We start from the raw sequence: 72,089 nt of genomic DNA, 5'->3' as shown, positions 1-72,089 counted from the left end.
AATTTTGGTTTTTTTTATTTTCACATTTTTCACTACTCAGCATTTTCCTTGCGATTACTGAAGTTACTTTAACTAAAATTTTCTATTTTGTTTGTTTATAGAACAAACTTACTCTTGGTTTGACTGTTTTCAGATTTTGTTGTTTTCTTTAATTTTTCTATAAATAAATTTATTTTTTTCCTTAACAGCTTTTTTTACAACATTTTAATCATTTTCTCCGAAAACGATTTCAATTAAAACTTATTGTTTAACTAAACTTTACCTTGATTATTGTTCAAATATATATTTTAGACAAATCTTGAAGAAAGTCATGATAATACAATGAAAAATTTATTCATTAATATTTGGATAAGTGGGATCTAAGGTGAATTATCTGAACGAATTGACATATATGGGAGAAGATAAGCACCTGAAGATCGAAACAAATACTTTGTCGGCTTTAGTCTCATTGAAGCTCGATGAAATATAACGATATGGATGAGCATGTGAATGTATTGCAAGAAACAATAAGAAATCTGTGATGCTATGAGCAAAGTCTTAATTTTAAAAAGTACCGTTTATTCTATTCTTTTTCATTAGAGTTTACATGTCCCAAATGTACAAACCTTACCCTTTTAAATCACTATTATTGACCAGTTGAATGAACGCATTAAAAGTACAGACGTATAAATAGTTTTGAATCTTTATGAAAATATTCAAGACAAAAAAATAAGAAATCATAATGAGTTTTATGCAATATTTGATATGAACATAACATTCTACGATTTAGTAAATCTATTTTCTTTTCTGTTTGAACGTTTTCCTTTAAGGTCTTTGTAATACATGATAAAAAGTCGCTTTTGGTGATGTCATAAGAATTGTCAAAGATACCAGGGGCCAGGGGCCAGTATCATGAAGCAATCTTAGTGCTTAAGATCATCTTAAGATTATCTTATTTGATACGAGTGTATCTTGAAGTAATATTAAAATGATTGACAGCCCTTAAAATTCATGTTGCACTCGCAACCCGTAGAGTACTCTTTATCCTTCTCGGAACGCTCTCTTAGTTTTAATCTTAACGACTGGTTATCTCGAACGTCGATAATCAACTGAAGATCGTCTTTGATCATGTTGATTACTCTTAGCAAATTTTAAGTGTATCAGCATTCTTTTTTTTTAGTGAAAACTTAACAGAAATTTCTAAAGAGTGGTCAGGGGCACCCCTATCTCTCTCTTAATTGAAAATATGGCGCTTATAATGTTCTTGCTTTTGCGTTTAAGAGAGCAAAATAGGATACCCATAAGGATCTTCAGAAATCGAACAGATCCATTCGATTTCCTAGACGACAGTAGGATTGTCCGTGATTAAAAAATAGGAAAGTGTCCCCAGCACAGTAACAGCATTTTTGTCATCTGAATAACTGTCAGCATTGTTTCCGATTCATCTTTGTTAATGTTGGCTTTTTTATAATAATAAGATGTGGTATGATTGCCATTACGACAATTATCTTACAAGGTTCAAATGAAGTGGATGTAAGCAACTATAGGCAATTGTACGGACTTCAGCAATGACAAAATTCCATACCATATAGTCGGCTATTAAAGGCCCCGACATGAAAAATATGAACATTCAATTGAGAAAACCAGCGGCCTAATTTATAACAAAACAATTTAAAAAACAAATATACTATGACAGACATAAACCAACATCAACCACTGAACTACTGGCTCCTGACTTGGGACAGGCACATAAAGAATGTGGCGGGGTTAAACATGTTTGAGAGCGCTCAGCCCTCCCCTTACATGGGACAGTGGAGTTACAGCACAACATAAGAACAAACTCTGAAAATCAGTTGAAAAAAGCTTAACTCATCAGATCGATACAAATCAGAAAAACAGCTAACAAATACACAAACAGGACGTGGTAGGGTATTTATTCATCCCTAACAACAAAAATACACAAAGTACAGATCTAAGGGTACTCGCAGTTACTGACAGCTAGTTCAAAGCCAATAACAACTAATTAAAAAAAATCATGTATCTAAGACTAAAATATCAGTCAGTACACATCCAACATCCAATGGATTTAGTTAAAAGACGTCATTAACAGTCAGAGAAACACATGACCATTTGCAGTGCCAAAATATAGGTATCGACAGATTCTAGTACCGTGAAAGTGCATATGTGTACAACAATAATATTTAGTATGGTTTTAATTTACTGATACCAAAATCAATATTTATACCAATAAAACAATATTAAAGGTATAATAAATACAGTGTTGAATTGGTAACCTTTTAAAATAAGTTTATTCAAAGGAGTGATAAGTCCCGATAAGTTTACCCGGATCGTATCTAAATTTTCAGGCTCGGTAAACAAGAGGGTAGGAATGCCCTTTACCGTTAGACGTCAAACGGTCATTTTTGGCTACCGTTAACGTCATTATGCAAGATTTTTTACCGTTATACGTCATGAAGGTACCCCCATTACAACCCTCAAACAACATCACCGTAAAAATTAGGATGTGCTATTCTGTTTGAAATAAGTTTTCAACAGGTACAGCCAAACTCTCAAACCAATTCTGTGTATCTATGGAAAAATTTAGTAAAGGTTTTAAGTAATTTGTGCTAACGAAATCCTTGATTTAATAATTTCCCAGTAATACATTTTACGTTCATTAAAATCTAACATTCACTACAGACAAGGATATAGCGAACGAGTTGGGAAATATAAACACCGCAAGACGATGCCAAAGGAACATCACCGTAAAAAAATGGAAAATTAACAATAGAGAAAGAAAAATCGTCCCTTATTTTCTTCGGACCGTTTGGAGCACCTCCATCTGTCATTTTTGTTTTTTATTCAATGTTTGAAAATATTTCTTTAATATAAAAATAAGGAGATATGGTATGATTGTCAATGAGACAACAGTCCACCAAAGTTCAAATGAAGTGGATGTAAGCAATTATAGGCAATAGTAGGGTCTTCGACGATGAGAAACACCCATACCGTATGTAACATTGTTAAGAGTAACCAACGAGGAGGTTGGAGATACGCTCTTAGCACCATCGTAACTTTCTCGTAAAGCGTTTGTAAGTTTTATCTTAAATGAAACTTACGATAGGTTTTCATGATACCGGGGTTTTCATGATACTGCGGCTATCTTAGTATACACTTACGACTGTGAGTTAAGATAGCACTCTTAACGACTTTTTCGAAGTGACCGCCTTTGATTTTTGAAGAAAATATTAGAATTCGCGGCAAAATCGGTAGTAAAACTCATCTGTGCGTTTACTAGAACGCTCGAAAAACAGACTGTGTATGACGTCTTTACACTAAATCTATTGGATGTTGGATGTGTACTGATTGATAATTTAGTCTCAGATGCATGATTTTTTTTATTAGTTGCTATTGGCTTTGAACTAGCTGTCAGTAACTGCGAGTACTCTCAGATCTGTACTTAGCGTCTTTTTGTTGTTGGGATGTACAAGTACCCGGCTACGTCCACTCTGTGTTTTTGTTAGACGCATTTCTATTTGTATCCATCTGATGAGTTAAGCCTTTTTCAACTGATCTTTATAGTTTGTTCTTATGTTGTACTGTTACACCTCTGTCCCAGGTTAGGGGGAGGGTTGGGGTCCCGCTAACATGTTTAACCCCGCCACATTCTGTATGTATGTGCCTGTCCCAAGTCAGGAGCCTGTAATTCAGTGGTTGTCGTTTGTTGCTGTGTTACATATTTGTTTTTCGTTCATTTTTTTGTACATTAATTAGGCCGTTAGTTTTCTCGTTTGAACTGTTTAACGTTTGTCTTTTCGGGGCATTTTATAGCTGATTATGCGGTATGGGCTTTGCTCATGGTTGAAGGCCGTCCGGTGACCTATCGTTGTTAATTTCTGTGTCATTTGGTCTCTTGTCTTATTGTAAATCATACCACATCTTCTTTTTTCTACTAAATTAAATACTTGATTTTGATAGTTTATTCCTTATGTTGTACTGTTACACCACTGTTTAAGGTTAGAGGAGGATTGGCGCCTTTAAACATATTAAACCCCGCCATATTCTGTATGTACCTGCCCCAACCAGTAATTGAGTGGTTGTCGTGTTCTTCTGAAATGGTTGTCGTTGGTTTATGTCTGTCGTATATGTTTTTCGTAAACTGTTTTGTTATAAATTAGGCCTTTAGTTTACTCAAATGAATTGTTTCATATTTTTCATGTCCGGACTTTTATAGCCGATAATACGGTATGGGTTTTTCATTGTTGAAAGCCGTACGGTTGCCTATAATTGCTTATATCCACTTCATTTGAATTTGGTAGATAGTTGTCTCATTGGCAAGCATACATGTATCATATCTCCTTATTTTTATGTAAACGAAATATTTTTAATCATTGAATAGAAACAATAATAACAGAAGGAGGTGCTCAAAACAGTCCGATGAAAACAAGGAACAATCTTTCTTTCCCTTCCCTATTGTTAATTTTCTTTATTTGGCACCGTATTGCGGTGTTTATATATCCCAACTCGTTCTGTATGCCCGTGTCTGTTGTGACGTTTTAGATTTTAATGAACGTAATCTATGTACTACTGATTAATCATTAAGTCATGGATTTCGTTACCACAAGTTATTTAGAACCTTTACTAAATTATTTCATAGATACAAAGATTTGGTTTTCAAAGGTTTCATTGTACCTGTAGAAAACTTATTTCATACAGAATAACACATCCAATGTTTACGGAGTGAGCGTTTCGAGAAGAATAAAGAGTAATCTTAGGGTTGCGAGTGCAACATAAATTTTGAGGGCTGTCAATCATTCTAAGATTACTTCAAGATACACTCTCAGATATGATGATGTTAAGATGATCTTAAGCACTAAGATTGCTTCATGATACCGGCCCCTGGCTTATAAACTTGGAAAAGGATACGGGATCATGTATCAATCTCGTATAATGGAATGACATTAAGAAATGTCTTGTAGGCTTAGTGAATGTACTGAGAAAGCTAGTGAAGTTACAATTGAGCGGCACACTATACTGCACATCTAGTAAGTAAAAGAGTACAAATGATACATGTTCGTTGACATCCTTTATATAGATATCGCATAGCGGTCAATTGCAACCAAATCATAACCGTAAATCCTTCGAAAAGACTTTCATCTTATATAGAACCTGCGTTTACGTTGAATAGTTACTTTTAAGCATCGACCTTCTATTAATAAAATCTTTATACGAAAATGAAACCCTGAAGTATCAACCGAAAATGCATATTGTATACTGAAAATGCAGGTGCTTTTGGAAATTGTCTGCATACAAATATATAAAGTTTACTGTTGATTTCTTAATGGAAGTCAAGACTAAAGTTTAATATTAATAGAAGTAAAATGTATACGCTTTATAAAAATAGTTGATAAATGATCATTATTGAAACTAAAAACTGCAATTGTAAACAAATAAAATCATGGATATAAACTGTACACACATAAAATATATAGGTACGGTAAACATTTATTATGAAACATCAGAAAAATACATTCAATACTTTGACCACTAAAGATTTTCTCAGTCAGAAAATAAACAGATATCAATTATTTATGTAACGTGAACTCCAGCAACTTAATCTAAATTAGCGGTATACCAGTGAGTTTCGTCTAAAAAGACGCATCAGTGTCACTTGCATCAAACATTCAAAAAGCCAAATAAAGTACGAAGTTGAAGAGAATTATGGACCACAAATTCCGAAAGGTTTTGCCAAATACATTTAAGTTAATCGATTCCTATGGTAGCAAATCAGATTGTGTAATAACAGGCGTAATGTTCTATTCATTCTTCGCAAAAAATACTCTTGTTTTTATCTCTGCAGACTTAAACTAAATTCATTTAATAATATTAATAAGAAATGTGTGACACAAGAATATTTCAATGTGTTAGCTTGTGTTACTTATCGAAGACGACTGAGGAAAAAAAGAACAATGGATGACCGTTTAGTCAGTAAGGAAAGGTTTGACATACCATCATAAACAAATATGTTATCCTGTATACAAATTCCGTTATTATTACCCGTCTCTAGGACACATGCTATAGATTCTATCGTGATTGTGTAATTCAGAATTTGTCCTGTAAATAACCATTTGCGAGAATAATTTCTGAAACGAAATAAGAACATAGAATGTGCATTAGACTCAGAAGTCCTCCTCAACAAATCATGTCTAGTATTTATCATTCGGAATGCGACTCTCCCTGTTGATGAATTATATATATATATTCGGCACAACAAATGATCTTTGGCAATGCCATTCTATTTTCCTTAACTACATTTTTATAATTATATATTCGTTTATACATAAGCAACACCTTAAATATATATGTTCTAATGATATTGTTTTTTTATTCGGATTCGAGCTGGAGCATTATACTAAAGATGTTAATATTTAAATCATGTCTCTGTTATGACCTTAAAAGTGCAAGATAAAATGGGTAATTCTGTGTCATCAGAGTATAGAGACACACGTTTTTTAACATCACACAAATATTGAATTTATCCCAGTTCAAATAACAAGTACACAAATAAATGTTTGCTTTATATGTACTTGTACAAATAAAGTCTCCTGTTTTCCGACTTCCATGTTGAGCAGGCGGTAATGTGATATTTCTTTTTAAAATTTTCTTCGCGGTCCGCGTTAAAACTAAGGCGATTTCTTTGATAAATCAGACACAACTATTTGGATTTAAACAACTAAAGCTTCAAGTGCCTGATGTAAATTGCAGGATAAAAACAATATATGTATATTGTCGGAAATATAAATATATTTGTACTCGCTACGAAACAGGAGAAAAGCTCGGCGAGTCTCGCTTTTCGTACTGTTTCTAAAGCTCAAACAAATACATTTTATATTTTCCGACAATGTACATATATTGTATATTGACATGTACTAAGTAAATTGATCAAAGCAAGTCAATGATGCGTTCATTGTTGAAGACCCTACATCAACTGTCAAGATGAAGAACAGGAATAAAAGCCCTGTTCATTGATAATTTTCTTTATTTTCTATGTATTGTGTGCGATTTTGTCCCATGTACATTTACTCCATATCCTTTCATTTTCTATTAATTCTAGAGTTTGTCTCTAGTGCTGTGTGGAGGCAGTAGAACGTTTCAGAAAAGCGCTTCGGACGCATGCAATTATTAAACGTGTTGTTTTCAATTTTTTTCCCCGTGCTTGAGGTGTATGCTCTTATAATATTTACAGTTATGGTGACTGTGCTTGTTCATATGAGAGTTTCTCATATTAATACACCGTCAAAATTTCATGTTTGGTTAAATTTCTTCAAAATACTGGTCTTGTCATCTGTTTTCTATATTGCATTGCCTTTCTTACATATATTTCGATGTGCCCCGTGCTGTCTATCATTTGTTGTTTAGTTTTATATGTATTGTCTATCATTTGTTGTTTTGAAATAATTGGTCTTTTGTTGGGCAATGTATGACAAATATATGTTGAAAAAATTTCGCCCGTAATTATAAATTCTGTAATTCATTGACTGCTCCTGACATGTGTAACTTCAAGGCATATTTTAGGGGCGATCGATGTCTTTCAAAATTACTGCACTTTTTCTTGTATCCCTGGTGCTTTCGACTGGAGAACCGTCGTACACAAGCATCGCACAAGTTGGCACTCCGAGGCGGGTGGGGAGCAAGAAGGTGAACTGTGGTTTATTTTTATCAATAGTACCGCTTAAGCCGACGCTTGGGGCCGTCTTGACCTTGTTGTAGGGTATGAATGATTCGTTCATTGTTGAAGACCCTACATCAACTGTCAAGATGAAGGACAGGAATAAAAGCCCTGTTCATTGATAATTTTCTATGTTTCTATGTATTGTGTGCAATTTTGTCCCATGTACATTTACTCCATATCCTTTCATTTTCTATCTGTTCAAATAGATCTTCTAGAGGTGACCACTTTTGCTGTTTGCAGTTTATAATCATTTATCATAGTTTTCGAGAAAAAAGGCAAAATCTCGAAAATTATCATTTAGGGTCAATAACTCAATTAAAAGTCATCCAAAGGTTTGAGTCATATAGGCATTTTTGATCTTCTATTACTGGTATATTTTGTTATTTACAGTTTCTACTTATCTGTAATAATAGTTTTCGAGATAAATGGCAAATATGCGAAAATTATTTAAACAAAATCTTCATTTAAGGACATTAACTCCAATAAGGAGTCATCAGATAATTTGGTTGATAGGGAAAAAAGGAAGACCTTGACATTTTGAGCAGTTTTGTTCCATTGTTATTCTTTATTTACTTGAAATGCATTATATTCAAGTTTTTTAACACTAACGACCTGTTTGTGACTTGCACGGAAATCTCAGACTATACATAATCGGGTATTGTATCATGCAGGTGCAAAGGAAAGGCTAGATATACTGCATCGAATCCGATAACACTAATATTGGCCGGAGATAAAATTCGGTAACGATTTAACTATCGCAAGGACCAATACATATAAAGAAGTCTATGGTCATTTAATAGCAATAATAATCGTTCTCTCCAAAACACAGTTAGTGTAATGCAGAAAAGCACTTCAGAAGCACATCAGCAGATTCTTGTCCAAATTTGCCGTTTCACCTTTTTGTTTTTGTCAGCTCTTCAACGTTTCTATTAGGTATTGTGCTTTAAAGTTATTTTACTTACTATGAAATATTGATTTATTACAGTAAATATTTTATGTTTTCTTTATATAAAGAAAAATGTGGAAATGTAATTGTGGTACACAGACTTTTTTTTAACTCGAGTGTCCTTTTCGGATGGTGTATAAGGTTGGTGTTAACTTATTTCCAAAGTGAGAAAACTTTCCTGTTGGTATAAATGGTTTCATGTCGTTCAGACATCATTGCAAGTAAAATCATAAATGTGTGTTCTGTTTCCTTAAACGAAATTGTAACATTTATGTTAGGAATGTACTGATTATTGAGTATATCGTTTGTAATTTTTAATTGCTAATGTGTTTATACTCTTATATTATAAAATTGCAAACCTTAGTTCATTTTCATTTCGAGAAATAATAGTTTGCCAATGAAACATTTGTTTATATATATGTTAAACTTTAGGCATTTTTTAAAATGTCTGTAAGATTCAGGCATTTTATATATTGACTATTTTTTCAGGCATTTTATAAAATGCTTTGAATTATCAAAAGGTAATTTACAATATGCCTGAAATTATTTTAAAGAATAAAATATTCACAAGGAAACTGATTAATTGAAAGTATTGAACAACAGAGCAGGTTTATATTTGATAATTACTGAATTTTAAAGCTTGCATATCAAGACTTTTAATAGTCAAAACTTAATTCTACTGAACTGTTAAAAATTCCCACAAGGATCGAACTAGACAAATATTTGTTATTTCATATATAATGTTTGGATGGCAGGATCTGTAACACATTTCTCCTGATTTTTTGCAAATACATCGTTTGGCGTACAACCACATTTGGTGAAACTCGGACCATCACACATTCAGCTTCGTCAATACCTTTTCTGAAAAAACACTTAACGTTCAACCAACACTGGGTTTCGAAAAAATCACACACATGAATATATTCTTTTCATTTGTTCCCAACCAATTCAAAATCACATAATAGGTATATGAAGATGTGGTATGAGTGCCAATGAGACAACCCTCCATCCAAGTCAAAATTTATAAAAGTAAACCATTATAGGTCAAAGTACTGTCTTCAACACGGAGCCTTGGCTCACACCAAACAGCAAGCTATAAAGGGCCCCAAAAATTACAAGTGTAAAACCATTCAAACGGGAAAACCAACGGTCTAATCTATATAAAAAACGAGAAACGAGAAACACTTATGAACCACATCAACAAACGACAACTACTGAACATCAGATTTCTGACTTAGGACAGGTGCAAACAATTGCAGCGGGTTTAATGGTTCCAAACCTTCACCCTTATCTGAAACAATAGTGTAACATCACAACATGGAAAAACACACTATAAAATATCAATTGAAATGGCTTAACTCGATCAAAAGACATATTAACACCGGTGAACATACACTGAACAAATAAATTTGATCTATGATACAATGCAAATACAAAATAAATAAACAAAGGGAAGAATAATTAAAGTAACATGTTATACCGCTGTGAAATGTTAAACAATTTAAGAAAAACAATGTACTTGAACAAAATATCAGCCATTTGCAATTACTTTAAACACAGGTAAATAAAAATAATTTTGTTGTTATGTATGCGTGTACACTTCAGATAGAGAAAGGAAATATTTTTACAAAATAAATAATTTTGATGTTCTTAGTACGAAGAAGTGAATATTTATAGTAATACCAAACACTTATCAAAGCTGGTATATAGACCAGATATAACCCTGAATAACATTAAATAACAAAAAAGCATTACAATTAGTATCAACAGGTCATAAACAAGAAAGTACAATTTGAGAGTACTCGCAGTTACTGATGGCTAGTTAAAAGCCAAAAACAATCAATAATAAAAAATAATGCATCAGAGACTAAAATCAACTAAAACACATCCCAGGGATTTAGTATTTTAACGTCATGGACAGTCAAAGAAGACATGACTTGTGCAATGCCAAAAATAAATGTATCGACAGGCAGTAGGCTAGTTAGGGGTTAACCTCTTTATAGATCAAAATGAACGTGGGTGTGTCTTTATACATCCCGTTTGAAAAGAATACAAATTTAGTTATGTTTTAATTTGCTGATGACAAAATCGATATAAGTGCCAATGTAAACTATATTCAAAGATCTAATTACAACATTGGTAAGATAACCTTTACTAATAAGTTTGTTTAAAGGTTCGATGAGTTTACACGGATCACATAGTGATTTCCGCGCTTTAAGTACAATATTACCGTAACATTTAGGATGTGAAATACCGTTTTTAATCAGTTTTCTACAGGTACAGCCAAATTTACTAATCAAATCATTGTATCTATGAAAGAATTTATCAAAAGTTTTACGTAATTTATGGTAACGAAATCCCTGACTTAATAATTTACCAGTGATGCATTGATTACGTTCGTTAAAATCTATGCCATCACTACACACACGGGCATAACGAACGAGTTGGGATATATAAACACCGTATGATGGAGCCAAAGGAACATCGCCGTCTAAAAAAGGAAAATTAACAATAGGGAATGAAAAGTCGTCTCTTTTGTCGTAAATTTTAGTATGGAGTTTTCCTTAAGAGATTGAAATATCCAAATCTAGAAAAGGACAACTACTGCTGTTTATGTGAGATGTAGTTAAAGTAAGTTCTTTTTGGGTAAATTTCGGTAGTATATTTAGAGAATTCTGGATTATATAACGAAAAAATATCATCTAGATAACGGAAGGTATTGTTGAATGTATCAACCAAATGTAACAATGACGTGTCTTTACTGAGTTTGGTCATAAACTGAGATTCATAGCAATACAGGAATAAATCTGCTATTAAAGGGGCGCAGTTAGTGCCCATAGGAATGCCTACTACTTGTCGATACACTTTATCGCCGAAACGTACATATATGTTGTCCAGGAGAAAATTTAAAGCTTCAATCATATCTTCACATTTCCAGTAAGTGTATCTAGCATACTTTCCTTTTTCGTTACAGAAAAAGGCTTTAAACGAGTTACAGCAAATAAATTTGTAATGAGATTTTTCAAAAGACCATTTAATTAAATATGAAAACTTTTTCTTGATAAGATTGTGTGGAAGTGTAGTATAGAGAGTAGAAAAATCATAATTGTCAACAGAATTAAAAGGACCATCAAAAGCATGTATTTTATCTAAAACCTCTAAAGAATTTTGAACACTCCAAAAATAATTAACACCATTATTTTCATAAGCTTTATTACAAAAGTTAATAACAAGTTCTTTGATAGTAGTAAGGGAGGAAGTTAGAAGCACTGATAGATTGGTAGTAGAACACTTACTAGATGCGGAGATGAAACGGTTTTTAAATGGTTTTTTGTGCAATTTAGGTAACCAAGTACATAGTAGGGACTTTCAAATGTTCGGAAGAGGCTTTTTTTAAAGCTGGGTAGTGGCAGTGATATGCTTGTTTACAATTTGACTCTCTGTGGAGCGTACGGACCTGAATGTAGATGAATTTGTAATTTCGTTTTGGAGAACTTCCGTGTAGTATATGCGTCACACCACCACTACATTGTTTGCTGCTTTGTCTGCCGGTACGAACACAAACCGCTTTGCCAGTACTAGGAGTTTATTTTTTATTCAAGAAATGGGAATATCATGGACCCTATTACTAACTTCAGAATTGTTTTCAAATTGACATATATAAATAGTAACAGTATTCATACTTTTATTCAAATAACTGTCTAGAGATTTTTTATCAGATTTTTCACGTTTACACCAATTTTTACAGTAGACCGTAAGCATGATTAGATTGACCGACACCTTTTTGATTATCTGACTATAAAGACCCAATTTAAGAATTCCCTTGAGGCAGTGAAGATGAAGATACTCATATCTTTGCATCACAATCAAACACGGCCTTGTAAGGCGAAAACCATGCTATATATAGAGGGGAATCCGTTTGTTTGTGCAGGATGTATAAATTCGATAGTCGAAATTTCTGTCCTTTATCCGGGTCAATCCATTGCAAAACTTAACTTTTTGATTTATTATCAATTTGTTCTCGTCTTAAATATGCATGAAATATTTGCTACTGAATGCAAACAAACAACAGTCAGTCAATACAAAAACAGGCTTCTTTTTCTCGGCTTTATATTCCATGTGCACACTTTTGGTTTAAATCTAGATTTTTAAAAATATTGTTAGTAAACTTTTTTCTATTGTAAGAAAAATGTGTCCTTCTGCCACCATGACCAAAAGATTATAAAATTACTATCTGAAATACAAAGTGAGTACATACTTCGCGTAGATTCACTAAAAAGGAAACAAACTTTCCCAGCTGTCTTTTGACGATAAACTCAACTTGACCGAACCATTAGTTATTTTCCTTGCAAGATATTGTGTTTTTAGTCAAATCAATCTCAATGATAGTAATCCTTCCTGAACAAATTACCTGAAATTGAACAGGCAATTTGTTGAATTTTGTTTCAAAATTTCAGTCATTTAATAAAATGACTAGGTAATTTAAATCATTTTATATAATGCCTGTAAAGGTGATGCATTTTATAAAATGCCTAAATTTAGAAAATGCCTGTAACATATATTATATATCATATATCCAAAGCCTTAAAATTGTTGGTTTTTTTTTCTTTTGTTTCAGGAGGGTTACAAAAACATAACAAAAACAAGAATAATATGTCTTAAACATTTATTCCGTTGTAATTTATTAATTGGATTATACAGTCTGACTATATTACCCTTCCGGATAATATACTATTCTATCGTACGTGTCATGTGATACAAATGTTTGAAGGTAATGAGTTGCTGTCAGATAAATTGTAATTTTCTATAAGAGAAATTAAGCAGTTTATCAAAAATATAGCAGATCTTTGATAGCATGTTTCTAGAATCGGGACGATTTTGTGTTTGACATAGTGTAAGGACATTTAATCTATTAGACTGTATGTTAACCTCTATGTGCCCACTAATTTTGTTGATCTCCTATAATATTGGTGTATACCCCCCAAGCTACTTTTTCATACTATAATCAAACTGTATAATGCATTAAATCCTTTTAAAATGCTTAAATTAGTTCGTCAGTACTTATTTCCACTTTTTCAGACAAATTTGACAAAAGACATTTTTTACTGTTCCGTTATTAATAAACTTATCAAGAATACATGTACCCGACTTAATAAGGTTCTTTTTGGTTTTGGCGTTCTTCAATATTTATATCATTTGACATCCCGAATCATTGATTTCCAGTGTATCTGATGAAAGAAACAACTTATCAGGAATGGGGTGATGCTAACTTGTAATTGTAATGCCCTGTAATGCATTATTTTTGTTTGATTCTTTTTTTTCAACTTTGCCACATAAGGGGAGATAACTCAGATAAAGAAATTTTATAATAGAAATGTAGCAAGAAAACAAGTCCGGTGACTCCATTTTTCTTGTTCTTATCTGAAAGCATGTTATAAGAGCTATCTTCTCACATTTTATCTTAAAATTCTATGGTGTAGTTTTCTTTTTATCACACAAAATTGGATTTTCCATGCATAATCTATACAAAATCTGACAATTTTGCACAACCTGTAGCGTGAAAAAAAGTCCGGTGACCCATACTTTTTAATATATTTTGGAAAAAAGCATGATAAAAACTACATTTTGACAAATTATTAAAAATTCTATGGATTTTAATTAAGACCCCCCCCCCCCATCCATCTTAACCCAAAATTTCAAATTCCAAGCCCGAAACATCTCTCGTCTAAATTGATACATACTAAGGCCAAGGATGTACGTCAAAATCTGTATGATAACCTCCAGGAAGCTGATAACATTTGTTTGACTGTTGACATTTGTTCTAATAGGGCAATGAAAGGGTTTTTAAAATACCTATTTAATAGTTGTAAAGATTTCAGTATAAAATGTTGTATATGTTTCTTTTGATGATAAAATTTATAAAATGTCATGTGTAATATAATGCATTACTTTAGTAAAGTAATTGTAATGTAATGCATTACTTTGGTAAAGTAGTAAAGTAATTGTAACGTAATGCATTACTTTCCAAAATACATGTAATTGTAATTGTAATATAATGCTGGTTTTGTCCAAGTAATTGTAATGTAATGCATTACATTGCAATGTAATTCGCCCCATGCCTCATGTTTATATTAAAAGGGAATTGAAAGACAAATAATGATAAAAAAAATTAAAGATCTAGAATTAAAAAAATAGAGTTATGAGATATGACAATTCATTATATAGGTATGTTTAAACACATATATTGTTCTGTGGGAGTTTTTTTATGTCAAAAGTCATTATTTAGTAGAAAAAAAATGTATTCCCTTTCTGAAAGTTGTAAATGTACCTCTCTTTTGTATGATGACTGTGAAATCTGTCAGACACATGGCTGCTGTATATGACATCTTTTGAGTGCTGATATGGCCCATATTAACTTTTCTGGCATATAAACTTCCTTCTTTACACTTGCTATAAATGTAAATTTTGGACAGGGTTTAACGTACTTTCTATTCTATACATTCAACTATGCAGAACGAATATTAACATAGTATATAATAATATATTGATTAATATATTCAAATGATATAAAATGGAAGATATGGAGTATAAATAAATTGAAAATTTATATTTGTGATCTGCATGAAATATTTATTTATACCAAGTAATAAATAAAATAGTCAAGCCTAAAATGTAAATTCAAATAGTAGCAGTATATTATATACACTTTTCTATTCACAGCTATCCAACATTGCTTCAATTGACTTGTGCAAGAATCTTCACATAATTACATATTTTCAGTAAAGATATTTTAACATCATATTTATCTTATTTTCTTAACAGTCAATTATTTCAAATCAAAAGCAAACAAAAATTCAGCAACATTTTTTTGGTGACCGGTCAGCGGTCTCGGGTTCACGTATTGCTTTTCTTTTTTTCAAAGAAAGCAACTTGTGTCTTAATCTTAGGTAGTGACACGTTATGCTTTGTCGTAGGGAAAAAGATTTGTTCAACTTCGCCATTTAACAACAGTTCAAAAAGTAATTTTAACCAGATTGATAGCTAGTTATATGATATCAAAATGCACAGAGTTGTTCCCGTCTTCAACACTATATATATATATAGAATATAATACTGAACAATATTCTGCCCCATTGCCACTTATAAGAACAAACTGGGTCACGATAAATACAAATGACCCATCTCTGGAAGCTTGTTTATCCAGTTAATGTCCAGAAGTATTATATTAAATTTTGTCCTCTATATGATACCATCCTAAACATATTGACGAATACATTTGTCATTAAACAACATTTTATTGTAGTTAGTTTCCTTTTCTTTCCGTCGTAGTTCCGGTGTGGAATAACTCATCGTGTATTTATGTCTCGAAGTATGTACTAACCTGCTTTTATCAGGTCCAGAAATTGTCATAATTTATACAGTGTATGAGATAAGGTCAGAAGTAAGTTGGTAAATATCTATCATAAGATTATAGCAAATAATATTCATAATTTAAAATACGAGTTTAATTGTTAAACTTTTAGTGTAAAACCTTGGATACAGAATTAATCATACATTTAATGTGTTTGTTTCTTTTGGTTTTATCACACCATGACCTTATATATGTATGTAGTACGAGACGACAATGTTAATAACATCCATGATCCAGATGTATATTTTCTGTATTTTTTTCATATGTAACTGTCTCTTTGATTTTTACCTTCAAACTCTCTTTAGTCGTATTTGTGAATTACATATACATCAAGGATGATTGAATTATTTCAGGCTAGGGGAAGACAAAGATGGAGAAAGAGTGTCTGATTCTTCTTTCGTTTTTACTGTCGGTTTATTCTTGGAATCCTGATGCTGGGTATGTTCCATCTTGGACTAAAATGCCAGGGGTATCTGTAAAAGCTACATCTGGCTCTGATCATGCTAAGAATACAATAGACAACGATGATAACACGCATTGGACTTCTGAATCCTGTCTTCCATCCGGGTATGTGTCACGTGATGACGAAAATATCATACTAAATGCCTGTAGCCATGGCCATTGTAGTGTTGAATGCGGGTCTGTAAATGACCTGGTAAAGATGACGGACGGAAACTTCTATACACTATCACATGTAAATGTAAACACTAACGCAACAGGTCAACAAAAAGCCAAAATGATGGTCCAGTTCCCAACTCCAATGCATCTGCACTTATTATCGGTATGGGGTATATATAAAACTGAAACAGAGCTACGTGTTATTTACTGGAATGCAACAACGGAAGTGTTGAAATCTTTGCAGCATTCTGATAATTATAAACAAATAACAATCACAAAGGTTCTCAACAATGTAAAAGAAATATCATTGCAATCAAACAGCAACTTTCAGATAAAAGAAATCGCCTCAATTGGCTCAAAGGGCTGCCGGGAACGTATAACCGTGGATTTGGGAACGCTAAGAGAAGTGGGAATGGTTCGGACAAGGCATTGGGCCGGTTCTAATTCCGCAACTGGGCTGACTATGCTATTTTCGGCTGACAACACTGCGTTTACTCATTCCGTATCGTTAATTCCAAATGCACTGCATGCCGTCAACACAGACTTAAGTCCACCAAGGACTGTTCGATACATCCAATTAGAGTATCAACTGTCACAAAAGAACTATGACAAAGTTTATTGTTGGGAGATTGACGCATGGGATCATTTAACGTTATGGGGCAAATCAGTGACTGCTAATACACAGAAAAACACAATAAGGTATATACTTGGAGTCAATGGTATATGGGGGTGGCAACACAGTAAATACAGCAGTTTGCTGAAAAGCAACGAAGGTCCAAATTTATACAATTCCGTTGCTTCACATGCAAGAAATTATCAGAACTTAGACTGGGATGTAACGAGTCCAAGTAAAGACCCTCAGTATGACCAAATGGCAAATAACCATGGTACCCAGGCTAAAAGCTGGCTTAACTGGGATACTGAATATTCCGCATGGCGAAAAGCAAACCTTATGATCGATGTGTCGTTTCAGTTTACGAATAAGTCTTTTCCTCAGAAAGTTTGGCAAAGCCCCGAAATAGAAGCGTTTAATTTAGGAAAACATTTTGCTAGACATTTTGGTTCAGATCATGGAAATAGCCTTGTTGACGCAGTTGAAATCGGTAACGAACCTTGGGATTATGAGGCAAGTTTTTACAATAAAATTTTAAAAGGTATGAGTGCAGGTCTGAAAGGAATGGATTCGAAAATCAAAATTCTTCCTGGCGCTTTCCAAGCTCACGATAGGCATGATACAGGAAACTACATTGGCACTCGCGTTACTCAGAATATTGCTGTGAACATAAGTGTGATTAATTTTCACACCTACAGCTTTAGAACAAACAGTAACGGAGTTCGCATAGGAACTTATCCAGAACACCAAGATTCTTCATTTAACAGCATAAGAAACATAGTTCGATGGAGAAATAGTAATATGCCATCAAAGCCGATATGGGTGACTGAATGGGGCTGGGATGCCGATGGGAAAGGTGAAAGCTGCACATTTCCTGAGTGTGTATCAGAAGCAGCGCAAGCATTGTATGGTATTAGGGGACTTCTAATTCTCGCGAGATCTAATGTTCAAAAAGTCACATGGTTTTTCTATGCAAATTCACAGTATTGTCATACACTGTTCTGTCGAAGTGGTTTAACTGCATCCACAACGCATAACTTTGCGAAGAAAAATGTATTTTATGCTTTTGAAGGAATACTTAATCTTATTGGTGATAAGTACTTCTTAGGAATTTACCAGGAAAATAACAACGGTTATGTTTATTTATTCGGGTCATCTCACGCTGACATATCTGGACACTCTATGTCACGACAACAACTCCTTCGGCATGCCTCGCATATTGTTGCATGGAAACCTGTGGATATTTTGGAAGTGTCTACCTCGACTATTCATTTGCAGCTAAGTGCTCGAATCAATCAAGTTTCGTTACACAAATTTACAGGTCAGTTTCCGGCAATTAATAATATGATGGTAGCTGTCAACGGAACCGTCTTTGATATAGAATTGTCTGCACATCCGGTAGTTGTCGATATTCGCCAATCAAATGTTGGCACTGGACAGATTATTGGTTAGCAAGTGATTAATTATTAATCATATTATTCCAGTTATTTCGAAACATTAAAACTGATTTTGCACCTACTTGTTGCTAAAGCAAAAATCATTTTTAAATTGTCTGATTTTAAGAGAAAAATATAGTTGACAAAACACTGTTTGGCACAACGCGAAGAAAATCTAATAAATAATGTAACCAAACAACGCCAAATAAATCTAAAACAATATATTTGCTTTTCCGTTCCTGCATAATTTATTCTCTTTATAGATGCTTACTTATATACTCTCATTTCCATACTCAATAAAACAGATGTGGGGTTTATGTCAATGAAGCAGCAATCCAGCTACACAATAAAAACAAATGGAAACATGGTTTGTGTTAATGTTTTAATTTGGAAGTAAATATTTGTGGACGATTCGTTCATTTTTTCATTGAAGATTCACTGAACTTTGCTTAAATATAAGCTTCTTTTTAGGAAAAGCTCCAGGTAAGAGATTCAAATGAATATTCCGATTGGTTTTTAACTCTTTGCTGAAAGGTTGTAACCATAGTGGTTCACAATATATTGGGGTAAGAAGATTCTGTAGAGAGTTATCACGTTGTATGAACACATAAACTAGCGAAAGAAAACAAATAAACACTATGCCTCTCTCTCTTTTGAATATAGGTTATTTGACTTCAAGCTGAAAATCTTAGTTAGTGAGTGCAATAATTTATTACAGAAAGTAGTGTTATTTACCGAATACAAATGCATTAATCACTAGCTAGTATATATTGCATTGACTTCGGCATTCTTGCGAGACACTTTATAATAGCTACTAAGTATGCCACATAAGCGCCGAGTTTGATTTCAAAAGATCAACCCTAGGCCTGTAATGCAATATTATTTCTCCACAAATTTACAATAAGGGACACTTTCAGTTGATACTGGTGAGGATGAGTAAGACAAGATTTTATGACATTTAACCTCCCACACGTACAGTCTTCAATTTTATGCACAGTAGAAAACTTCGGAAAAAATCAACGCTGCACATATAAAGTATCTAAGTTACACATTATAATTATATATTGAATTTTATACGACCGACATATTCAAGTTGTTTCAAAGTCACTTTAGTATATTGGTCGTTGTCTCACTAACAGACTACCACGACACAAATCGTAAAATCGGAGAAGTAGAGGTTGAAATGAGCCTGAATCGTTCAAAGATAATATCCAAAAACGCTTAAAGTTCAGAAAAATCATAGTTCAATGGCAATAGCTCCAATCAACAATCAATTGATAGTCTCCATCATGTCTTATTTGTATTTTTGTCCTGATAACCAATGTTGCTGCTCTGTTCATCTTCAGGGTAGTAGGCTAATCGATACAATTGCTGAAAATCATCATTTAATGTCATTAACTCCTACAAGGGGACACACGATTGTTTCAGTCATATAAAGGTCAAGTATTGCTGATAATTTTTGCTGCATAAAGTTTCTGTCTATCTTTTATAATTTTCAAGATAAAAGGTAAAAAATGAAAAATGAAAAATTGGTCAAACACATCATTAAACCTATTATAGTGAGTTACATGGTATTAGTTTTGTTCATTGTTGAAGGCCATACGGTTTCCTGTAGTTGTTTATATCTTCGAACTTTGGTCTCTCATGTGTAAATGTCTGATTGGCAATCATACCATATATTCATACACAAAAACGTTAAAAATTGGTTAAGAATCGTTATTTCAGAACAATAATTTCTACAAGGGTTAGATTAAAGTTTATTACATATTTTATGTACTTCTATTTATTTTGAAATTTTGTAGGTCTTGAATTACTGACTATTTTTGCTGTAAACAAATTCTGTCTATTACAGTATTTCAATGCAGATTAAGCATGCAGGATTATAGCTCAGCAAACATACTAAAACTGGTAAAAAATCTTTATTTCAGGACATTTTGTTATGTCAGGGCTTTTTATAGCGTGTGTTTTTGGTAATTGTTGAAGGCTCTACGGCAAACTATAGTTACTTTACATCTACGTCATTTGGTCTCTGGTTGATAGTCTCATGGGCAAGCATACCACATCTCCCGATTTCATATTTATAAATGAAAAATTGTCATTACAACAACTTGACGAAAAAGGAAAATTACCAATGCCGAAAACCATACTTTTACCTATCCCAACAATTGTGTAAAGTTTCAAGTAAATCTGCTTAAGCATCTAAAGGAAGTGTACAACATGTGAAAAAAGTTATTAAAGTCTGACAGTTAAAATTTCATAACAAGACAAATAAAAAAAAAATAAAAATCGAAAAACCAGCTTTCTTTAATCAATCCCAACACAGTGTACAGTTTTAAGTAACGAAGCCGACCTATACGGTAAGGTTTTTTTTTCATTGTTGAAGGCCGTACGGTTGCCTTTTATTGCTTACATTTACTGCATTTGAACTCTGGTGGATAGTCGTATCCTTTTGGCAATCATACCACATCTCCTTATTTTTCATAATCATTAGAAAGGTCTTCTCTTGACAATTAAGACGATCTAAAAAAAAAAAACTTGCAATATAAGTGGAGCATTATGCGTAGTTCCCAGGTGATCATGACAACCCTCTTCCCCAAAGGACAAAACCAATGGTGCACGACAATTGTCTTATCATAGCATATAAGAAAAGAAGTGGTCAAGGGGAAGGGATCTGAATTGTTTTAGATACCAATTGATTGTTAAATGGGATGGAGAGGGTCTTGTTATAGCATAAAGGAATATATATGGAATTGGGTAGGCTTAAAAATGTCCCATACAGATTTAAATTGTTAAGGCCAAGGTTTAATGAACAGAACCAGAAGAACAAGAATACTACTAAAACAATATAGGGTACTAGATTTAAGTAACTTTGCTGTTCATAAACGCAATGTTGCATAAAATTTAAAAACTAAATTAAATTTTAAAAAACCAAGTCACATCTGTAATTTTAACATATCTAATATTTGTTCATAAGTGACATCATCATAAAGACTGATAGCTAGAAAAATACAATTGACGAATCCCATTGTTACAGCTTTTGCATCTAACCATATAAAATATTCATGCCATACTGTTAAATGATGTTTTCAAAATATAAGCTGGTAGCTCATTCAATATTACTTTTCACCAGAAACGAACTCAAGCCGGTGCTAGGGGCTGTCTTAAACTTGCAGTGAGGTGAATTTTTTTTTGCTCCGTGTTTAAGGCATCACTGTCACTTTGAGATGAAGAACAGCAATAAAAGCGCTATTCCTTTGCTTTTTGTGTGTTTTTTTTTTTTTTGCTTTGCATGTACTGATTTTGTGTCATGGATGGATTCCCCATATCCTTTGTTTTTCTATCATACCATACACAGGATATAGTTCGACTATTGCTTATACATGTAGTAACTGAGACACAGACCTAATTACAAAAATGCGCTCCGCCTGGAGCAGCTGGATACGACCGCAGAGGTAAAACAGTTGGGGCAAGTATGGACACAATATATATATTCAAGCTTGATACAGCTCTGAATTTGGATAGTGATTAAATATTTGACACATTATAGATTTCTGACACATAATAAATATGGTCAGATAACTTAAATATTTGAAATGGGACATTTAATCTACTTACTGGTCCAATATCCATAATCTAATTTCATGGTTAGATTCAGCATATACAAAAATAAAATGCTTCGCTGAGCGCAGCCTGATACGACCGCAAAGGTCGAACCCTGAACAGTTGGGGCAATATTGGACACAATATTCAAGCTTGATACTGTCTGAATTTGGATTGTGATCAAATTTTTTTTACAAATGGGACATTTAATTACCAAGAATGGTCTGATATCAAAAATCTAACAACATGGTTAGATTCAGCATATAAAAAAACACCAAAAATTTAGTTGAAATCAAACCTTAATATGAACTAATTTGAAAACAGGGCCCAAAAAAAAAATCTAAATGCACAATAAGATTAAGCATGTCATACAGCCGCAATAATTCAGTTTTTGATGAAATCAAACAAAGTTTAATTTTGGACCCTTTTGACCTAAATGTAGAGCAATTTAAAAATGGGGCCCAATATTCAAAATAGTAATACAAGGTTAAAACCCCTAAAAATTAAAGACTGTAAATTAATCCCATTGAAATTGGTCAAAAGATTTGTATTTATTTTCAATGGAAGATTTCTTGCTATTGCGCAATACTGTGCAATTGAAGATTAACTTGCTATTGCGCAATACTATGCAATTGAAGATTTCTTGCTATTGCGCAATATCACAGCACAATACTGTGCTATTGCAAAATACTGTGCTATTGTGCAATACTGTGCTATTGTGCAATACTGTGCTATTGTGCAATACTGTGCTATTATGCAATACTGTGCTATTGCCCAACACTGTGCAATTGAAGATTTCTTGCTATAGTGCAATACTGTGCTATTGAAGGTTTCTTGATATTGCACAATATTGTGCTATTGTGCAATACTGTGCAATTGAAGATTTCTTGCTATTGTGCAATACTGTGATGTTGCGCAATACTGTGCTATTGCACAATACTGTGCAATTGAAGATTTCTTGCTATTGTGCAATACTGTGATGTTTCGCAATATTGTGCTATTGCACAATACTGTGCAATTAAAGATTTCTTCTTGAAGCTTTTCAAAAAATTTGAAATTTCAAAAATTGGTATGGAACCTTGTAGTACAATTTTAGAGAGATCCATACACTTAAACATAAGTTAGTGTCTGGAAACTAGAAAATGCTTGTTTTTGGCCCCTAATTCCTAAACTGTATGTACTATTACCCCCAAAATTAATCCCAATCTTCCTTTTGTGGTATTGAACCTTCTGGTAAAATTTCATAGAGATCCATTCACTTAAACTAAAGTTATTGTCCGGAAACCAAATGTGTCTTCGGACGACAATGATTTGACGCCGACCACATGATAGCATTATATGAATGAAAATTTTTGTTTACGGTCGTATATAAACCATGAATTCAAACAAAGTTTAATTTTGGACCCTTTGGACCTTAATATGGACTTATTTGAAAACAGGGCCCAAAATTAAAAATCTATATGCATAGTTAGATTCAGCATATCATAGAACCACCAGAATTCAGTTTTTGATGAAATCAAACAGTCTAATTTTGGACCCTTTGGACCTCAATGTAGACCTATTTAAAAATGTCCAAATAATCAATGTAGTAATACATGGTAAAAACCTCAAACAATTTTATTCCCCACTTCCATTCTCAATTTTATTTAAATTGAAATTGGTTAAAAGATTTGTATTTATTTTCAACTGAAGATTTATTGCTGTTGTGCAATACTTTTAAGTTAGTAAATCTGTTTACAAACTAAATATAATAATTTACACAACCTGTTTGGTGTGTATCTCCTGCCATATCAGTATTTGTTTCTTTATATAGATCAGAAATAATTTATGTTAGAACCAGCTTAGCCAGTATTAGAAGTCTTGTTTTTGGCCCCTATTTGGCCTCTAGTTATTTAACGATTAATGCCACAACCCACAAAATCGACCCCAACGTTCTGTGTGTGGTATGGAACTTTGTGGTACAATTTCATAGAGATCCATTGACTAATACTTAAGTATTTGCTTGTTCCTCCCCCCTTTTTGCCCCTTATTCCTGAATGGTTTGAGCCATTACCCCTAAAGTTAAACCCAACCTTCCCTTTGTGGTATGGAACCTTGTGTTTCAATTTTATAGAGATCCATAGATAATACTTAAGTAATTGTCTATTAACCAAAAAAACCTTGTTTTCCACCCTTTTTTTTGCCCCTAGTTCCTGGAAATTCCAGAAACCAAATGTCTTCAGATGATGACGACGACGATGATAACATGATAGAAATATACGAACGCAAATTTTTTGCAGTCGTATAAAGATTAATAAAATGCTCCGCTGGGCGCAGCTTGATGCGACCGCAGAGGTCAACCCTGAACAGTTGGGGCAAGTATGGACACAACATTCAAGCTTGATACAGCACTGAATTTGGATTGTGATTAAATATTTGACACAGCATAGGTTTCTGACACAGAATGAATGTGGTCTAAGAACTTAAAATTTTCTAATTTACCTATTCAAACCATATCATTATTATTTGCTTTTATATATAAATCACAAATAACCAATTTAAAATGGAAAATTTTAAAGAAAAAAAATCCCCCCCCCCCAATTTTTTGAACCCCCTTATAATTCATCACCCCCAAACTCAATCCCAGCCTTCCCTTTGTGGTATGGTACCTTGCAGTACAATTTCAGAGAGATCGATACACTTGAACACAAGTTATTGTCTGGAAACTAGAAAAATGCTTGTTTTTTTGGCCCCTTTTTGACCCCAAATTCCTAAACATTAAGGGCAATTACCCCCAAACTCAAACCCAGCTTTCCCTTTGTGATATGGAACCTTGTAGTACAATTCTATAAAGATCCATACACTTACACAAAAGTTATTGCCGTGAAACTAGAAAAATGCTTGTTTTTTGCCCCTTTTTGGCCCCTAATTCCTAAAATTTTGAGGCAATTACCCTCAAACTCAATCCCAGCCTTCCCTTTGTGGTATGTTACCTTGCAGTACAATTTCATAAAGATCCATACACTTACACAAAAGTTATTGTCGTGAAACTAGAAAAATGCTTGTTTTTTGCCCCTAATTCCTAAAATTTTGAGGCAATTACCCCCAAACTCAATCCCAGTCTTCCCTTTGTGGTATGGTACCTTGCAGTACAATTTCAGAGAGATCAATACACTTGAACACAAGTTATTGTCTGGAAACTAGAAAAATGCTTATTTTTGGCCCCTTATTCCTAAACGTTTTGGGCAATTACCCCCAAACTCAATTCCAGCTTTCTCTTTGTGATATGGAACCTTGTAGTACAATTTCAGAAAGATTCATAGACTTACACACAAGTTATTGTCATGAAACTAGAAAAATGCTTGTTTTTTGCCCCTTTTTTAGCCCCGAATTCCTAAAATTTTAAGGCAATTACCCCCAATATCAATCCAAGCATTCCCTTTGTGATATGGAACCTTGTGGTACAATGTCAGAGAGATCCATACACTAACACACAAGTTATGTCTGGAAGTTACAAAAATGCTTATTTTTGGCCCCTTTTTGACCCCTAATTCCTTAACTGTTGGTACCATAACCCCCAAAATCAATCCCAACCTTCCTTTTGTGGTATTGAACCTTATGGTAAAATTTCATACAGATCCATTCACTTAAACTAAAGTTAGAGTGCGAAAACCAATGTGTCTTCGGACGACGCCAGACAACGACGACGCCGACGACAACAACGTCATACCAATATACGACCACAAAATTTTTTGGCGGTCGTATAAAAACTTAACATTGTCTATCATAATACATGAACATAACATTAACCATGAAAACTTTACATTGACCAAGGAACCATGAAAATGAGGTCCAGGTCAGATGAAATCTGCCAGATAGACATGTACACCTTACAAGCATTCCATTTACCAAATATAGTGGCTCTATTGCTTACAGTATCTGAGATGTAGACCAAACTGGAAAAACGTAACATTGTCCAATGAACCATAAAAAAGGTGAAGGTCAGATGAAACCTGCCAGACAGACATGTATACCTTATAATCATTCCTTACACCAAATACAGACAATATATATTGCTTTAATACAGTATCTGAAAAAAAAAGGCCAAACAACAAAAAACTCATCTTCTCAACATTGACCAATGGAACATGGAAATGAGATCAAGGTCAGATGAAACCTGTCAGTCTGACATTTACACCTTACAATCATTCCACACCCTAAATATAGTTGACCTAGTGCTTATAGTATCTGACAGACTTGACCATAAAAACTTAATCTTTTTCACTGATCCATGAAATGAGGTCAAGGTCAGATGAACCCTGTCTGACGAACAAGTAGACCTAGCAAGGATCCCATATATGAAATATAGTTATTCTAACACTCATAAAAAGGGAGTAATTCACATGACAAAAAAACTCACCAAACCATAAAAATGAGGTCAAGGACAATGGACATACGACAGATGGAAACTTCGTATCATAAGGCATTTGCATACAAGGTATAAAGCATCTATATAAAAATAAGGAGATGTGGTATGTTTTGCCAATGAGACAACTATCCACCCAAGTTAAAATGAAGTTGATGTAAGCAATTATAGGCAACAGTATGGCCTTCAACAATGAGAAAAACCCATACTGTACAGTTGGCTATAAAAGGCCCTGACATGAAAAATATGAAACAATTCAATTGAGAAAACTAACTCTAATAGGTCATATAACAGAAAAATATAAAGCTTTATGCAAATAGTTTATGTTGTTTCTGTTGCCAGATTGTAACCCTACGTCTCGCATTCTAAGACAAAAATGTAACAAAAATTTCGTACATTGCAATTTTGTTTAGAATAGTTTTTTGTAAACAGGAAGTTGATGAACGATGAATCTGAAACCATGTCACACAGTATAGCATGCTGACATGATGTCTGATAACAAATTTCATGAAGTTATTATTTGTAGTTCCTGTGAAAAATGCAACAGAAATGTAAGGGCATGAACAGACAAGACAGGGTAAAACAGTTTATTTCTTATGCAGCAAAAATACTGCAATCTGATTGGTTGATTACCCCGGTGTAAATAATACCCCACCCTTGTTCACCCCGGGATAAATAAAATTTTGTCAAAAAATAAAAAAATATAAAATTTTGCCAAAATAAAGAAAAAATAAAATAAAATGTAAAAAAAAAAATAAAAAATAAATAAATAAATAAATTTGAGGAAAAAAAATGAAAAAAAATTAAAAACATTATTTAAAATTTTTTTTCCCCAAAAATTCAAAAGAACACAAAAAATTTCTGAATTTCCCAAAAATAAAGAAAAAAGTATTTGAAAAGGCGCAGCAACATCGACGTTGAAAAAATGTTACACTGGAAATTTTTCATTACCATTTTTCAGTTTTACATCCTGGTTTAAAAATGAGTAAAGGAATTGTTCATGAGAAATAAATTCGTTATCTTGGTGTAATCAGGGGTGTACAGAATTTTACACCGTTGTTGAAAATTCATACACCCATTCGGCTGCGCCTCAGGGTGTAACCCAGTGTATGAATTTTCAACAACGGTGGAAATTCTGTACACCCCTGATTACACCAAGATATCTAATAATATCCCCACCTTCAGAGCAGGGTATAACTACCTAAAAAAAGTTCAGAAATAGGACTAAATTGGCCTTTAATTATAAATATGAAGAAAACAACAAATAATTTGTTTTTATTAAAAAAGATATTTTCCCATTTATCAATGTATAAACCTGACAACAATTAACAATAATTACAATAATTACAATTTTCAATCTTCATTTATGTTTTTCCCTTTCAAAATCAAAATTAATAGAACCAATATTCAAAGTAATTATTATTTTTCTTAATGCACATCAGACAGTAAATCCTTTTCTGTGATTATTCAAAAATGTTTCTGATTGCTAAATGTATGTACACTATTGAGTCAGAGAAGGAGGTATGATCAGAGATTTTATCTGACCCCTGAGATTGCATTGAGTAAAATTCTTCCAACACAATCAAAATTATGTCAATTCAACCAATAAATGAAGAAGATAATATAATTTGGTGCTTTTAGCAAGAAACATCATCTGTGATGATAAACATGTCACGATTGACATGATTGCCTTAAAATAGCCAGTTTACAAACAAACAGTGTTTGATTAATTCAAATATAAACATCAGCCTCACAACATCACATTAAAACTTTCCAATGAGACATATAGTGGCAAATAAATAATTTTGTTTACTCATTTCTTATAAACGGAGAAATAATTATGGTCGTTTTTCTTTAAAATCAAGAAATTTGGAGGACTTACTATAAAGCAAATATGCAAGACAAAAATTCACAAATAAATTGTCTGACCGACTTATCTTTTGTAAGCTCCTTAGACATTTAGAGCTCATGTTACTTTTTTATCTTTTATATATGTGATGACTTTTAATAACATTAACTAACTTGCTTACTATAAGTCTAAACAATGTCATTAGACAGATATATAACATTTTTTAATTTCCAAATATAAGGGGCCAAAAAAGTAGCTGTATCATACATTCTCCTTTAATTGATTAATTTGAAGACAACATTCATCCAAGAACTTTCTGCTTATTAGGCCAGATTGTGTAGGTACAGCACAATTTAACAGCTTTTGCAGACAAACTGTCAGTCAACATTCATCATTATTCTAGCTTTCAACAATATAAATTTTCATAACAAAATGTCCTAGTAGTCCTTGATTGCATCTTCACAACAGCCACACATAAAAAACACCATTGCTTCCTTTTAATTCTTTACTTAAACAAAAAGCTGAAAAACAAAGTACAAAATATATTAGTTGAAAAATTTCATAAATTTTTAAAAGACCTTTTCATAAAATTCCTTACAAATCAAAGATTATATATAATTCTTTTCTGTACTGTACAAATCCAATATTTATTTTATGCTTGAGAATACCTTTACAGTTGTCTCAGTTTATGTCTTAAATCGTCATTTATAGTTACACAATTATGTTTTCCCACTAGTCAGGTGTTATCATCTAAATATCTAACACTGTTGCAGATTTAAAGAACAAAATTATAATTTATCATTAATTAATTAAAAGTTTTTTAGGAAAACTATTCTGTATCTGATATTCATTGATTCTCATAAAAACAAGATATACATTTATGAATTTTTAGCAATTTAAATCAATACATTGAAACAATGCATAAATTTGCATCAAAATATATACTTGTAGCTAAGTGGGTCTATACAAATGTCTATTAATGTGTGTTAGATGGAAGTAAAAGTCCTGTTACTCAGGGATGACAGACCAAAACATTTCCAAAATCAAAAACTAGCTATTTTCGCTCAATCCTAATGTTGTGTTAAGATTTCATGAGAATGGTTTAATGCAAATTTTATTTATTTTAAGTGTTAACATACACGGATGGACTAATGGCTAGATGGACAGACAATGGTTTACCATAATACATCCCTTACAAGTGTATAAAATGGTACCATATTTAGATTTTTCTGAACATTGAATCCGTCCAAAACTATACGATAAGTATGTGTAATAATAGACAGATTGCAGGATGGACAAATGTGTTTTCAGAGCCATAAATAATAAAATGGACATCTTTAACACAGGTACCATAATCTGTTTGACAGGAAGCAGAGCTTTAGATTTTTCCCATTGATTGCAATGTGGTGAAAATATAGGTTTTATTAATTAAAAACATAAAAGTTAGGGGTTTTTTTTGGAACAAAAAATGCTATGCATACAAACCTGTAAGGATATCCTTGGTATTTAGATCTAAACACTGATAACAGTAAACTAAAGAAGAAGGCAACAAGTCCTAGGCCAACCAATGCAAGAACTGAAATAAGAACACAAAGTTATAAAATGCATCTAATTTCCATCATGCACAAAATATGCTAGTTAAAATTTTTTTCAGAATCTGGCAATTATATCTATTCAACTCAATATATATAATCTTTTTTCTTAAATCAAAAGAAACATGACAAAATAAATGTTTGCAGTCAACAACTAGAGGCTCTCAAGAGCCTGTGTCGCTCACCTGTATTTACTGATGCTTTGGAAATCATGTAAAATAAGGTTAAAATCATAATTAATAGTATTAGATATTAGATATTATAATGATATCTAAGATAATAAAAAAAAAAACTGCAAAATTTTTGTAAAATTACTAACTCAGGGGCAGCAACCCAACAACAGATTGTCGGATTCGTCTGAAAATTTCAGGGCAGATAAATCTAAATCTGATGAACATTTTTGCCACCTGTCAGATTTGCTCTAAATGCTTTAGTTTCAGAGATATAAACCAAAAACTGCATTTTACCCCTATGTTCTATTTTTAACCAAGTTGGCCATGATGGTTGGAAGGCGGGGTCATCGGACAAAGTTTTTGAACTAAATACCCTAATAATGATTATGGCCAAGTATGGTTAAATTTGTCTCAGTAGTTTCAGAGAAGAAGATTTTTGTAAAAGATTACAAAAATTTACAAAAAATTGTTAAAAATTGACTATTAAGGGCAACAACTCCTAAAGGGGTCGACTGACAATTTTGGTCATGACAACTTATTTGTAGATCTTACTTTGCTGAACATTATTGCTGTTTACAGTTTATCTCTATCTATAATAATATTCAAGATAATAACCAATAAAATGCTCCGGCAGGGCGCAGCTTGATACGACCGCAGAGGTCGAACCCTGAACAGTTGGGGCAAGTATGGACACAACATTCAAGCTTGATACAGCTCTGAATTTGGATTGTGATTAAATATTTGACACAGCATAGGTTTCTGAGACAGAATGAATGTGGTCTAAGAACTTAAAAATTTTAAATTTGACATTCACCTAGTATGGTCCAATATCAAAAATCTAAATACATGGTTAGATTCAGCATATCAAAGAACCCCAAGAATTCAATTTTTGATGAAATCAAACAAAGTTTAATTTTGGACCCTTTTGACCTCAATGTGGACAAAGTTGATAACGGGGCCCAAAAATCAAAAATCTAAATACATGGTTAGATTCAGCATATCAAAGAACCCCATATATTCAATTTTTGTTGAAATCAAACAAAGTTTAATTTTGGACCCCGATTTGGACCAACTTGAAAACTGGGCCCATAATCAAAAATCTAAATACATGTTTAGATTCAGCATATCAAAGAACCCTAAAAATTCAATTTTTGTTAAAATCAAACTTAAGTTTAATTTTGGACCCTTTGGACCTTAATGTAGACCAATGTGAAAACGGAACCAAAAATTAAGAATCTAAATACACGGTTAGATTCGGCATATCAAAGAACCCCAATAATTCAATTTTTGATGAAATCAAACAAAGTTAAATTTTGGACCCTTTGGACCTCAATGTGGACCAATTTAAAAATGGGGCCCAAAATCCAAAAACTTAATACACGGTTAGATTCAGCATATTAAAGAACCCCAAGAATTCAAGAATAAAACCCCATTGAAATTGATCAAGAAATAAGCAATTTATACGAAGTATCTTCTTTTGCACAATACTGTGCAATTGAATATTTCTTGCTATTGCGCAATACTGTACAATTGACAATTTCTTGCTATTTCGCAATATTGTGCTATTGGATATTTCTTGCTATTGCGCAATACTGTGCAATTGAAGATTTCTTGCTATTGCCGATACTGTGCAATTGAAGATTTCTTGCTATTGTGCAATACTGTGCAATTGAAAATTTCTTGCTATTGCACAATACTTATTATATAATAATTTACACATGCTGTTTGGTGTGTATCTCCTACCATATCATTATTATTTGCTTTTAAATATTAATCAGAAATAACCAACTTAAAATGGAAAATTTTAAAAGAAAAAAAAAAGGAAAAAAAAAAAAAAAAAAGAAAAACAAAAAATCCCCCCTCCAAAATTTTTTGAACCCCCTTATGATTCATCACCCCCAAACTCAATACCAGCCTTCCCTTTGTGGTATGGTACCTTGCAGTACAATTTCAGAGAGATCCATACACTTGAACACAAGTTATTGTCTGGAAACTAGAAAAATGCTTATTTTTGGCCCCTTTTTGGCCCCCAATTCCTAAACGTTTCGGGCAATTACCCCAAACTCAATTCCAGCTTTCCCTTTGTGATATGGAACCTTGTAGTACAATTTCAGAAATATCCAAACACTTACACACAAGTTATTGTCATGAAACTAGAAACATGCTTGTTTTTTGCCCCTTTTTTGGCCCCTAATTCCTAAAATTTTGAGGCAATTACCCCAAAAATCAATTACAGCCTTCCCTTTGTGATATGGAACCTTGTGGTACAATGTCAGAGAGATCCATACACTTACACACAAGTTATTGTCTGGAAGTTACAAAAATGCTTATTTTTGGCCCCTTTTTGGCCCCTAATTCCTTAACTATTGGTACCATAACCCCCAAAATCAATCCCAACCTTCCTTTCGTGGTATTGAACCTTATGGTAAAATTTCATGGAGATCCATTCACTTAAACTAAAGTTAGAGTGTGAAAACCAATGTGTCTTCGGACGACGCCGACGACGACGACGCCAACGTCATACTAATATACGACCAAAAAATTTTTCATTTTTGCGGTCGTATAAAAACTGCAAAATTTCCTTAAAATTACCAATTCAGGGGCAGCAACCCAACAACAGCTTGTCAGATTTGTCTGAAATTTTCAGAGCAGATAGATCTTGACCTGATAATCAGTTTTACCCTATGTCAGATTTACTCTAAATGCTTTGGTTTCAGAGATATAAGCCAAAATCTACATTTTACCCCTATGTTCTATTTTTAGCCATGGCGGCCATCTTGGTTGGTTGGCGGGGTCATCGGACACATTTTTTAAACTAGATACCCTAATGATGATTGTGGCCAAGTTTGGTTAAATTTGGCCCAGTGGTTTCAGAGGAGAAGATTTTTGTAAAAAGCTAACGACGACGGACGAAAATTGTAAAACATTGAGAGAGAGGTAGCTTCAACTGGCTGTTGAACTGTATCATATTAATGATGATAAAATTGAGAATGGAAATGGGGAATGTGTCAAAGAGACAACAACCCGACCACAGAACAGACAACAGCAGAAGGCCACTAACAGGTCTTCAATGCAGCGAGAAATTCCCGCACCCGGAGGCGTCCTTCAGCTGGCCCCTAAACAAATATATATACTAGTTCAGTGATGATGAACGCCATACTAAACTCCAAATTGTACACAAGAAACTAAAATTAAAAATAATACAAGACTAACAAAGGCTAGAGGCTCCTGACTTGGGACAGGCGCAAAAATGCGGCAGGGTTAAACATGTTTATGAGATCTCAACCCTCCCCCTATACCTCTAGCCAATGTAGAAAAGTAAACGCATAACAATACGCACATTAAAATTCAGTTCAAGAGAAGTCCGAGTCTGATGTCAGAAGATGTAACCAAAGAAAATAAACAAAATGACAATAATACATAAATAACAACAGACTACTAGCAGTTAACTGACATGCCAGCTCCAGACTTCAATTAAACTGATTGAAAGATTATGTCTTCATCATATGAATATCAGGCACAATCCTTCCCGTTAGGGGTTTAGTATCATACCATCATAACATATATGAGAAGAACATAACCCGTGTCATGCCAACAACTGGTTTTTAAATAAATGTGTTTAGTGCCGATGCAAAGACCCTATAAGTGAATCAATATTAACGCCAAAATATGCAATCTTTAATGACCTGACAACAGTATCGTAACTATATCCCTTCTTAATAAGTCTATTTAAAGGTTTTGTTAGTTTCAGAGGTGAATACTGACATTTTTGTGCTTTATAAAGAATATTTCCATAAAAAATTGGATGTGAAATACCTGAACGTATAAGTCTGCATGTTGAGCTATATATAACACATTACACAAAAATTATGACTTATTAGTAAATATAAGAAGATGTGGTATTGGTATGAGTGCCAATGAGACAACTCTCCATCCAAGTCACAATTTGTAACAGTAAACCATTATAGGTCAAAGTATGGCCTTCAACATGGAGTCTTGGCTAAAACCGAACAGCAAGCTATAAAGGGCCCCAAAAATGACTAGTGTAAAACAATTCAACCAGGAAAACCAACGGTCTAATCTATATAAAAAACGAGAAACGAGAAACACTTATGAACCACATCAACAAACAACAACCACTAAACATCAGGTTCCTGACTTCTGACAGGTGCAAACAAATGCAGTGGGTTTAAACGTTTTAATAGGCGCCAACCTTCACACTACCTGAAACAATAGTGTAACATCACAACATAGAAAGACACACTATAAAATATCAATTGAAATGGCTTAACTCAATCAAAAGACATATTAACAAAAACAAGTGAACATACACTGAATGAATAAATTTGATCTATGGCACAATGTAAATACAAAATTAATAAAACAAGGGGTTAGATGTAAAATTATGACCAAATACTGTGCAAGAAATTTTCAGAATCTTGGTATTTATAGAACACTTAAGTTGTGTAAAATATTTATTGCAGATTTAATATAGCAAACTTAATAATCATTTGACATTAACAAATTTATTATAATTTTGAAGATTAAAGTTAATTAACTCTGGAATGAAAAATCTAAAAATTTTCCGAAAGACCCAATAAGAAAAGTTAAGTTATAAGTAAACATGCTACCAACTGTAATTTTTTAATGATTTAATAAAGTTGCAGAACACTTAAAAAAAACACAAATTTGAAAATTGTCAATTGGTAATTCACAGTTGCAACAATTCATGTCAAATATCTCTAAAACTACAATTCTGAAAATTGTTGAAATCAATAGGGAACTTATCAAATTATATCATTGTGTAAATTTTTTTTATTATTTTTCAGAACCAAAGAGAGACATTTTTGATTAAATAGACAAACAGACAATGTTATTTCTTTATACATCCAATATTTGTGGGCATTTAAAAATTCTAAATCAAATTATTATAGTCTAAATGACTAAATTAGTTTACAGTAAATTAAACTTACTTCTTCTTTTTCCACTGTCTCCTTTGATATTATTAGCTTCATTCAACATTATGAACCCTCCAACAACTGCTGCATCTGAAAGCTGGTTAAGGATCATTTTCACATTTATAATATTTTATATCTGTATAAATATTCTTTCTGTCAGTCATATATTTCTTTCCCCTAAACCTACATATTACTAGTACATGAAGCTACATATAAAAGTAACAAGAGTGCACACACTGAAATGTCTCGCCTTCTTTACTAATCATTGATATTATGTTGATAGTCCTAAATATAAAGCTTTATTACAACTGTCACATAAACTTAACATTAACCAAGAAAACTAAACATTGACCAATGAACCATGAAAATGAGGTCAAGGTCAGATGAACCATGCCAGGCAGACATGTACAGTTAACAATTCTTCCATATAACAAATATAGTTGACCTTTTGCTTATAGTTTAAGACCAAAACACAAAAACTTAACACTGAGCAATGAACCGTGAAAATGAGGTCAAGGTCATATAAAACCTGCGCGACTGACATAAAGATCATAAAATATTTCCATACACCAAATATAGTTGACCTATTGCATATAGTATTAGAAAAAAAGACCAAAACTCAAAAACTTACCTTTGACAACTGAACCATTAAAACGAGGTCAAGGTCAGATGACACCTGCCAGCTAGACATGTACACCTTACAATCATTCCATACACCAAATATAGTAGACCTATTGCATACAGTATAAGAAAAACAGACCAAAACACAAAAACTTAACTATAACCACTGAACCATGAAAACGAGGTCAAGGTCAGATGACACCTGCCAGCTAGACATGTACACCTTACAATCATTCCATACACCAAATATAGTAGACCTATTGCATACAGTATAAGAAAAACAGACCAAAACACAAAAACTTAACTATAAACACTGAACCATGAAAACGAGGTCAAGGTCAGATGACACCTGCCAGCTAGACATGTACACCTTACAATCATTCCATACACCAAATATAGTAGACCTATTGCATACAGTATAAGAAAAACAGACCAAAACACAAAAACTTAACTATAACCACTGAACCATTAAAACGAGGTCAAGGTCAGATGACACCTGCCAGCTAGACATGTACACCTTACAATCATTCCATACACCAAATATAGTAGACCTATTGCATACAGTATAAGAAAAACAGACCAAAACACAAAAACTTAACTATAACCACTGAACCATGAAAACGAGGTCAAGGTCAGATGACACCTGCCAGCTAGACATGTACACCTTACAATCATTCCATACACCAAATATAGTAGACCTATTGCATACAGTATAAGAAAAACAGACCAAAACACAAAAACTTAACTATAACCACTGAACCATGAAAACGAGGTCAAGGTCAGATGACACCTGCCAGCTAGACATGTACACCTTACAATCATTCCATACACCAAATATAGTAGACCTATTGCATACAGTATAAGAAAAACAGACCAAAACACAAAAACTTAACTATAAACACTGAACCATGAAAACAAGGTCAAGGTCAGATGACACCTGCCAGCTAGACATGTACACCTTACAATCATTCCATACACCAAATATAGTAGACCTATTGCATACAGTATAAGAAAAACAGACCAAAACACAAAAACTTAACTATAACCACTGAACCATGAAAATGAGGTCAAGGTCAGATGACACCTGCCAGTTGGACATGTACACCTTACAATCATTCCATACACCGAATATACTAGACCTATTGCTTATAGTATCTGAGATATGGACTTGACCACCAAAACTTAACCTTGTTCACTGATCCATGAAATGAGGTTGAGGTCAAGTGAAAACTGTATGACGGGCATGAGGACCTTGCAAGGTACGCACATACCAAATATAGTTATCCTACTACTTATAATAAGAGAGAATTTAACATTACAAAAAATGTTAACTTTTTTTTCAAGTAGTCACTGAACCATGAAAATGAGGTCAAGGACATTGGACATGTGACTGACGGAAACTTCGTAACATGAGGCATCCATATTCAAAGTATGAAGCATCCTGGTATTCAACCTTCTAAAATATAAAGCTTTTAAGATGTGAGCTAACGCCGCTGCCGCCGCCGCCGCCGGATCACTATCCCTATGTCGAGCTTTCTGCGACAAAAGTCGCAGGCTCGACAAAAATGAATCGTCTATGTTTCAAAACAGAATTCATATATAAATGTAAAAGAATTTTGGAAGGACTTGTTTATATACCTTGTTATATACTCTCTCTCGTAAAATCCACATCAACATAAAGGATCAAGACCTAGTATTATTTTAATCTAATCTATACTTTTAATTTAAAAAAAACTTTGTTTACAAATTATTTCAAATGTGAAGAAATCGCAAATGTAATATATGAAATTTAATATTGTTCCTGTTCTACCACTAGTAGAAACTAAAAGGTTTAAAAAATAGCTGAATTTAAATCAACTCTTACATTCACTTCATTTGAAATCTGGACCCTGTTGTTCATTTTTTGGTTAAATTTTAACTAACGGTTAAATATCATAATCCTTGTTTGAAATTTAACCATAGGTTATTTTCAGTTGCTCATCCTGAGGTTAGATTTAACCCTTTGTTAAGTCCTTGGTTAGATAATTCAGATTTAACCTTGCTTCGGACCTCGGTTAAATTTTAACCAAGGAATAGTTTGTCTAAAATTACGATTCCCTGTTTATAACTAGATTGGAAAGGTCACTAAACGTTTGATACAACATATTCTTTGTTTTCTACAACCATTAGTATCAAATAAAAACTGATTATTACGTTTTAGTCCTTCCCCCTTTTTTTGCATCAAGGTTACTTTCATATTGTGTACCTATCAAACTTTCTTAAATCAATATTTTTGTTTACCCTGGCATCTTCTATGTTAATAAAAAAAAATTGATGCAGCAAAATTAAACATCTTTTATCTTTAATAATTTTATTTACGATCAACACTTCTTTTCAAACAAAAGGTGCTCTCTGTCACGTCCATGTTGTTGTCCTTAGACGCTGAAAGCGTATTGTTTTTTTTATAATAAATCATATTTATTGACCAAACAGTTTTTCTAGGACCAGAGGAAAGTGAAGATAATTCTTATTTTGACAAAAATGAATATTCACTGAAAATTTAACCGTGTTACATAACCCCAGGTTAATAAGAAGTTGAACAACAGAATTTCAACCCTTGGTTACGTAACCCTTAGTTAAATGATTTAACCCTTGGTTATATTTGACAAAAGATTACATTTAACTGAGAGATGAACAACCAGGTCATGGTGGATAGTTGTCTCATTGGCAATCATACCTCATCTCCTTGTTTTTATACCAAACAATCTTTTAATATCAATATGAACTAAAATCCTGTTTCAGTATAATTACAAATACTAAGTTTGTAAAAAGTAAATCAAATAAAATTCTGCAAGCCTTTTACATTATAAGCGGTTGATTCCATGTGATTATTAGCCGTAATTTTACCAAAAATAAAAATAAAGCATATATCAATTACACTATCATTCATGCAATCTAATTAAAAATTCTAAATACATGTATCAGTAACTAAATCAAAATAATTCCAGCAATTTGAAATACTATTATGTTTCACTCTGATTGATAAAGGTAAAATCGTTTTTATAAAAATGTTAAAAGTTAAACCCCAAATGCAATGGTTGACCTATTCAAAGTAAAGCCATATTAAGGAAACCATTTTATCTGAATAATATTGAGTTCAATACTGACAACTGTTAAAATTGCTCTTTAAAAAAAATCAAATTCCACTGACCAGTTGTAAAAAAACAGAAAAAAAGTATAATAAAAAAGAAAATAATAAATGTTAGTATGATTGTCAGTATCTGTTATTATGTCACCTTTAAACCAGCAAAATTATGAGCAACATTAAAGATACTAAGTAAACAAACTATACCAGATTCCAGGAGTGTCTGTTTCAGAGGATCAGAGTTAACCTGTATCAGTCAAGATTTTAAATGGATAAGTTACCTCAACATTGCTCAACAACAAAGATGATTTGGTCTCACATACATTAAATACACTAGAATATGATTCATTGTATATTCTTATTGCAGGTACTTTTGAATTATACCATACACACATTTATGTTTAATGGTTTGGGCTAACTAAAGGATAATTGCATTTGGCTACCCCTAAAAATATCAAAACCATAACTACAGAAAATTGATCTTTGACAAGATTTAATTAGAAATTACTAAATTTCCAACCCTTTATTCTGGATTGCAAATATTTTCCAAATAAATTTTTTCTTCAAATTCTTGGTAATTTATTCAGTTGTAAATGACACTTAATTGTTAAACAGAACTTTATTTAGTTGGTGAGCTAGTTGGTTACTGGACTTAAGTTGTTGAGTGAGCTGGTTACTAGACTTTATTCAATTTGAGAGCAAGTTGATTTCTGGACTTTATTTAGGTTTTAGTGTATTGGTTACTGGACTTTTACTTAGTTGGTGAATGAGCTGGTTGCTTTACACATTCTCACATTATCAACATATTAATATATTGTTCATTTTCATAATTTTCTTGTGCCTAAAGCTTTACTTTAAGAGAATAACTGTACTATATATGAATACTTGATGTCATTATTATTAGAACTTCATTTTTCAATCACATCTGAATGCATTCAAATAGATCCAGTTATTGTGATTTAAATGGTGAATTTTTTGAAACAAAAACTTCTAAATTAAGGGAAAAATCATCTGAAATATTTTTTTTTTGTTGTTATCAATGATTATAAAATTAATCTAGAACTTTGACTGATATATAGCTAAAACAGAACTATACATACCAGTATTAAAGAAAACATGGACAGAAAAGACAGTCAAATATTTCTTATTTACTGCCTCAAACCACAGAAAAGATGTTTATTTCAATAGTTATTTTTTTGAAACTACAAAAGGGGAAATAACTGTATATCAAGTTACTAGAATCAAATGTATACTTATTTTGGTGTCTACAAAATGTATATAAGTTTGAAAAATCACACTAATACCTGACTACCAAAATGTTAAGCAGTCCACTAAAAGGTGATATCCAGAATGTTTGTGTTTATGTAATATTTACATTTCAACATCTTCATTTTTGAAAAGGATTGCAATAAGTTAACAAAGGGAATTATCAATTATTTGAAATTCCAGCAAGTTAAAAAGATTATTCTTTAACATTTTCTTATAAATTATGAAACATAAATCATAATTTGGTAAATGACCTGATACTAATTTCAGGATACTCAATAAAAAGACTATATATGTTTCTGCAACAAATTGTCCTTGGCTACTCCCATGTATATAATTCTGCAAAACATAGAAAAAAACATGCAAATATCAAAGTAAAATAAAATGTTAGATCACATTCATATTTGTTAATGCCTTTTCCTTATAAAATAAAAACTGATCATGCAAAAGACCAATGTCTTTAAAATATGAAAGGTTATTTTTTTTTTTTTGTATTTGTTTGTTTATTTTTTTAAAAGTTTTACATCATTTTCTTCATATATGTGTAAAATTTCATGTCGTTTCTTTTATAGAGGAAACCAGACTGTTGCTATCAAAGACTCCTATAACAACCACACTTGAATTGCTGCAGTAATGTCATTAGATCCACATGATTATCAGGATAAAACAAAACAGAAAATTATCACAGTGACTGCAGACAATTGTGGGTAATCTGAAAAATCTTACTAAATATTTCCATGGGCAATATATATGTGTGTGTGTGAAAAAAGCATAAATTAGAAGAATCACCTTTAATCACTAGCAGTCACCCTGCTTCAGTTCACAGTGAATCACTCAAAATTAGCCTGAGAGAAACATCTTGTGTGTACTGTATATGGAATAAATGGATGTTTCCTTAGCTGTTTTTTTTTTTAACTTTTTTTCTATATTGGTTTTATGAATTTTTGTTTACACTTTTTGAAAACCTACCATACCGTTCACAAATTCTAAACAATTTTTCCAAGGTCAAATAAGCAATACAAACATCTTGGCTCTTAAAACTGTATCTAGAACATCCTGGGCCCTTGATAATTAGTTTTTCTACAGTTTACCTATTCACTATAAATTGCATTAAAATGTTTGAGTTTTTATTACAATTTCAAAAGTGTAACACATGCAACTTTATTTTTTTTTTTGCAAATAAGAGATGAAAACACCAAACATTTAAACCCTTGTACCTCATGTAAAAACAAAAACTTACAATCTGACCAGTTTGTGGATTTTTGTGCATTACAGGAGGTCCTCGTATATGGTTCCACATCTGTCCAGATGTCATTGCGAAAATTATTACCTAAAAATTGTTTTAATATAAATAATCAGTTAAGCAATGCAAACTATGGGCTGTTCCAATTAATAGTCATGGGGGTGTTTGAAGGCACTAATATCTAAATAGCTGTATGGGACTGGGCAATTTGAGAAAAAAATCAATGCAATAAACTATCAAGAAATATGTTTGTGTTTATGGAGTCAGAATAAAATATCTTCAGACATTTCTGGAACAGCCGTATAACCTTATATTCTCTAATGGTAGGGAATTTATAATGATCACATTACTCATAAAAAAATACAAAGAGTTTGTCAAACTATGAATCAATATTTGACAATGTAGCATTAAACACTGACAGTCAAATTATAAAGAAAAGATATTTTATTTACTAAATTTTCAATAACTATCAAATATTAAAAAAAAAATGGAGATTGTGTCCATGGGACACATATGCTGCCCCCACTTGTATATATTGATAAACTAGAGAACTGTAAAAGTGATTCGAACTTGATCTGTGTTTTAATGGTTATAAGCATTGTGTATAAATTTAATAACATTTGGTTGAGGCAAGCTAAAGTTAGAGAACGGAAACTAATTTTGGGACCTACGCAAGGAAGGACGGACGGACATACAGACGTACAAGTTTAACACTTAATGCCCCTCTCCGCAGAGGCAGGGGCATAAAATATGTATATATATAGGTGGCACTTTTAGAAACAACAAGTGAAACTGCGAGCTACTGCAAGCTGATGATAGCCCGCCCAAATATGCAAATGATGTAAGTGTTCGGTAAACAGGAAGTTGTTGAGTGATGAATCTGAAAATGCATCAATCTGTATAGCTGACTCATATAAACCCTAAAACCAAATTTCAGAAATCCTTGTAATGTAGTTCCTAAGATAAATGTGATGAAAATTTTCAACTACTTGGATGTCATGTGTAAAATGATGTAAGTGTTCGGTAAACAGGAAATTGTTGAGTGATGAATCTGAAAACGCATCACACAGTACAGCTGACTTATATAAACCCTGAAACCAAATTTCAGAAATCCGTATGATGTAGTTCCTGAGAAAGATGTGACGAAAAATATTCATGGGACGGACGGACGGATGGACAGAGAGAGGTAAAACAGTATATATGATGGAGAAGTTTTTTGATTTTCTACGGTAATATCATAATTTCAAACATTACTATTAGAGTACTATATCTATGCAAATATCTTACCAGTGCTCCAATTCCCCAAAACGTTTTGTTGTAGATAAATTCTAAATTGTTTCTCTTCAAATATAGCAATCCACCAATCAAGGCAAACAGCAATGCTAAAGCAAGTGTCCCTGAATAGTTAGGAGGACGGAATATTCTGATCTGTAAAATAATTTAAATTTAAAAACATTTATCAAATTATGGGCAATGTGGTATTTAAAAGATTTGTTTTGTGTGTAAAGCATTGCAGGAAGATTTCTAACATTGAAAATTTTGGTAGTCACCATTAGACAATTATAAGAAAATGGAAAACATGTGCTATTTTTAACAAAAGTAACCTATCTTTTCAGAGCATTGATGTATTTTTAAAGCATATAGCTCAAACTTAAGTCTGCTGACATTCAAAACTTTAAAGGATGCATTGTTATTTAAAACATATACAAAGTAATCATTTTATTTTTTGTGACCAAATTCCTTTCCCTTGATCCCTATCATGGTTACCTTAATTAGGTTGAATGGCAGTTACAAGAGTAAGAGATTTTGCTCCAAATTTGGTCCTCTCATGCAAAAAAAAAAAATGACAATTTTTCTTCCTATTTCTTGACCTGCAAGACTAAGGGGTGCTGATAGTGTAGCTTTCTGCAGCCTGCATGGACAGTGGACCTCAGTGAACACATGAACTACAAAAGTTGTAATCTCAGAGAAAATTGTTATGGTTATGGCAGTCTACAGAAGGGCATTCCAATCCAAAATCCAGAAATTTTTTGATTTTTTTTTAATTTTTGGCTCTGTCAAGACCTGCAACCACAAGAAGTCAGCTAACCTTTAAAGTATTGAAAGCCATTAGAGCAAAAAAAACAGATTTCGTATAGAAGCTGTAATATTATAGCCCCACATCGACAGGGTCCAAGGTCACATCTGTAACAACACATATATACATTTAGATTTTACTGAATTATCTAATCAATATAACGCTACCTGTACATCTGTCCTCTCTTGTACCCATTTAGCAATGGCTTCTGCAGAAAATCCTACTCTGAAATAAAAACAAGTTTTTAATATTTTACTAGGAGAACAGATGGTAGAATGTTATTGGCTTCATAAAATTTAAATGAACTTTTATGGAAATATCTTCCAAGATGATCAAGAAAACATTAACGAAAACAAAAAATCCTATATGACATTCCCTTATAATTTTTAAAATGTCAATTACTGCAAAGTTTTGTCTTCAATTATACATATTATTATAGTAATCTGTTATGTGAAACCTGTTAATATCTAAAGTGTCTCCTTTCTTTGTCTTGCCTTTCTCTGGGAAGTGCATAAATACTGGAGCAGTGTTCATCTTCAGCTATGAAGATAAAGTATATATACATTATATTAATTCAATAAACAAATTTCATAACTTCACACCAGATTGATATCAACATTCTAAATTCAAATTCAAACTATCATGTCATTTATCTACATTGTATAAACTACCTTGGCAGCCTCACAGTAGCAGGGTCATTTTGACTGTGTTTCTAATCCAAGCTTGGTGATACCAAGGTTTTTACAATACAAGACTGCTGCTTACTTCATAGCTCATGTCTTTTCAGACAAGAGAACATTTTGGGTGGGTCAATATCAGAATAACCTAGGAGGGAGTGGCAAGTCAAACTTCAGAATATTAACTGGTGAGCTCCATGAAGCGTTACAAATCTGCCTCAACTTGTCAGCCTAGTACAAAGCAGGATTTGTATTCATGTCATATTTCCATGTCTTTCTACTGAATCTGATTGAAAAGTTATCTGTTGGATGTTGTTTTAACTTCCATCAATCCTTTGCTTCTGATTCGTTGTAGTGATATTGTATCTTTAGTTTTAATACTTGTATATATATATCGATTTTTTTTTTAAGTTTAATAATTATTTGGGTAAATTTTACTGTAATCATGGTAATCATTTAAAAAGAAATGTTCTCTATGTAATAAACTAACGGCATATTCCTTATATTTGTAATATACAGGTACCTTAAATTTAGAAGAATTTAAAAATGTTTTCATTTTTTGTTTCTAGTATAAAACATACAGTTATACCATTCAGTTACTTATATTAATAACATACCTGTGAAAACACATCTGCACCATCATCATAATCCACCATAGCGAAAAACAATTTGTTAGAATACTGCTGGGAGTACCTCCAAGAATTAGCCAGGATTACATACTCTTCATTGGCTTGTCTGAAAATCAATTAATGTAAGCAAAATTTGAAAAAGAAATATGGTTCCTGTTGCCTGGTTTATAGTTTTTGTCAAATTTTTGCTGCAATACCCAGTTTCATGGTTCACCTGATGAAGTGTTTTCCTGAATATGCATAAACTGTTTGCCAATGAACATTCAGCAAACAACAATCAATCACTTCAAGTTGAATATAAGCCATTCTTCTACTCTAAGCATGCAGAATTTGTTACATTTATAAACAAATTGTTTTGCAAAATCTATATGTATAAAGAAGTTTTATAGATATCAGAATTTCCAGGCCAATCATTGGTAATTATATACTTTGGTTTTTTTTTAGACTATAATAACATCATGAACATGACTCCAATCTGTGCATCTGAATCATAAAGCATTTGAAATACTTAGTTTATTTTATGTACATCATGTACATGTATGTATTTATTGTGTTAATAAACAATAATTATAATTATGTTTATATAAACACCTTTAAACTTACTTGCATACAGAACACTGTCTTTTAGGCTGTAGAGCAGTTAACATCACGATTACTGAATAATTTCTAGGTGCAGTTCTAACATACTGTTTAAATTTATCTCCATTAAACTTGATAACAGATTTCTTGTTGTTCCATTCTGTCATCTGTTGTACCTTTTCAGTAAGTAAATCCTAAAAGACAACATGAAAATAATAGACTTTTATAAACTTATTTTGAAATGGGTAAAATTTTTACAATTAATTCATTGATTCAAGTAGCAAAAACATTGGTTGGATTTAAGCCTTGACATATTGTATAAGATTAGATACTTTTTTGATGAAGATGGTGTGTACTATCATGTGTCAGTCATGTATGAAAATTAAATTATTATGTTTTATTTTTATACGTATTGCATTTGTGATTAATCACTGAATCCTCTTTAAAATTCAGGCCAGTATTTCATATTACCCAGTATTACCCGGTAAAACCCGGGTTTTCCCAGTATTTCCCACTGGGCTGGGCAATACTCATAAAACCCGGGTTTTTGCCAACCCTGTATTAATTTTGCAAAATTTTTTGAAAAGTGCCAATTTAACAAAGACTAGAAATTTAGGGGGAAAACAAACTATTATGGTACGTAGTATTACTCCTTGAGCTCAACATGTAGCTGGGACTATTATACTAACGGGACTGGAAACAGTTACACCAATCAGTGTAATAATATCAACATCACGGTCGTTAGAACGAGACTTTACCTGCGCTATTTATCGATACGCCATATTGTTTTGACAGTGACAGCGTGCCTTGATCTTGTAATTTCGGTAATTTGTTCTTTTTATTCTATAGTTATTCGAAATGATAATCCTTAATTTAAACATGATTACTATAATGATAAAAGATATCTCGATCTTTGACAGTTGTTATTACAGTCAGGGGTACTACTTGTACAAGTAATTTTTATTTACTTGAAGAAGTAAATATTAATATACTTATATAAGTAAATTTGTAGGATACTTATACAAGTGTATTTAATTTACTTGTATAGGTAAAAAAAAATTCGGCTTAGTTATGTCCCTTAGACATTCAGATTTTTTTACTTATACAAGTAAAAAAGTCATCCTATCTTCTTTTCTTGCATTCTTAGGACTTCTTTGCTCTAATAGAATTTTTGATTGTCTGTCCTTTGCAGATGTCTTTACTAATCATTTAAGTGTAATTTCATGGACAATGAAAATCTCATTTGTCTGTTATCTTCAGAACACTGCTCATTTACAAGCCCCCAAGGGGCAATTTTTGAAGACCTTGCGCAAATACCTAAGATCTTTACGCAATCAGTTTCTTTGTTGAATTAATGAGATGAAACATTGAACTCTAATAAAAAATTATGAGCTAACCTGAGAAAAATTGTTAAAGGCATGTTTTTACATCTCAAAACTTGAGAATTTTTGTGGGATTGTAAAAAAAATTTATTTATACAAGTAAATTTTTGAGAAAATTAAGGGGAGATTATTCAAACATTATAATTAACTTATATAAGTTTATTTTATTTACTTCTTCAAGTAAATAATAATTACTTGTACAAGTAGTACCCATGACTGTATTAATCACCAAATCCAGTCTTAAGTGTAAATAAAATGCTCTGCTGGGCACAGCTTGATACGACCGCAGAGGCTGAACCCTGAACAGTTGGGGCAAGTATGGACACAACATTCAAGCTTGATACAGCTCTGAATTTGGATTGTGATTAAATATTTGACACAGCATAGGTTTCTGACACAGAATGAATGTGGTCTAAGAACTTAAAAAATTTTAATTTACCTATTATGGTCCAATATCCAAAATCTAAATACATGGTTAGATTTGGCATATCAAAGAATCCAAAGAATTCAATTTTTGATGAAATCAAACAAAGTTTAATTTTGGACCCATTTGACCTCAATGTGGACCAATTTGATAACGGGGCCCAAAAATCAAAATACATGGTTAGATTCAGCATATCAAAGAACCCCATATATTCAATTTTTGTTGAAATCAAACAAAGTTTAATTTTGGACCCCAACTTGGACCAACTTGAAAACTGGGCCCATAATCAAAAATCTAAACACATGTTTAGATTCTGCATATCAAAGAACCCCAAAATTCAATTTTTGTTAAAATCAAACTAAGTTTAATTTTGGACCCTTTGGACCTTTATGTAGACCAATTTGAAAACTGGACCCAAAATTAAAAATCTAAATACACGGTTAGATTTGGCATATCAAAGAACCCCAATAATTCAATTTTTGATGAAATAAAACAAAGTTTAATTTTGGACCCTTTTGACCTCAATATGAACCAAAGTGATAGCGGGCCCACAAATAAAAAATCTAAATACATGGTTAGATTCAGCATATCAAAGAACCCCATATATATTCAATTTTTGTTGAAATCAAACAAAGTTTAATTTTGGACCCCAATTTAGACCAACTTGAAAACTGGGCCCAAAATCAAAAATCTAAATATATGTTTAGATTCAGCATATCAAAGAACCCCTTATATTCAATCTTTGTTAAAATCAAACTAAGTTTAATTTTGGACCCTTTGGAACTTATTGTAGACCAATTTGAAAACTGGACCCAAAATTAAAAATCTAAATACACGGTTACATTTGGCATAACAAATAAATAAATGTGGTCAAAGATATTACAAATCTAATGTGCCATACTGTGCAATTAAAGATTACTTCTTGAAATTTTTCAATATTTGAAATTTGAAAAAAAAAAAAAATATTTGAAGAATAATTCTTTTTAATTTCTGAAATCTGAAATGAAAATTACTCCCCCCCCCCCCCCCCCCCCCCCTTTTTCCCCCAAAAAATTCTTTCCCTCAAGATATGGTCATAATCTCAAATCAAATTTCCACTGGAATTTGCAACCATAATTTTGCAACCATAATTACCCATTTAAATTTACCACAGTGCTAACTTAATCTGTTTTATAATAGAATTTAAAATATGGTGTAAAATCTTTCATATGGATTTTTTTGCAAAAAAAAAAGATGCAACATTTGCAGATATTTTTACTGGTCTTCCTTTATAAATATGCATTTCTTTAAACATAATTTAAAAGCAGTGTAAGGGAAGTAATCAAAACGTTGTATGTGGATTACCTCCCTCCCATTGTTCATAAACCATTACTTTATACATAATTTAAAAGCAGTGTAAGGGAGGTAATTAAAATGATGTATTTGATTTATCTCCCTTACACTGATTTAAATTATGTTTTGAACTGAAGTATTTGTCCATATAAAAATGCTTGTTTTTTGCCCCTTTTTTGGCCCCTAATTCCTAAGATTTTGAGGCAATTACCCCTAAAATCAATCCCAGCATTCCCTTTGTGATATGGAACCTTGTGGTACAATGTCAGAGAGATCCATACACTAACACACAAGTTATGTCTGGAAGTTACAAAAATACTTATTTTTGGCCCCTTTTTGGCCCCTCATTTCTTAACTGTTGGTACCATAACCCCCAAAATCAATCCCCACCTTCCTTATGTGGTATTGAACATTATGGTAAAATTTCATAGAGATCCATTCACTTAAACTTAAAGTTAGAGTGCGAAAACCAACGTGTCTTCGGACGACCACGCCGCCGACAACGTCATACCAATATACAATCGCAAAATTTTTTTGCGGTCGTATAAAAATGACACATAAAGATTGAAATTTTCAGGATGAAAATAGCGTGGGGATGATGTGGAAAAAAGTATATGATTCATAAAATTTCTTATAACTGTTGATTGAAAAGAGATATGCCAGTTCGGTTTGTTGTAAAATCATATTTATAGGTTATTGTTTGGATTTGCCTACTTTTTATTGTCACTTTTTAAAATAAAAAGTGGAATATAAATCTCTTTCTCATTACAACCGGAACCCAAATGCACGGCTCAAATAAATTATACTGTTCCTATAAAATTACCTACTCCTTTTTATGTGTACAATATTTTCATTATAATCAGGGTTAATTTTGCTTAGTAATGGTCTTCTGGTGGCATTAGCATATGACTTTTGTGAAAATATGTACACTAGGTTCCATAACTAGAACTACAAAAGTAGGCCCGTTCACAGCCATATTGAAATTTTGGTGTAAAGACGAAGTTCACAAAAGTTCAAAACAATGTGGCTATATCTTTATGAGACCCGGGTAACTTTTGTTATATGAATTAATTATGAACTGAAATTGTAAACATTGTTTTTATTGCACACTTTTTTTTTGTTTTTGTCAGGATTAATTATGATCTGTTAACCTTTGACACGTTGTTTTCTTAGCGGTCAAGTAAAGCGCCGGCATTTCGACTATATCTGGTTTATTTTCAACAATAATATATTGACTACTTATTAATAATTTTTCGTAAACAATATTTATTTTTTGCATTTAAACTAATTAATTTAATAATTATTTTTTTATTTCAAATCCACCAATTTTAACAGTATTATATATATATATGCTGACTTGTTTGCCGAAATCTATTGTTTACATTCATGTACCGAATGCTAATTTACTACGTGACACCATAAGCTGTCAATCAAAACAAAAAATCAATAATCCGCTATCGGGGCAATGAAATCTCAACAGATCTATCAGTTTCCAGTCCCATTAGTATAATCAGTCAGAGGACTTATTGAAATAAGTGATTTTTAAATCACTTATTAAAGTAGCAAATTCGATGTTTTGTCACAAATTGTGATCTTGTAGTTTTACCAAAATTTTAAACACATAGGTTTAGATAATATCTTTTCATTAGTAAAATTGAAAAAAAATGAACTTTTTGCTTCTTTAAAGCAGCAATGTTTATGCCTTTGATGCAATCATTTAGCTGCAAATTCTATTTTAGTTGAAAAAATGCTATAAAAATGGCTTTACAAAATGAACTGATACTTTCTTAACAGATTTTTCCCAGCAGTGGGAGTATTTTTCCTGTCAAATTCAAGGTTTCATCTTAAAGATTATGTAATAAAATTCTACTGTTCGCGATCAAAATTTCACTGTTCAGGGGTGTTAAAATTAGTGGGGGTTATTAACATAATGATTCTTAAAGAAGTGATTTTTTGGAAGGAAATTGAGGTATGATACTTAAACAAGTGATTTTTATGTCATTATCCTAGATTTAGTAAAAGGTCATCACCTGACATGACCCGGTCATCCTATCAACACAGATGTTGGTTCTGATAATTTTAGCAACATAATTAGTCCCTGGATCATTAGTATTCTATATTTAAAGCTACAATAAAATTAAATCACTTAGTCTAGTGATTAATTTGTACTACTTAAATAGGTGATTATTAAAGAAAGACAACTCTTACTTCCAACCTTTATGGAGGTAATGTTACTTGAATCAGTGATTTAGAACATCACTAATTTAAGTAAGTCCCCTGACTGATAATAGTCCCAGCATGTATAGCAACTGCTTCGAATAATTTTTTTAAAATGTATATTAAAATATCACAGTATTAGTTACTACGAAGTACTCATACAGTTAAAGATGATATTGGTGTGTTTTATTAACTATAAACATTACTGGCCGGTATGGTAAACTCAAGGAGAGTTGAGAACGTAACTTCGTAAGCCGGCAAGGATGTTAGATTCTTCGCTATATAGCGCAGGGTTTCCTCTGATGCAGTTCACACAAAAAAGGCAATGCGTCATCAAATTGATGACTTACTTACCTGTTTATTTTTCTGCACAGCAAATGAATTCTGAATAAGGCTCAAACAGAAAACTGTCAGAAAAACTTTCAACAGCGTCCACATCGCTGCCATATTGCACATCAATACTTCCTTCTTCGTAACATTGAACGTAAAGTCTCGATGCGTCCAAACGTGAATACGTGTTTGTTAAAACGTCACTGATTGGATAAATAACATTTTACGGCAGCTCGGAGCACCTCCACTCGCACCACCTCAAAGTAGTGCTCAAAGTAGAGGGCAAGATTGTAGTTCTAACATTTATTTGTTTTTGCCATTAAGAAAAAAAAATGATTAAAAAAAAACTAAAAGTTTTTCAAGTTTTATGCCTCAAATTTATTCAACAAATTATAAATTTTGGTTTAAACGGACATACCAGAAGTTACCATAAACTTGATAAATGTCGGTCTAGAAAGCTAGGGTTTACTGTTTACACAATAAATGAGGGTCTGGATGGGGATAGGGTTTACATAATAGAGAAATAATGTGCAAAATGGGCAGAATAAATTGCAAAAAAATAAGAAATATAGAAATAAAGGGCAAACAAATAAATAATAATAATAATAATAATAATAATAATAATAATAATAATAATAATAATAATAATAATAATAATAATAATGACTTTATTTAAAGAGGGTGACTCAATTAGCATTCACTAATCTACCTTGAGGCCCTCACAAAAAAATAGAGAATAACAGTGACGGATCCAGGGGGGAGGGGGGGGGGGGGGTTCGGGGGTTTCGAACCCCCCTTTTTGACGATTAATGCTTTTGAATGGGGACATATGCATATGGTTGGAACCCCCTTTAAAATATGGCTGGATTCGCCACTGAATAATGGGGTGTTAAAATATAAAGACTAGAGAATAATGGGCAAAATATATAAAGAAAAATGACCTACAAAATTAAAGAATACAGAAATGGAGACCAGACCCTCATATGTAGAGAATGCGTAAAAAGTGCAAAAAGGGCAAGAAAAACATGAGAATAAGGAAAACTGAAATAAAGAAAAGAGAATAATGGGATGTTGAAATATATAGAATAGAGAACAATGGGCAAAATATAGATACTTGACCAAAAGTTATAGTGCGGTTTTATCTGACTGCTTTTTAGCTCACCTGGCCAAATGAGCAAAGTGAGCTTTTCTCATCACTTGGCGTCCGTTGTCTGTCGTCGTCCGTTAACTTTTACAAAAATCTTCTACTCTGAAACTACTGGGCCAAATTTAACCAAACTTGGCCACAATCATCATTGGGGTATCCAGTTTTAAAAATGTGTCCGATGACCCTGCCTGCCAACCAATATGGCAAACATGGCTAAAAATAGAACATAGGGGCAAAATGCAAGTTTTGTCTTTTATTTTGAAAACCGTTATGAATGAAGAAAATCTGACAGAATCAAAAATGTTCAGAATGTTGAGCTCTACCAGTTGTCCGTATACGTCTGAACTGTCAGACGACTTTTTATAGGAGTTATTGCCCTTAAATGGCAAATTTTACCATTTTTATTCATGTTTGCCTATTATCTTGAATACTATAATAGATAGAGAGAAACTCTACCATGCAAAAATTATCAGCAAGACAAGTTCTACAAATAAGTTTGATGGTCGAAATCGTCAGTCGACTTCTTATTAGAGTTATTGCCCTTTGATGATGATTTTAACCATTTTTATTGCGTTTTCGCCTTATATCTTAAAAATTATAATAGATAGATAGAAACTTAGAAAAGCAAACATGATCAACAAGACTAGATCTACAATTAAGAGCACATGGAAGAAAACGTCCGACGACTCCTTATTGGAGTTATTACCCTTTAAGGACGATTTTTACCATTTTTTTTTTTTGCGTTTTGCCTTATATGATAATACTATAGATAAATAGACACTTTAAATCACAAAAATGATCAGCAAGGCAAGATCTACTAACAAGTCAAATTTTGCCGATATAGTTAGTAGACTGTCACTCTTTATAGGAGTGATTGCTCTTAAATGAGGATTATTTTACCCTTCTTTGTGTTTTGAGCAAAAACTAAAGAAGATAGAGAGAAACTAAACAGATTAAATGATCAGCAATACAAGATCAACAAAACAGAGATTTTTGTCATGAAGTTATATTATCAAATTTGTTTTTTATTCAAATTAGTTTTATATGAAGTTTTATGTCAGATTAATTGGTGCATTATCATTTTTTGTATGTCGAAACTATAAGCGGTTTACATGAAGGGACCCCAATGGAAACAAGCTTCAGAGCTTTATGGGTTATCCCTGATAAAATATCAGCAATTATTTTCCGTACACAAAAAGTACTGTACTCACCATATGCTCTATTTTATCAAGTATGTGTTAGTATACGTCTTTATGATTTGTATATTGTGTATTGTTAAACTTATATGCTTGATATTTTATTGAATAAAATATTATTATTATTACTATTACTATTACTAGTACTAGTACTATTACTATTACTATTACTATTACTATTATTATTATAATTATTATTATTATTATTATTATTATTATTATTATTATTATTATTATTATTATTATTATTATTATTATTATTATCATAAAGAATAGAAATATTTATTTTTAAGTAAATTTAATGATCTAAAAAATTAAAGAAGTAAAGAATAGAAGGACCACCATCCAGACCCTCAAAAATACTTTCATGCTAGACTTCGGATCAGGGTTCGCCCAAAATCACGTTCGCCCCCTTTCACGTTCGCACCCCACACGTTCGCACCCTGGGTCCGTTCGCACCCTTTTTATTGTTTTTTTTTTATGTTGAATAAAGTTTTAATCGTGTTCAAGTTAGTGTATTGCTATAAATAAGTTTTTTTATTGCTTCAAAATAAACTGACATACTAAAAACCGTAAATAGGTTTCCGTAAGTGTTTTAGTGTTTTATTAATTATTTTGACGAAAAGAATCATGTCAGAAGAAAAAAAAATGTCATGAAGATTAAGGCAAAGTTCATTAATCTAAGACCTGTAAAAGAAAGACGGAAGATACCAACTCCTCATTGAGTTTACCAAGCTAACTTCATGCAGTATTTACATCAAAGCTAGTTTCAACAACAATCATGATTTTCAAACAGAACAATAATATCAAATTTGGCTTTGTAAATACCAATGAACTGTAATCATACATAATTAACATTTAATATTAATAAATTAATAATCAAATGACCAAAAAAAAATCCATAATTTTATTAAGGAAAATTTAAATATTTTGATAAATATATCTAAAAACATCCTAAATATTCAACCAGTTTTTTTTGATAAAAATAGGGTGCGAATGAACCCAGGGGGCGAACGTGTAGGGTGCGAAAGTGTATTGGGAGCGAACGGACCAGATATAATTTTCTTCAAAGAAAATTACTTTTGAAATGATTCCTTATAGGTACAACTGTCGGGAGGAGGAGAAGGAGGACGAGTACGAATTGTGAGGATCAGATATATGCGTTTTCTTTCATATTTACCATTATAAATATCTGATAGATTGATATATTTACAAAAAAATATGGCGAAAGGACTCTACTGGCGAACGAACCCTGGACGAACAGACACGATAACGGTTGTTTGTCCCTCGGCATCTTCCATTTTTACAAGCGTAGTGCTCCATACACAAGGGAGGAAGATAGAAAACAAGTAACAAGAAGTTTTAAACCAATGAATGTACAGTTTACAAAACGCACCTGGGCTGCTGAAACTGAGAAGCTGAAGTTGATAAACTTTTCCAGCTCTGTAATCCTTTGTCAATTATGGTTAATTAATTTACTGTTTTTTTTTTTATTTGTGTAGACGTATACGCCTGAAATCTGAAACGCAACATTAAAGCCAAAGGGAGATAACTCAATATTTCAGTAAAATGAGTTCGGTACTTGTGACAGTGACATCCATGATTTAGATTTACTGGTTTAGGCAAAAAAAAAACAATAATGAATTAAAAAAAGCGACCAACTATACCTTCTCATTTACAGTCTCCTGATTTTTTGGGACAGGCACTTAAAGTTAAACATGTCAATGAGCTAAAGACCCTGATCTCTCTTACTGTGGATAATGGTGTAACACTAACAGCACAACATAAGAACAAACTGTAATACATTGTAACTAGTTCGAAATGGTTTTTCTCATCTAATTAGCATGAAGCACCCCAAAAAGCCTAACCTAAGTACAGTAACACAAAATATTCGTCTTTTCCCAGACTAAAATATATCAATCAGTACACATCCAATGGATTAAGAGTAAAGACATGTATCCTAAACCATTTGCGAAAAGCATAACCTTGTGGAATGCCAAAATATAAGTATCGACAGGATTAAGGACATTCATCAATGTTCATATAGTGTTTCTAACTATAGCAATACACATTAATTATGTTTTATAAAAAAACTAAATTAATGTTGGTACCTGAATAAATACAATATTAAAAAAATCTTAATCCTACAGTGTTACAATACCACCTGTCAGGAGATTATCATCTGAATTAGATCGAATTTGTTGTATGCTGTTGTGACTGCAAACTTTGTTTACTTTTGTTACACATTGATGATTCCAGCAGATTAGTTTTATTATCCTGTTTTTATTATTCAAAATTTTCTTTTCAAAGGTAACCTCAAAATGAAGTAAAGATGGGTAGAGGTAGTAGTAGGACAACAAATGACAACAGTAACCATGGCGACAGGGAGGAAGACCTGTTAGATGATAGACCACAACCTGTAGGAATCTACGGATGGAGAAAGAGATGCCTCTATGGATTTATATTACTGCTGATTATCTTGACTGTATTAAATCTTGCATTGCTAGTTTGGATGCTGAGAGTACTCAATTTCAATTGGGTATGGTACATGTATATTGCTGTAGTTATAGTTGACATCACAAATGATCTTAGTAATTCAGCCTGTGTATATTGGATACTTGTATAATCCAAATCAAATCATTAGTCTGAAGCAAGGCTTCCAAAACGGTCATATATTCCAGACATTTGTATAATGTCCGGTAAAAGTCCGGCTGGGCAAAGCACGAAACGGTCATCTACTTTTTATTTTTCAAGGCTTTCTTAAGAGACGGTCATTTTAATATAATTCATGATCTTTTTGACCCAACCTTTTGCCTTTAACAGCCACACATTTCCGGTCATAAAAGTACTATCAAAACAACCCCTACTTTAATACCTTCTAATTTTAATCAAGGCTAATTAGTTGTCGAACAGCTGAAATTTACCTATTCAGGTGACAGGTAAACTATTTTGAACCGGACATTGATCGGTCTATTCAAAGTTATTTTCTTACATTTCACCGGTTTGCATCTAATTAATTTAGTCAAAAAGATTTAAATTATCAGAAATACATTTACAAATAAGATTTGATGAAAAAATTAAAGAGGTGAAAATGAAAATTCGTCATAACCACGTTGTTTGAACCAGAGACATGTCTCTGTTTGAACTAGTACACGTGTGCGCATGTGCATAGGTGTGAAATTTAATTATGCATCCTAATTTCTTAAAATATTGCTTAAATTGTCATTGATACCTTTATCTCACGTTTATTTCGAATATTTTCTTGAAGAAATAACGTAGAATGAGCTACTTACACTCATTCATGCTTTGCAAACGTACACAGAATTTACGTATCCGTCTCTGGTCCATGTTTTACCATTGTCAAGATAACATCCGGTTTCAGATTTAAAACGAAAGTAAAGTTTTTGACAACGTTATTTTGCACAAATAAAGAGTCTAAGGCAGATATAAGTACGCTGATGTTGCACACTTCCGATGATGCACTGCCAAATTAACACTTTACGTCAGAACTTCGAATTTGAATCAAAGTTTAATATCGTTTTTTTTAAATATCAATCATTGGGATGGCCAACTCAGCAACTGTTTACTATAATTGCCTTTTGTTTATTTAGTCTTAAAGGATTAAAATCGGGATAATATGTAAAATGTCCGGCTGGCTAAAAATAATTTTGGAAGCCCTGGTCTGAAGTCCGATTAATACAAGTCTCATTGTACAAGTCATGCAAGTATTGTATATGAAAAAAGGAGATGCTGGGTATACGTCAATGAGACAGCCACCATCAATACACAAACATTAAAATGACATCAAGATAAACATACAGTCTTCAACAATAGACAAATGTCTATACAGTATGTCACACTCTAAATCATAGTGAGTCTAGAAAATTTGTTAATAGATTTAACAGACTGAAAGATCTGCCTCAAAACCTAAAATGGCAAAATCAAAAATATGATGTAATGAAAGAATACCAATCACATGGTTAGTTACTTGGAACAGGCAAATGAACATGTTGCAAAGTTTATCATTTAAAGAATGTATATGACTACAAACATGACATAAGTATGCATATTAATATTTTACATGTTTAACTAGATAAAACAAAAAATATTCTTCTCTACTTTTGACTTAAGGTGAAATGTCTTTTTTCCCTTAATTTTTCCGATTATATATAATATGAACTACTCTCTTTGATAATATTTCAGATTTTGAAATAAATGAATCAATCTGAAAATAAACTTACAGAAAAAAATGATGATTTCTAGATTAATGTGCATTTCAGGATGGGGTAGAGAATGTCAAGTATACTGAGGATGGTATGAGAATAGAAGGACAGGTAGAATTCCTAGATTCTTTATATACAGAAAAGATTCAGTCACTTCAGGTAATCAATTGTCATAAAGGTTCTGGCCAACAAGTATTCAGTGAAAAGCTCATCAGAGTTTATGTTCAAACATTTGTCAATATGTCGAATAAATTTGTACTTACTTTCTAAATTGCAGAGAGAAATACATAGCAGGCATTAACCCTTAGACTGCTACGCGCGACTATTGTCGTTCCGATAAAGCAGTCCGCTACTGCTACGCGCGACTATTGTCTTTTCCGTATCTCATTTGTTTACACAGTTACCATGGAATGTTGGAGTCAATATTCATGAGATTGCGGCAGTTTAGACTTGTATGGATTCTGATTGGTTAAAATTTGGCGTACTTTACAGTTTCTCTTGACTTCAAATCAGGTATAAGCGATGAAACCGAAAGAGAAAAATTTAGATGAAAAAAGTAACAAAATGGCGGAAATTGTTTGGAGTGATGGCCAACACGTTCAGAAGTATTTCAATGATAACGATGTAACAGCGGCGGCTAACTTAGATGATTTGGATGAGAACAGAAGATATAATAGATGGAAATAGAAATATTCTAGCAAAACTGCGAACAGAAGACTTTTAAAGCGGGAACCACGGGGATTCCCCAGACGATGTTCAAAATGGATGACATGAAACAGGATTTGCGATGTTTATCATTGTGCCTTTTAACTGTGAATCAATATTGATCACTGACATCGATAGATTCAAACATTGTTTGTCAAGATTATTTATTGACGAAAGTTATATCAATGAACTTGTTGTTAAAACATATTTGTACATGGAAGTAAAAGTCGGAAGGAAAATACGGGAAAATAGTTGCATAAAAAAAACGTTGGTCCGAGAAGGACCTTTTTTCTTTTGATAATCGCAATGGAACTAGTTCTTAAAAGAGATTTTTAACAATATTGGTTCAATTCTGAAGTCATGGATACTTTTGAAAAGTTTTTACATTGATGGATTTGTGTTAATAAAACATGAAAAAAATTAGTTTACCTTTGTTTACCTCTATTTGCACCTGTACAGGTAATAAATAACCAGAGACTCACACAAAAATAAAATTAAAAAAAAATACAGAATATAACAATACTTTTTTATATAACTTTTATTGATGAATATTCAATATTTACAAAGATATTGCAATTATAAGTAAACATGTTTATTTCATCAGTGATTAAAATTTTATTCAGCAATACACAAAAGTACAATAGAAATGAATGCAGCAGTCTAAGGGTTAAAATGATTTTATTGTTTGTTTGACCTCTATTATTCTTCTCTCCTGATTTTGTAAGGACACAATTACCACCTCCTGCTGTAGAATTTTAATACTGTACATAACAATAAAAGAGATCAGTACATTATTTATAAATTTTAACCAAAGGACTAAAATTTTTTAAAAAGTAAAAAATTGAATTCAATTATTATCTCACCAATTAACCCTTATAAACCAAATCTGCTGAATAACTACAGGCAAAAGAAAATGTCCAGACACTAGTAGAGTAACACAATACACCCTGGAACCACCTCTGTAGTTTTGTTGTAGTGTGCTCACTTCAAGTGCAGGAGGTCTTTGGTACCATCCCTGGCCTGGTCAAAACCAAAGTTTTGAACATGTGTATTTGCTGCTCTCTGCTAAGCTTGCATCATTTAAGAGTTAGAGCAAAGACTTTTTGGCTCTGGAGTTAAAATATTGTGTCCGGTACCGTAGGATAGCATGTCTTCCTGCAGACAAACTTAGTGAAATAGTAGGTTAAAATCAAGCCCAATGTGTCAGTCTTGTACAATGCAGGGTTCATATTCATATAACATTAAAAAGTTATTGTCCTGATATGCATGTGCTATATGCCACTGGACATAAAACACCAATTCATCATCTATATACTCTGGCCACATTGATCATTTTGATAATATTGAAAACAATTTTAAAGAAACTATTTTATTATTTATGTAGTCTTATGATATCAGCTCCTCTACCTATCAATGCTGAAAATATTGGTTTAGCTAGAGAAATTTACTTTAAAAGAAAAGTCATTTTCTAACATTTGGATCTTATCCATTTTTATTTTTGCATGATGATGAAATATATTTGATTTGTACTAGTACGACCGTGCAAGGGCTGTATAGCCAGTCAAGGTCGTTAAAAACTTCCATTTGTTGATTTGTACTAGAGATGGAAAAAATGAATCTGTGCTGAAAAAGTTGGTGGTAAATTTCAACAGTTGAAATGGTTGATATATAGATGTAAGAACATTTTAATCAGCCAAGTGTTACAACAAATTCTGACAACCGCCAAAAGGTTAATTTTAATACATTCGTTCTATTTGTTTTTTCCTCAGAGTAAACCATTGAAGATTGATTCTAGTCGAGGGGTACATATAAGAGCCAGAAATGAAGATAACAATATCACAAATAACTTTGTTATAGGTGAGATACATGTTTAATATTTGAGAAGTTGTTTATTAACACATTATTAAACAAGAATTCTAAAAATTACGAAATAATCTTGAAATACAAAGAAGACATGTATGCAGGAGATAAATTGTTGTCAGATAAATCATCAATTATCTTTCTGTTATCTTGTGTTTAATAGTAAAAAAAAAGGTGTATCTTTGATATCAATTTTCTCAGTTACAGATTTTTTCCTCAATAAAGCAAGGTTTTTTTCCCAATTTGACTGACACTTCTCCTGTTTGAATTACCATTAATTTTCCATGCATTTTAAAGATAAACAAATGTCTTGTCTCTTGATAACATCATCATAGGGATTTACAATTCAGCAATAATTAATTGCATATTTACCTTCAAAAGCTTCAAAAGATCTATGAAGTGTTATCAAATGTCTGTATATCAGATACTTGTTTAAGTTAATAAACTTTTGAATTTCTGATGAAAACTGACCACAAATTCGTATTTTACAATGGGTGTGTACTCAAAGCGTTTGAAGAACGTTATATTAGAATTGGAGTTATATCCTTTTTAAGGTCAGTTAGTAACTGGCTTTGACTTCTTTTTGTGATTACTTTATCCAGTTATGTGAAAAGACAAACAATCATTTAAAGTAATTTTTTTTAAAGTAACTGTTTTCAGTTTCCGCCCTGAGTAGTCAATTTAATCATGAACAAAATCTGACACTTGAAATTTTAACAATGTTTAACTTTGACATTACTGCAACCCTGTCCAGATTATAAAGACATGTCCTTAATAATAAAGGAACATGATAGTTTTATTTGGTCAGAACTAATTAGTTGGTATTTATTTAAACTAAAACAACACTCAAAAATATATTTCTGTCATAGAAAATTGGTTAAGATATTACTGTAAATTCAGAAATCATTGCGAGGTTTTTATTAATGCGAATAATGCGACTGGGTGAGTATTGCAATAATAAGAACTCGCATTTTGATAACTGAAACATAGACCTGTATGCAGATGTTTTCGAAATCGCAATAATCAAACTCGCATTTTTGTCCATATTTGAAAAATCACAATAATAAATGCACACAATGATTTCTGAATTTACAGTAATTAGATATGGTAAATTTCAATAATAGGTAATTTAATCAAATGATTTCTGTCTTATATATCAGTTTAAACATATTTTATTTACTCAAAAGTAAAATGGATTGGACACAAGTAAACCATACTTAAGTCCGCTACGAAAAACATTAAATAACAATACAATATTAATATGAGCATGCAATAATTCACAATATACAATACTTTGCGAGTCTATCCATTGAAAAAGAAATGAAACAATAATAACGGAAAAAATTGGTAAGTAGTAAGGGATACTCTACAAAAAGGAACAATGATATCATTGCCATTTCTCAAGGGATATACAGTTGTGCTCTGTACACTGGGTGGAACAAGATTGCATAGATAATCCGGAGCTTGTTTATATTGAATGTTATAAAACATTTGTAATTTTCGTCTTTTCCTCCTGTCACCTAAAGTTTCCCTCCCAACTTCCTCATACAGACTTTCAGTTTTTGTAAATATAGGCAAACCAGTAACCATTCGAGCAGCTTCTAGCTGTAGACTTTCAAGTTTATTAGCATATCCTATCCCACAATTATCCCAAACCTCAGTTGCATATTCAAAAATTGGTCTTATAAATACTAAATAGAGTTTTTCTAAATTTTTCCTACAAAGTTGGTACTTGAGTTTTCTCAGTATATTTAAATGTTTAGATATCAAATACTAAACCATGTCATAACTATTTTTAGCAAACAAGACAGTATCATCACAATGTGAGTTATTTGAGATCAAGAACAGTAAGGGTCAGACAAAACTTAGTGTGTCCAATAGTGGGGTTCACTTTGGTAACATGGATGTCACATTTACAGGTATGGACACATTGAAAACATTCAAATATTATCTTTAAAGCTTTTATATAAGATTAACAATTATTGAGGAAAAAAATTCATCTGAAATTGGCAAAGTTCATATTTACTGTGTTGATATTATAAATTTTGTTGCAGAAGTGGTGTTAAACAAGAAATGATTTTAGAGTCCAAGGTCATTCTCATGCTAAAAATTTTTAATGACAACTTGAAATTTAATTTTGTTTGCACACACATTATGCAAGTGTAAAATTTAAAGCTGTGTTATAAAATGTATAGTAGCCATTCACAACAGGGATGCACTAACATTGATAATTTCTTTTTCTAGTAAATTGCTGGATTTTTTTTTCACAAATTGACACAATAGAAGAAATCAAGTAATTATTTACAAATTCCTAACCGTTGATGATTATACCATATTTATTTGATTTTATTGTCGAGCCTTCGACTTTTGGCGAAAAAGCGAGACATAGCGATCCTACATTCCGTCGTCGTTGGCGGCGTCCACAAATATTCACTCTGTGGTTAAAGTTTTTGAAATTTTAATAACTTTCTTAAACTATCCTGGATTTCTACCAAACTTGGACAGAAGCTTGTTTATGATCATAAGATAGTATCCAGCAGTTAATTTTGTAAAAAAAAATTCCTGTTTTTCCGTATTTTATTTATAAATGGACTTAGTTTTTCTGCCAGGAAACATTACATTCACTCTGTGGTTAAAGTTTTTAAAATTTTAATAACTTTCTCAAACTATCCTGGATTTGTACCAAACTTGGCCAGATGCTTGTTTATGATCATAAGATGGTATCCAGAAGTAAATTTAAAAAAAAAAAAATTCCTGTTTTTCCGTATTTTACTTATAAATGGACTTAGTTTTTCTGCCAGGAAACATTACATTCACTTTGTGGTTAAAGTTTTTAAAATTTTAATAACTTTCTAAAACTATCCTGGATTTGTACCAAACGTGGACAGAAGCTTGTTTATGATCAAAAGCTAGTATCTAGAAGGAAATTTTTATTAAAATTTTGTATTTGTTTATCCATATTTTACTTATAAATGGACTTAGTTTTTCTTCCAGTTAACATTACATACAAACTGTTTGAAAATTGAGTTGTTATAAGAACCCTACAAAACAGACCAAAATTCATCTTTTATTTCATATTTGAATTTTCCAAAATCAATCCAAGTCTTTACTTATACATGTATATTTGCACTTGCATAAGGTCGATTTCTATCCAATGCAGCTCATATATTAAAAAAACTTTAATGTTTGAATGAGGAAATTAAGATGTATGGAGCAGATTCAAGTTCATATTTTTGGAGTTGATGTATCAGAGCAGAAATTTGAAATATATGAATGCACAATTATCCTCCTTTGATTTCCTCTACCTGCAGTATTCAACGTATTTCTTCCTAATACTATTTTACACCTTTCCATTTTATTTCTGCATGTCTTATGTATGAAAACTATAACTTTTTTGAAAAATGTTATTGAAATGTCAATTTTTTGTATCTAGTTAATCATTTTTTTTTTTTTTTTTACTTTATTAAAGGAGATATTACATGAAAACAGATAGTCTTGCATTCACACTTTTAATGATTTTCCTTCTGTTTGTTTTTTTAGGTTCATCTAAAGTAAACTTTACAGGATCTATAGCCACACCTAATGTAAGAGGACCTGTGTCTGAACCATTGAGGTAACTTATATATATATAAAAGTTGGAAAACATTCATTTCACTCTTTTCTATATTACTTACCCAGTATAGAGATTTATCTTACCTCCTATACATTTCTAGGAATATGATTGGTTAAAAGCATCCACGTGGAGACCGTGTATATTCCATATTAGGTTAGTAGGGAGGCGGGGCTTATTTCAATACATGGTTAGTAGTGGAGTTATGACTTTGGCACTATTTGCTTATTTGAATGTATTGAAAGTGATGTTTAATATTATTATATCAAGGTTGTTGATATTAAATTGTTATTGTTGACATTAATTTTTTTTGTGCAGACCAATGGAAGTAGGTTCTTAAAATTGAACACTTGAACACTTTAATATAAACATAAAAAGATGTGGTATGATTGCAAATGACACAACTCTAGTCTAAATTGAACAAATAAAGATAGTCGGTAAGATAAATTCGTTACATAGTGTGCTAGTGACCTAATACGATATATACGGGGTCATTAAATTCCATATGGGGTGAGAGCTAATATGATATATACGGGGTCAGTAAATTCCATATGGGGTGAGAGCTCTCACCCCATATGGAATTTAATGACCCCGTATATATCGTATTAGGTCACTAACACACTATGTAACTAATATTACAGGAAAAGAAAGGTAAATAAAAATTGGATTATGAAATAGTTATATGACAAAATTCTGATGATAACAGGAAGTAAAGTAGTTTCACCAGGCAATTTATCAGACTAAGTTAGTTTATGTTGAGGTTCCAGACCTTACATTTCAGAATTACCCCATTTTTGATAATCTGGAAAACAGGTAAGGACACCTGCCAAGTAAATGGCAATATTTCCCCTAGAAATTTACAATAAAGGCAATTAAAAAAAGAAAAAAATGACAGTTCATTAAAACATTAAAATGGACATGCTTTTATATGTAACAAGAAGGTGTCTCTTAAATACTTAGGATACACATTCAGAATTGGTTTATATAGGGGAATATGTAACCGATTGAGGTAAAAGGTATTGCAGGAGGTTTAAATTCTAGAAATTAACAAAGATATCATTTTTGTCATTGACTAGTATCTCTGTTGGATATTTTGTTTTTTAAGTGGCAAGTAATGTTTGAAAAACTAATATTAGAATTTGAAAACTTGCATTCAAATTTATTTATTCCTCAGACTTATCTAAATATTTATAACTTTTCCTGTCAGTAAGAGATGGAAAACATACCACTGATAAAAGATTGCTTGATGTTACATGTAGCATGATGTAATTGTATGTTATATTTGTTTATATTTATATTTGTAGAATAGAGAACAATGAGGGCTGTTCTAGAATTGAATGCATGATGGGGCATGGGAGACACATTTTTTAGACCCTGACTGAACATTCTAAATATAAAAATTTAGAAACATATATTTTTGTGCTTGCTTATTTCTACAAAGTTGAGGTTAAGAGAATGATTTGATAACTGACTTATGTCTGTTTATAGAGTAGAAGCCTTAAGTACTCAGCTGAGAGTAGTGGGTGACCAAGGAGTATATGTGACAGCTCCAGCTGGTAAAATACTCATTAAGAGTGCTAACCAACTCAGCTTGATTGCCAGTAAAAATGTAAGTAATATGGACATATATGCAAGAATTTATGTTAGGTTGCATTATTTTATACAGCTCTCGTAAATCGTGTAAATAAATGGCTTGAGAGAACTTTTTGCTATAAAGTATTGTTCTAATACTATTACAGTATATCCCTGCATCTTTTAGTCCATGTGATTAATATCAACTCATTTAATTATAATAAAAAAACAAGAAATCAATGGTTCGTTGATGAATTTCTTTCTTCAGTATAGGTATTGGGTTCATAAATTTGACCATTGCACATACAGAGGCATATTCTATAAGTCAAATTATGGTGCCCTGATCAGAGCAGTATAATGATTCAGACGTAGATAAATAAATAAGCAAAACATGATGTTTATAATCGACTGTTGGCTGTTGCCAGATTGCATGGTAAAAACAAAAGATAATTTGATTGCTGAGCAGCGAGTGAAGGTAGACAATTCCTACGTACTCTATGATAACATTTTCTCTGAGTTCATGACTGATTTATAAATACAGTGCTTTAAGTATTTAGTTTTTATTTTTTATTGTGAATGGCAGTAGATGTTTTTCTCAAAATAACAGGACTCATTATTTCTTTCCATTTAATGTCAACAACAGCCAAAGAAAGTTTAAGATGAAAAAATCATTAAATGCAAAGGTTCTAATAATGCTAGCTTCCTCCACCAATAAAAACTGGCCACCACGAAATAGCCCAAATGTGGCGCTTAAAAGTGGCGTTAAAACACCAACAATCAATCAATCAACAATCAATCTAATTATGCTAAGGAAAAAAATCTTTACAATAAAGGTCAGTACTATACTCTTCATCAGAGCTCTACCATTATTTTACATTACTTATGTTTTTGTATTTGTAGATGTACTTGCAGGCAAAAGACTATTATATCAAGAAGCCAAGAGTAAGCAGTCCACAGAGTGGGAGTCCATACACTGGTACTGTTTATGAGTTATGTATTTGTGAGACTGGTAGATTGTTTTTATCCCAACCTAACTCTGATTGTAAAGCAACTGATACCATCTGTCAGTAATAGATGAAATATTTCACACTGAAATTGTTTTGTCGCACAGAAAGACATTTTATTATTGATATTTGGTAAATAATTGTATGAGTTCAGTCTTCTTGAATGTGAATATGAAGAAAAATGACAATCATTTTACTATCAAATTTGTTTTAGGAGACTAAGAAAGGAGGGCATTTTTTTGTTATCTCCTTATACTACATGGTCTATGAAATTTGAATGACGATTACAGATAAGGAGGTATATTCTATTTTTAGGACATTCAACATTAACAATGAATGGATTTTGGGGTTCATGAATGTTAAGAAACCACATTCTCTGATTTGCTATTAGAATTTGATAGATTGTGCATGTTAGAAGAAGTGTCTACAAACCTGAAGAATAACCCTGTCAGATTTACACCAATCAATTTACATTTTAATATATTTTATTTTAATTAGAAAGAACTAAGTTCCTTTGAATAATTCAGAAATCCATAATGAGACAACACAAATATGACTGTCCAACAGACCCATGTATCAAATGAAAGTATTTTTAATTTTATATATTTATTCGTAAAGTGATATGAATATTTATAGGTTTTAATTATTAGTTACCTCACTATCTAGTTAATGTACAATACTTGGCAACACACACACTTGATATTGCTGTAAAATTTAAACGGCAAGTGGAAGTTGAAAGTATAAAAAGTAGTTCAATTTTTATCACAAACTTTGTATTTTATATGTAATGATATTTAAGAAATATCTGACTTATGTCACAATCATAACTAATATTAACTTTTCCCACGTGTATATATATATATATATATATATATATAATCAAAAGGTTTTATCTACATAATTTTTTTATTTTTATCTATTAATTTCTGCATTTTCAAAAAAAAATAGTGAATGTTTTCTTGAAATGAGTAAAGTATAAGTCAGTGACATATTTTTTTAAAAATTTTATATTTATTTATGTATTCATAAATTATGATTATTCTTATTCCGTCCAAGGAAGATAGGTTGTATTTTTAGTGATGTTAAATCATATATTATGTAGTTTTTGTTTTTAAAGACTATGAGTTAATTGTGAATTTTTTATTTTTAACAGTTGAATATATATATAAAATTCTACATATCTATGGAAGAAAATATTTACAGATTAAACATACTTTTTTGCTGAATTTATTATAAATCTATTAGAGTTATATTTCATTGCTTTCAAAGTTACATACTGTAAATTCAGAAATTATTGCGAGTTTTTAGTATGGCAATAATAAGAACTCGCATTCAGATAACTGATACATACATCAGTAAGCAGATTTTCCGGAAATCCCAATAATTAGTCTAGCATTATTGTCCATTCTTCAAAAATTGCAATAATAAATGCACGCAATAACTTTGGAATTTACAGTACATATATATAAGATAGAATTAAATTACCTATATCTGGCATTATATTTTTTGAAGATCATAGAACATTTATTTTTGTACAGATATACAGTACTTTAGCTATAATTTATTATTTTGCTAGGAACTCATTTATGTAAACTTGTATAATTTTATACAAATACATCACTGTTATTAGTTGTTCCATATCGGTCATGCAGGAAATGATTAGGAAACAAAATTTATTTAGGTATAATAAATTATATATTTTAGAATGCACGGTGCTGATTTGTCTAATTAAATAATGTATATTATTAAATATGAAAATGTATCAAAAATTGTTTAATGTATGCTACATATCAAAGATAATTATTTGCCTTTCATATATAAGCATTATCGAAAAAAATATCTGGATTGCTGTGTTTCAAATTTGCCTTGAAAAATGAAAGGTACAGGAGAATTGTGATGAGGCTACATTTTTGGCCCCTTGTATTCGAAAGTCAAAAAATTTATAAATCCTTCAGCTATTCATATGACATTGGTCTTTTAAACACCAGTTTTTGTACTTTTAAAATCTGACTAACATATTGGCATCAGGGCTTCAAACTTCTTACAGTTACTGCCAAAATAGTCTCATTGTGAGATCTTGTCATTAATGTTTAGATATGAGCAAGAGCTTTAACCAAAAAGATAATTTGCAACAAAATAAGTTTTACAAAGATGTTACTGTGTGTTAAATATCTTTTTGGTTAGAGCTGTTGCTCATTTGTTTTGTTTTTTACCAAATTTATTTATTTGACCTATATTATATAATAAAATGGCAATTTTAGGTCAAATAAATAAATTTCTATATGTTAATGATATTGTAGTGATATCACAAGTGACCTTTCTGCACTAAAGTTGCATGATGAAAGCAACTAGTTCATTAATCAATAAAATTAACACATTTTTGAAGACTTGAATAAGTTAACTACTTAAAGCAATTTCGGGGCCAAATAATGGCCCTTATCATAACCTTCTCCTTTTCAAATGAAAGGTCCTACAGAAGAGGGTCATACATCCTGTATAGAGAATGGCAGGTCCTTGACTTCCATTATTTAAAAGTCAATGGTCCCCTCAATCAAAGAAAAAGCAGGTTTTGCACCTCAGACCCATATCAATTTGAACCCCCTATACTAGCATTCCCCTAAGCTACCTACTAACATAACTGTTTATATGTATGTACTTATGGGCTGGAGCTTTACCTTCCATTCTTGTTGTAACCATAGATATTGTACCACTTTAAAGGCATTGCCGTGCAGTTTGAGGTTCAGAAGGGTGATAAAGATTAGTTTAATATGTATGTGTACATTTTACTAAAATATTAATGACCTCACAATATAGTACATGATATATGGTAAGAACGTTTTAAACCAAAAGGAAATTTCAAAAGTTGATAACATGCGTGCATTCATTTTGAAAATATAACAAATTCTAAATTTCACAGAATTGATAGTTATTACTAAAATACATTTTTGGCAAAAAATGCTGTACTTCCCCTGTCGGGCATAGTCCCAGAGGGCCGTAAACAAGTTTTATTTTTTTAAATTTAAATATTTGATTTTTGTTGCAAAAAATTTTTGATGAATAAATGAAGTGTTGACTTCTTCTCAAATTGTATATATTACAAACGACAATGCATTAGAACATATCATTTATATATATCCCAATGGTGCTATAAAATATTTATTGTCCCTATTTAGCATTATAGATGAATTTAATTTGTGAAATGTTGATTTATATTATATTTTATAAAATAGAAAAATAGAATAGGACTGCTAAATATCCAAATAAGAAATCTTCTATACATTTATTCTATGTTTTAGTTTTTTTTCATTATTATTTTATATTTACAAATAAAATCGGGTTATTTTCATTTTATTCAAATGTAATTAATACCAAATTGATATTATTCTTTTAGTTTACAATTGTTTATCTGCATTTTATAATAAACCTTTTCTTATAAACATGTATTGCAAATAGTTTGATTGTGATTGTCTTAGGATGGTAGTTAGGCCAAAGTAAAATATGAATATGGTTTCTATTTCAAACTAGTGAAAGATTATTTAGATAGCCAGGCAAAACAAATTTTTCTTGGAAAATTTTTAGTCCCTAAAGGAGTAGGTCCGGTAAGGGCCGATTTTGGCCTCAAAATTCAGGTTCATCTGACGAAAGATTTTGGACACTTTTTAAACACTTAAGTGTCTACTTCAGTTGATTCAATTAGTTTATGTGAAAGATTTGAACTGATTTAGTCATTAAAGACGCTCAAATTCAAGCTTAAATATGAAACATCTATCAAATATGCCATAATATGTCACTTTTCAGATGGTTTTTGTCAAAAATGAAAGTGGCCGCATCTGTGTTCATTCTCAACCTTTATATATGTTATGTATTATCACCAAATACAACTTACATTTTAATATTAAGAATGAACACAAATGCGGCCACTTCCATTTCAGACGGAAACCGTCAAAAATTAACCAAAATGCTAAAATTTCAAAGATTTCAGTAATCTAGCATGACTTAATGATGCTAGTACCCGACACTTGTGCATTTTATTGTCAAAAACAGCCCATATTTATGTAACAGAAGTAATCTTCTTTCCAATAAATAGCTAAAAATTTACATTTTAACAATTTTGTAAAACTGCTATATTTTGGGGCCAAAAAGGGGTCTTACTGGGCCTACTCCTTTTTTTAAATTCAACAATACTTAATGAAATGTTTGAGGCATAAGACAAAAATTACATTTCTACAAAGAACTGGAACAAAGTTATATTTTATTTTAGCTTAAGTAAACAATTTTAAATCAGTGATAAGTATGTTATGTGTGTTACTTGTTTTAAAGTTAACAAGATTATCAACACACATGAAAGTTTTATATGCTGTACAATAGAACTTTTACTGAATTAAAACATTAAAAATAATGATTTCCAGCATTGTTTTTTTAGCTCACCTGGCCCGAAGGGCCAAGTGAGCTTTTCTCATCACTGGCGTCCGTCGTTTGTCGTCGTCGTTAGCTTTTTACAAAAATCTTCTCCTCTGAAACCACTGGGCCAAATTTAACCAAACTTGGCCACAATCATCATTAGTGTATCTAGTTTAAAAAATGTGTCCGATGACCTCGCCAACCAACCAAGATGGCTGCCATGGCTAAAAATAGAACATAGGGGTAAAATGTAGATTTTGGCTTATATCTCTGAAACCAAAGCAGAGTAAATTTGACAAGGATAAAACTGATTATCAGATCAAGATCTATCTGCCCTGAAATTTTCAGACAAATCCGACAACCCGTTAATAGGTTGCTGCCCCTGAATTGGTAATTTTAAGGAAATTTTGCAGTTTTTATACGACCGCAAAAATTGAAAATTTTTTGGTCGTATATTGGTATGACGTTGGCGTCGTCGTCGTCTGGCGTCGTCCGGCGTCGTCCGAAGACACATTGGTTTTCGCACTCTAACTTTAGTTTAAGTGAATGGATCTCCATGAAATTTTACCATAAGGTTCAATACCACGAAAGGAAGGTTGGGATTGATTTTGGGGGTTATGATACCAACAGTTAAGGAATTAGGGGCCAAAAAGGGGCCAAAAATAAGCATTTTTGTAACTTCCAGACAATAACTTGTGTGTAAGTGTATGGATCTCTCTGACATTGTACCACAAGGTTCCATATCACAAAGGGAAGGCTGTAATTGATTTTGGGGGTAATTGCCTCAAAATTTTAGGAATTAGGGGCCAAAAAAGGGGCAAAAAACAAGCATTTTTCTAGTTTCATGACAATAACTTGTGTGTAAGTGTTTGGATATTTCTGAAATTGTACTACAAGGTTCCATATCACAAAGGGAAAGCTGGAATTGAGTTTGGGGGTAATTGCCTGAAACGTTTAGGAATTGGGGGCCAAAAAGGGGCCAAAAATAAGCATTTTTCTAGTTTCCAGACAATAACTTGTGTTCAAGTGTATGGATCTCTCTGAAATTGTACTGCAAGGTACCATACCACAAAGGGAAGGCTGGGATTGAGTTTGGGGGTGATGAATCATAAGGGGGTTCAAAAAATTTGGGGGGGGGATTTTTTTTTTTCTTTTAAA

General features: G+C 32.0%; 3 protein-coding genes across 5 annotated transcripts; 2 read left to right on the top strand and 1 right to left on the bottom strand.

Annotated features, from left to right (window-relative positions):
* The first annotated feature begins 16,022 nt into the window (after window positions 1-16,022).
* On the top strand, window positions 16,023-18,814 carry LOC127714921 (uncharacterized). 2 transcript variants are annotated; one of them, XM_052220942.1, is made up of 2 exons: window positions 16,023-16,098; window positions 16,427-18,814. In XM_052220942.1, exon 2 carries the CDS (start codon window positions 16,439-16,441, stop codon window positions 18,749-18,751), a length of 2,313 nt encoding a protein of 770 aa, XP_052076902.1. In that variant the 5' UTR covers window positions 16,023-16,098; window positions 16,427-16,438; the 3' UTR covers window positions 18,752-18,814. The 2 variants fall into 2 exon arrangements, with proteins under 2 accessions (XP_052076902.1, XP_052076901.1); XM_052220941.1 differs by having other exon boundaries at window positions 16,422-18,814.
* A 9,179-nt stretch (window positions 18,815-27,993) lies between these two features.
* Window positions 27,994-51,384, bottom strand: LOC127714923 (tumor suppressor candidate 3-like). The gene is made up of 11 exons (XM_052220944.1): window positions 51,238-51,384; window positions 45,553-45,722; window positions 44,938-45,055; window positions 44,101-44,183; window positions 43,811-43,868; window positions 42,854-42,994; window positions 41,564-41,653; window positions 40,599-40,662; window positions 35,328-35,402; window positions 30,075-30,165; window positions 27,994-29,110 (listed from the first exon to the last, which is right to left on the bottom strand). Exons 1-11 carry the CDS (start codon window positions 51,337-51,339, stop codon window positions 29,095-29,097), a joined length of 1,008 nt encoding a protein of 335 aa, XP_052076904.1. The 5' UTR covers window positions 51,340-51,384; the 3' UTR covers window positions 27,994-29,094.
* Window positions 51,385-54,912: 3,528 nt separating this feature from the next.
* On the top strand, window positions 54,913-68,775 carry LOC127714924 (zeta-sarcoglycan-like). 2 transcript variants are annotated; one of them, XM_052220946.1, is made up of 8 exons: window positions 54,913-55,021; window positions 55,867-56,095; window positions 57,837-57,938; window positions 60,254-60,341; window positions 62,144-62,263; window positions 63,885-63,957; window positions 65,443-65,563; window positions 66,427-68,775. In XM_052220946.1, the coding sequence occupies exons 2-8, from the start codon at window positions 55,889-55,891 to the stop codon at window positions 66,595-66,597; spliced, it is 882 nt and encodes a 293-aa protein (XP_052076906.1). In that variant the 5' UTR covers window positions 54,913-55,021; window positions 55,867-55,888; the 3' UTR covers window positions 66,598-68,775. The 2 variants fall into 2 exon arrangements, with proteins under 2 accessions (XP_052076906.1, XP_052076905.1); XM_052220945.1 differs by having other exon boundaries at window positions 54,923-55,011.
* Window positions 68,776-72,089: the final 3,314 nt, after the last annotated feature.

The sequence above is a fragment of the Mytilus californianus genome, unplaced genomic scaffold (assembly GCF_021869535.1).
Source record: "Mytilus californianus isolate M0D057914Y unplaced genomic scaffold, xbMytCali1.0.p SCAF_9, whole genome shotgun sequence".
In the NCBI taxonomy this organism is placed as follows: Eukaryota; Metazoa; Mollusca; class Bivalvia; order Mytilida; family Mytilidae; genus Mytilus; species Mytilus californianus.
Note: the sequence above shows the minus strand (reverse complement) of the source record. Positions and strands in the feature narration are given on the sequence as shown.

Bases quoted from the DNA above. Each gene is read 5' to 3' on its own strand.
- LOC127714921 (XM_052220942.1), top strand. From the start codon at position 16,439: ATGGAGAAAGAGTGTCTGATTCTTCTTTCGTTTTTACTGTCGGTTTAT.
- LOC127714923 (XM_052220944.1), bottom strand. From the start codon at position 51,339: ATGTGCAATATGGCAGCGATGTGGACGCTGTTGAAAGTTTTTCTGACA. The intron at 44,184-44,937 runs GTATGTTATTAA...TTATCTTCATAG, and splicing joins GTGCAGATGTGTTTTCACAG to CTGAAGATGAACACTGCTCC. The intron at 41,654-42,853 runs GTAAGATATTTG...AACAATTTTTAG, and splicing joins TTTGGGGAATTGGAGCACTG to GTAATAATTTTCGCAATGAC.
- LOC127714924 (XM_052220946.1), top strand. From the start codon at position 55,889: ATGGGTAGAGGTAGTAGTAGGACAACAAATGACAACAGTAACCATGGC. The intron at 56,096-57,836 runs GTATGGTACATG...TGTGCATTTCAG, and splicing joins GAGTACTCAATTTCAATTGG to GATGGGGTAGAGAATGTCAA. The intron at 63,958-65,442 runs GTAACTTATATA...GTCTGTTTATAG, and splicing joins CCTGTGTCTGAACCATTGAG to AGTAGAAGCCTTAAGTACTC.